Source organism: Brassica oleracea, chromosome C1 (genome assembly GCF_000695525.1).
Source record: "Brassica oleracea var. oleracea cultivar TO1000 chromosome C1, BOL, whole genome shotgun sequence".
Lineage (NCBI taxonomy): Eukaryota > Viridiplantae > Streptophyta > Magnoliopsida > Brassicales > Brassicaceae > Brassica > Brassica oleracea.
Window position 1 is genome coordinate 17920593 of NC_027748.1, and position 67524 is coordinate 17988116.

A 67524-nucleotide genomic window follows, 5' to 3' on the forward strand; every position below is an offset into this window, starting at 1 on the left:
TTTTTAACTTCAGATTTCAAAAATAGTAAGCTTTTTGTGATATTTGGCCATTGTTGTTCAAGCTTCATTGAGCAGCTAAAACGACGGCAACTGCGGCAGATTTCATGTATCACAACCACCACGAGCTACTTGTGTTGTGCCAAGGAAGATGAATTGCAGAATACGACGTGGAGGAGGAATCTGTGTGTGTTGATTTCACGGGGAGGAGAAGTACTGCGACAGTTTCGTGATCTAACTCAGCTCGAGATCAGCTGAGGTTCACCGGCGGTCAGAAACTCATCCACCATTCTTGCAAAGGTGGTCTGAAACTCAGTTAGAAAAATGGTGAAGAAGATGAAATAAATGAGTGGATCCTACTGATATGATTCAGTTATGTTTTAGTTAGAAATAAATTGAAAAGGTTAAAGAAAGTGTCCAAGTAGTAACATGTGACCTATAGTGTAACACAAACTCAAAATATGACTTAGGATGTAAATGACTATTTTTCTAATTACCCCACATTTTTCCCCTTCCACTCCTACCCTTTCTTTTTATATTAGTTTCCTTCAAACTGCAGACTCCACCTTCTCTTTCTTTCGTTATATTATTAAGAGTCATTTATGTGAATATACATAGAGAGATAAGTAATTAGGTAGATGGTATAAATTCAAAAGTATTTGCATCGATGTGCATGCAAAATGTGCAAAATGACTAAAGTCTCCTTAACGCTTTAAACCATTAAATAGCTGTAAGAAGAAATGTATCGATAGCATGATTTGGTAAATATAATCTTGTCAGATTAAACTATTTTCTTTTTTATTCTAAGCAGATTTTTTCTACCTATTTTACCAAACTTTTCTCCTTCCTCCGACTTGAGATCACATAATGAATATCCTCATTTTTCTCCTATCAATCGCTCTGATCTATTTCTCTGTCTACATCACCATGTTCTCCTATCAATCGCTCTGAGCTTTCATGCACCATATTTTCTTCTTTGAAGACCCAAAGAAAATTAAATTGGGTGTGCTTTTGTTTTGAATCGTCAACTCTCAACTGGAAGATGACCTAAACGAAAATGGGGATGATGAAAAAGATACAGAGAAAATAAATTAAAGAAAGTATGTATTAAAAAAAAAGAAGTTTGCGAATTAGATTAGATTGTTTTTCAGTTTCATATCTAGAAGTCTGACCTACATTATAGTGCATCTATAGGGGTATCTGCGGGATTATGAAAAATGTACAGTACACTTTCCATATCCTTAATTAAACTTTCTTTCTGCGTTATCTACTGCAATTTCTCTATTATTAAAACAGTTTCCAGACCCCACCATATTTTTAATTATAAAAAACAGTTCGCAGATTCCATTTTCATCTTTTTATTTTATTTTTTTCAAAGATTCTGGGACCCACCATTATTTTTTATTTTTCTTTTATTTTTTATCTGTACTCTTGTACGAGCAGATTTTTTTTCCATTTTTTTCAAATTTGTGTTTAAATTATTAATGATTAATATAGGTAAAAATTATAGAAACAAAAAAATTTATATTTAACTTAACATAATATTTTTACAAAAGTAAAATAACAAAATAAATTATTTTAATCAACAATTAATTTCAAAAATAAATTAATAAAATACATATATAAACTAAATTTTCTAACCTAAAATTTATCTCTTTTATATAAAGCGATCAAATTTAAAATAAGATATTTTCATTTTAATCAACAATTAATTTCAAAATTATTTATATAAATTATTTTAAAAACATTTCAATTTTTTTTTAAATAAAATCTGTATTTCAATAATATTTTAATCAAATAATATCAAATAATTTTATAAAATATTTTTCAAATAATATCAAATAATTTTATAAAATATTTCAATATTTATTAAAATTTTGGTTATATTAAAAATAATTTAATCTTTGTAAAAAATATCAAATTATATTCTTCATGAAATGAAGGATATATAATATTTTATATAAATTTGAAAATTTAATATTATATTTTATATAGATTTGAAGATTTAATATTGTTTTGTGGACTACTAGGACTACTAGAACTACTTTGGACTACCTTAAACTACTTTGAACTACTATATATTGCGCATATTTGTAAGAACTTTATATTTTTGGCTTATTATATATTTTTAGCAGATATAATTTATATATTTTGAAATTATATTTCTATATATGTGTTTAGATATCAAATTAGTCATGAAATTTTTAATATTTCTTAAGTTATTAGAACACTTGTTAATAACAGAGATGTTTCAAACTCAGATGACAGAGTTAGTAGTAAAGATCAATTACCTTCAACATTATCAAGTGAAGCTCTTATTTAGGAGAGTAAATCAATATGTGATGAAGAGAAAGGAGAAGCTCGAGATACTCTTTTTACTGACGTAGATCTACCTTAAACTACCTTGAACTACTATATGTTATGCATGTTTATAAGAAACTTAATTTTCGTCATATTATTTATTTATAGCAGATGTATCTCATATATTTTGTATTTATATGTTCATATATGTGTTTAATTAGCAAATTAGACATAAAATATGTTTGATTTGTAAAGTTGATTCAGAACTTCTCATTTTCATAGAAAAGTTCCTTATACTTTTATGACTAATGTCTTGATAGAAAAGGCCATAATGAGGTGAATAACACAAAATATATATTTTCTGAAATTGTTTTCTGTCATTGTGTTATATACAACCTAAAAATGTCTAAATACATTGGTATTACTTATAAATTTGAATTTTTGACGTGGTATTACTAATAAATGTAGAATTTCGCAAAAATATTACTATGAAGAAGGAAATATTACTACAATCTTGAGAACTACTAAGTACAAATATTTAAGCATTTGTTAGACATAAAATATGGTTAATTTGTCACGGTTTAAACATGTTTTTCCACCTAATATTTTTGTCATGATGTTTTAGGCATTTTTTTGTTTTTTTTTAATTTTAAAAATATTTTAGACAAGTTTTTTCTTTATAAAAAGACTTAAATTGCTGAAAATAAATCTTTAACAATCTTTAGTTTATATATTTTAAAATTATATGTCTGTATATGTGTTAAATATCAAATTAGTAATGAGATCTTAAATATTTTTCACTATCCCCCATTTTTCTTCCTTCCTTTCTTACTCTTTCATTCTTTATTATTTATTTTTTTCTTCAAAAGTTACAGGACCCATGCTACGCTTTTATTTTCTTTTTTTTTCTCAGGGTGGATCCCATCATATTTTCTCTAAAGACCAGGTTCTTTTCTTCCATTTCTTTTTCAATTTCTTTTAAAAAAATTCTTTTTAAAAATAATTATTAATGATTAATATTGCTAAAATTTATTGCAACAATTTTATAAATTTCGTTTTATCTTACTATAATATTTTTATAAATAACAAAAAAGTTATTTCAGTAAAATTTTAATCAATAGTTAATTTCAAAAATAAATTTCATAAAATATTTATATAAATATTTTACTAAACTAAAATATTTTTCTCTTTTATATAAAAGTTATCAAGTTTAAAATAAGAAATTTCATGTACGTTCGGGTTAATTGGGTCTAGAGCCTAATGAAAAGAATTGAATTTTCGAAGATTAATTGGTGATTAATTTTAGGGTTTTATTAAACTTATATATGAAATTTAGTTATGTAAATATACAAAATGTTATTATCAAGACAGCTCCGGGTTGATAGAATAGCCGTCCGTTTGAGCAAAGATTAAACAGAGAATAGAGGTAGGAAAGTCAATGAGATTCTGGAGAAAATTGAAATAAAGCTTTAAAATAGCCAAGATTTTAGGGTTCTGAATCCAAAGGTTATCACGAAAAAGAAGACTAAGATAATTGATGAAAAGGAAGATGAAGATGAAGATGAAGATGATGAGAGATTTTTGTAAATGAAAAAAAGTGAAAAAAGAGAGAGACCGTGATATGGATTCGGATAATCTAATTGAGTCTGGGTGGGGTTGAGTTAGCTAGGTTGGATCAGGTAAATGTTTAAGTTCATTAAGGGTGTTTTTGTAATTTTTGTAATTAAAAAGAAAAAGAAAAATATAATTTATCAGAAGTGGGGTATATTAGAATTTTTGTGAGAGGTAGTAGGGTAAATAAGAATATAGTCCCATAAAGATAGGCGTTATCTTCAGTTGTATCTTCATATAAAAAATCACCAAAATTAAATGAAATGAGTTCACAGATGGAGTTGTAGAGAATTTTTCGAAGATCTTGGATTGTAAGATTATCAGACCACTATTTTCATATGTTGATAGGCCGTAAGTAGTATCAAATGTGGTAACTGTTTGATTCATTTTGGAAGGGAGAGTAAATCTGATAAATAGAGAAACAAACCTTAGTTATAAATTCTTATTATATAAAATAGAGTTTGTTCTCTCCTTAGAGAGACACCTAGGATGCCACATAGGAAAGTCGGTTTACGCTCTGTCAACACGTGTCCCATTTTATCAGTGCGTTGCGTTTCATTTATTTCAATCGTTTCTAATATCTGGGCTTTCTGTTGAGTTTATTTTTTTTTTGTGTGTATGGACTGGGAAAGTGGTGGGTTGTGGTTGATGTAGTACAGGTCCGTAACATGAATAAGAAAACCCTAGACTTCTGGCTCTGGTGTTGTCTTCTCCTTCTTTGTTTCAGAAACTTTTCATATTCGTTTGAATCATATGTGGCATTGAAACGCATCCGTTTGTTTCTTCTTCATGATTAATCTCCATTACTTCAATCACCAAGATGTAGCCTTGAATGCATGTATGTTTTGATTACGAGTCGGTGAACCTGAACGTTGAAATAGGTCAGCTTTCTTTCTCTTACAATCATCTTATCAATCTGTTTAAACAGCAAAACACATTTTTCTGAGATATAGCTAACTCCCAACTCCCAAGTTTTCCTTTCCGAGTTGGAGTCCGGAAGATGTTCTTCGAAAGTTGAAGTTAGATTGCTGCGATTCTGGGAGTATAGATATGTTAGGCGTGGTGGTGAACTGATCATATCAGTCGATATGCTTTTGATTGATTGGAAGGTGAGTTTGTTGTTATGCTCTTGATAATAATGATGCAATTGCAGGTGAACTATCGTGAAAATTACGAATCTGTTCTTTAATAATTTCATTAGCCATCTATGATCTGTTTTGCTATTCTGATATATTTCCAATCATTTTTTCTGGGAACTCTCATGCCAGCCACCGTGAATGCTAGCCGTGTTCCAACCTTCCGACCTCATCTCACGGCAGAGCGATATATTCTATCACCGGATTTGATGTGGCTCTGTTGTAATCCAAACTTCAGGTTGTCCGACTCCTCCCTTTTGGTTCGGTTCGGTGATGCAACCTCCTTAAGTAATTCATTATTTCATATTTAGCCCTCCAATTTATTCATATTTATTGTAAATAATATGTTCATTGCATAATCACATTTTTAAAATTGCAGGGATGTTTTTGTGACCTTGAGTATGTTCGACTCAAACACAGTTTCGTTTCACAAAAGACTCGAAGCCATGCGTGGTGATCCAAGAAAATGGTTGGAGGTATTAGTTATTATTTCGATTGAAAATCTTCTCATGTGATATAAATAACAGCTCCAAATATTTTGTCAATACATTCATGAAATTTTATCATGCAGGTCGTCTCTATCTTAATGCCACTTCAGGAACACACATTTATTTCGATAAGGAGACTAATGTTGGAGAGAGCTACTTTTACAAGTGAGTAGTATGATGGTTTTATATGCATTAGAATATTTTTTATATAAGGTTTTTATATTTAGGTAGGTTGGTCTCCACTTATGAAGCACGGGAACGGCAATTCACTGCCGTCTCACGTACCAGCTGCGCTTCTGGGACGGGGACGTGGTGGGGACGGCTTGGGGACGTTTCCTAAATGTTTTAGAGACAGCGGGGACGGCAAATGTTTTTGGGGACGTGTAGCTAGGTTTTGGAAACGTTTCTGATGTAAATCCAGTATCTATTTTTACATTTATTATGTCATAGTTTTGGAAAGCAGTTGAAAAACAAGGAAACACGTCCTTCTATAAAAGATTAGGGTTACAAAGTTTTAATCTATCTTTTCTTAATCTTAAGCAAACTCTTATTCTCTTTCTATCTTCTTCATCAATTGTCATTTCTCCACGTCTAAGGAAAATTACAAACTCTATTTTGTGTTTGTCAATTCTTACGTATGTGTGTTGTTTAGTTTATATATACTTCTCACTTTCCATGCTTTTCAAGTTACGTACGAATTATGTTACATATGTCTTTTATTTTGAGTTTTATGTTTTGTAATACGTATTTTGTTTTGTCTATATACAAGCTTCCAACGTTTTTATTTTATATGAGAATATGATTTGGTTTATATTATGATTTGATATAATATATATATATATATATATATTTTATAGATGTACCCATGCCGTACCCGTATCCATAAATTTTAAGTTTAGCCGTTTCCCGTCTCCGTATCTGTCCCCGTATCCGTTCCGGTGCAACATAGTTCTCCACAGAACTGGGCTTCCCTCAGCCGCTCCACTGCTGAGGGGATATGCTAAGGTTGCGACTCTAACCATATCTGAGCGTAATGAGTTTATAATCACAGCTCTAACTCAGGTAATACATCTTCCCTTAATAATTTTAAAATTGCATGTGTGGCACCATCGATATGATTCTGGTCATCCTACATGTAGGATATTGATTTCATATGCACTGGGAAAGTGACAAGCAGCAAGATAGAGAAAATGATGATGTTCTGTTGCTTGCTCTGATTGTACCAAAAAAAAACTGCAGCGCGCCGTTGTCGACATGGAAGGGAAAACATGGAAGGAAAAACATTCACCTTTCAGGTCAGGGTCAGTACTTACAACTTCACGTCTAATCATCAGACTTTCACCGTCGCATCCTCAACGAACGTGAACGCGTACCACACCCTGACTTTGTTAATAATGCAAGTTTTGTTATGTTTCTTATAAGTCATACAAATAACTATAGTTTATTCGATATGATCAGGGAGGCGACAACAACAATGGACCTGCAGGTGATGACACAGTCGTTGCTAAGGTTGAAACTGGTGGAAGTAGTGAGCAGTCAGCATCAAATACGGGAACAGCCCCGACTGGTGATGAGCAGAAGACTCCTCCCGAGAATGCATCTTTGAAGATGGACGCAGTTTTTCCCTTTTTAAATAATGCTATCGCATCAGTTTTCGTGGACGAGTTTGTTATTTTCTTAAACATCTATGTTTGACACGGACGATCTTTTTAATAACTAATTAATTTTTATTACGATTTTACACCTATGTTTAAGTTTATCAGCAGAATAAAATAATCTGGCCATGTACGATGTTTAATTGGTAAGGCTTTATTTTTCTCTCATCGTTAGTATGGCCACTAAACTGATAATAATATTTTATTGCTTGCCTGTTGTCATATTTTTTGGTAAATTAATAAAGTCAGTCGAGACCATGAACTCAGAAGGTTTGCATGTATTCCGGAAAGAAAGGTGGATGTCACGATGAGAGAAAAATAAAGCATGATCAATATGGTTGATACAAGAGAAAAACCACAGAAAAAGCGCTGGTGGAAAGAAACATATCCCCTTTTAACATGAAAAAATTCTTTATATATTTTTTTTTGATCAACAAATTCTTTATATATAATGCTGTAAAATCACAAGAAATGATGTAATACCACGTCCAATTCTTCGTATATAACTAAAATATAGATTACTTAACAAAATAAAATCATCTTAAACCTTTTAACATGAAAAAAAAAACCATATTATAAAAAATAACAAGTATATTTATCTTTTTAAAAAAAATCATAACTAATTTTTAAATAACATGGTTTATTTAGTTTTCAAATACAATAACATGTACAAAATTAAGTAATATGTATACTTTTAAATAATAACAGTTTATATTGAATAATACTCTAAGTACTACTTTAATTATTTGTTAATTTTTATCCCGCCCGTAGGGCGGGCTGGCCCTAGTCAGTTATATAATAAACTGTAAAAAGATCTGAAACATAAGAACAATGAGTAATTAAAATTCTTCATTACTAATTGTTGTCGACATAAATGATAAACAAACGGGTGTTCTGACGTTGCTACTTTATGATTTATTAAGAAGGACTAGAGATTTTACCGCGCGTACTGTTTGTCTATAAACATTATATAATATTAAAGTTAAATATAACTTAAACCTTAGATTTTTTTTAAAAAAAATTAAGTATGTTTTCAAAATATTATATCATTTATTTGTTTCGAAATATTTTATTTGCTGAAAATATCATTAATTTATGTTAACATATTAAATGTTTCTATTAATCTTTTAGTAATCATGTTTAAATCTTAAAATTTATAATAGTCTACATTTAATAAAATAAAAATGTTTTCTATTATTTTATGTATATTATATATTTTTTATAGATCATCTGATTGATTTTAAATTATTTTTTGAAATATAGGTAAATAACCTTTATTTCATATAAATATATAATTTTATAAATATTTAATAATTTTAAATACTTAAATCTGTAAATTTTGATGACCAATAAAATGATTCAGTAATTCTTTAAGTTTTGAAGCCATAATTTATTTTCAATAACCTTTTCTGGTATTTATTTTTTTGTAAATAATTATTTGTTATAAAAATGTGAAATATGTAGTGGATTTCAGGATGAACCAATTCCATATTTAGTTACTACATAAAAGTACTTTGGATAGATTGCATTACACATATGCAGATATATTAGTCATCGGTAAATTTTAAAAAATTATAACCTTGGAATATTGTTTGTATATTACAATAGAAACTTATTTCCACTATTCTTAAGCTTACGAAGGTGTTGGAATAGGAAGATGTAATTTAGATTTTTTCTAAAAATTGTAAAAAATTCTCAATGCATTAATTGATGATGGTTTAACCTAAATTCTTATAAATAACGATGGAAAAATCTAATGGTATATTGATAGATTGAAGGTAACAATTAAGAAAATGTAAATGCGATTTACTGAGAATCAAAAGCAGCTCTAAACAATTTATTAAATTCATAAATGTTTATCTTATAATTTTGTGATTAAAACATATTTAAGATTATTTCTATTTTATATTGACATAAATGTTTTTCTTCATGTATTTAAAATTTATTATATTTTAATATTTAATTAAAATATTATGTGTTAATTTTCAAAAACTTAACCTAGATATTTAGTTAATTTCTTCTGTGTCCTTTTTAGTCATTTTAAACTGATTTTAAACCTTTTTGGTTTTGAGAAATTGATTTTAACTTTATTTTGACATAATTATTTTTGAAAGTTAGTGTATGTAATTTTGTCGTATATCACAAAATATAAGAATTTATGGTTAACTAATGTAAATTTAAATACTTTTAATTGTTTTTTGGAAATTTTCTTTTTTTTAATTTTTTTCTTTTGAAAATAGTGAAATTCTGACTTGTACTCTTTTTTTTTTCTCATAATATTTTCTCTTTAGTGAGAGTTTAGGAAGTTTAACTTGTTTTAGAGAAGATATATTTGAATTTTACATAAACCTAATATGTTTTTTTTTGTAATAATACCAATAGAAAAAGGGTAAAACTAATCAACGCTTCTATTTGCCGACAAAAAAAATCAACGCTTCTATTTTAATTTTTTGGTTAGTAATCCTATGTTCACATTGTTGTTAAGCCAAACATAACAACCAAGTCCATAAACAATTATTTCTGAATTTATTAATAGAAGAATTCATACTAGCTAATGGTTAAACATGTATATTTCTTCTATATTTTATAAGTAATATTATTGATCAATATGATTAATATTCAAATTTCTATATCCTAAGTACACTACACAGTTTAAAATTTTATTTAGTTAGATATGAGTTGAGGTAAGATATTTGATAATCCAGTTTGTACAAATGATAAGAAGCTAATGACTTTGAAGATGATGACAACCAGCAAGAAGAACATGTCTTAATAAGGAACTCAAGTTTGTATGATACGCGCAGATTCTAAACTTCAAGATTGATATTGCTGCAGTATGATCCAAGTATTTTGTCTTTTTTTTCATTCAATCCTCGACGACCAAAGGAAAGACACAAAAAGGTAATGTAAAAAGCTGTAAATCATCATAGTATTCCATATACTGTATTAAAGTGAAATTGTACAACACACATGCTTGTGAACGGAATACCTTAACTTCAGAAATCATTATTCACTACTTTAAGAAATGCAAAAACAAAAAGATCAAAAATAGTTTAGATAAAATTCTGCTAGATTCCCTCGTGTCCCTTTGTTATTGCTGCTCAGCCTGCTCCAGTCCTACTCCAAGGTGGATCTAGGCGACACACACTACTTGCCAAGCTTTTCAAACGTATGATACATCACTGGTCTACCCTCTTCTCCTAGAGACTCAAATGTCCTCTCTCTAAACCCATAATCTTCCAAGTATACACTAATTTCCGGCTTGTACACGCTCACAGCGACACTCTACAGAGAATTTGTTGGAATCAAAGCAAGAGAGAAGCCTTCTCACCAGCTGATTCAGCTGGATAGTGTTGAAGTCATAACCCACAGCTTCAAAGCGACAGTAGCTAACCGCATCTTCAGTGGTCAAAGATGAAGAAAAATGGAAATCTCGAGCTTGGCAAGATCGTTCCCGGCACAAAGATTGCTTCATAAATGAAAAGGAAGGAATGTACCTGGTTTTGGCATGTATCCTTGTAGAATAAACTTGATCGTGTTTAGTTACTCTTTTGCAACAACAACTACAAATTACAAAGAGATTTTAATTGTTGAATGCGCCACAAATCTGTTATATCTACATACCTCCCAACTTGAAGGTTCGTACCTGAAATAAGTGAGACGTATTTTCCAGCCTTTTGGTATAATATTGGCTGAATACAAAAATATGAAAAATGGAAAAACAAAAGGGTTTAAAGATGCTTTATTGTTTAAAGATAATCCAGCATGTCTCCTTCAATTGATTTCATGAAGTAGCCATCGCAGATCTGAGACTTAGGGATCATTTTCAAGAATCTGCTGAGAAAATTATGAAATTTTTGGAGATTTTATGAAATTTTTGGAGATTCAGAAAGAATCACCAATGTTTATTGAATTTAACTTTATGCCTGAAAAATTGAAATTTAATATTACATGTAACGAAAATAGAGAATACAAATCATTATACGACTACATGAGGAAACAAAATAATGATTCTAAGCTAAATCAATCTGACAAAAAAAATGATATTCTTCAAGAGGAGAAGATGAAAGCAATAAGATGATGTCGCCATATGCAACAAAATAGGACATCACCACATATTAAATCAAATCGAGCAAAGATTTACATTACCTAAACCGGAAACAGGAAGTTAGGCTGGAAGGAAAGTGTTCCCAAACTCAATCTGCTGTTGATCTCATCATCACCTTCTTTCTTCTTATCAGACTTATTCTTTCTGCTGACAGTAAGATGAATTTAATTTCTCGAGTGAAGCTTCTTGCTTGCTCCTCTCCATATAGCTTCCTCCTCTACTGAAATTATTCTCATACAACTGCGCATCCACAATCTTTCTTTTTTTACTCTTTTATTTCTTGCTCATCTTACTTTATAACTTTCTCACCTCCAATTCAGTGAAACGAAAAATTGTACAATTGGATAATCAGGCGTACAATTCCATGGTAAATCGGAAACAAAGAGATTGAGTGCTGGAGTATAAATAATAAAATAATACCTAACCGGGCCTCGTGGTAAAGGAACCTCGGCTGAGGTGCTCCGCCGTCACGACTTCGAGCTCCGGCCACAGCGGATTTAACATCTCTTCCGTTGGGGCGCTGGACCCCCTACGGGCATAGTTGGGAATGTGGCTGCACAGATACCAGAGTTACCAAAAAAAAAAAAAAAAAAAAAAAAAAAAAAAAAAAAAAATTATACCTGACTTTCAGAGGTAGAGAACAACAAATCGTCTTGTGGTTATGAATCTAGAGTCGAGGGTTCGTATTTTAGATAACTCGGCTCGGATAACAATAGTTAACGGACCCGTTTTATCATCAAGGGGTTTATATAAGAGGAGAAACAAAGGAAGGTGGAAGGAAATTCTAATGAAGATAGGAGTAAAGATCATAATTGAATGAGCAAGAGCGGGGTGAAATAACTACAGAGAGAATTGCAGAGTTTAGAAACAGAGATGGTGAATTGGAGGAGTGGGAGTTTAGGGCTACGAACATTCTGCTTAAAAAAAAGAGATGGGCTATTTAATAGAAGGCTACTTTGACGGCTAGGGTTTTCAAAAAAAGTTACTGATCAGGAAAAAAAAAAATGAATAATTGAAAGGCCATGATTACATGAAAAAGAACCTTTGCAGCCGCTTTACTACGGCATGTTCACTTCGCAATATTACCTACAGAGATCGGAATGCAATATTGAGAGGAAGAGCTTTATTGATTGAGGAGTTGGTGGGGAAGATGAACTTAAAAGCACATACTGAGAGAAATTGAATCGATAAGTAACTTAGTCACTTAAACTGAAGCCCAGACGTGAAGCAAATAAAGCCCACACGTTAGCCCACTATAAATAAAAGAAAAACGTGTCCAAACGAAATGAGCTGATTGGATGATTATTTTTAGTGACGTGGACAGGCTAGAATCTCATCATATTGATCTTTTAGTATTGTGATTTTTAAAGTTAAAATTCCTTAACTAAGATTGTTTTGGATAAAAACTTCCAAACTAAATATTTAATGGAAAAAACTCCAAACTAATTTTATTTTAAGAATTAAAGCCTATGTCTGCAGTGTCAGTCAAAAATAACACCACTATAGTTAAATCTTTAGTTTAGGGAGTTTTTACATTTATTAAACATAGTTGAGAGTTTTACCATTAAATATTGTTTTAAAATCAACACTATATATGTATAAATTGAAAATGTAAAAAACCAGAAATATAATAAAAATTATGTATTTACCATTGAAGATCTAAAAATCCAAAATATGAAAAAAATATAAAAATATTATAACTTATCTAAAATTAGTAACTTAAATTTTCAAAATTAGCATTTTAAAATTTTATTCAAATAGATGAGTATGATTTGTTTTAAAATCAACACTATATGTGTATAAATTTAAATTTAAAAAAACCGGAAATATAATAAAAATTATGTATTTAGCATTAAAGTCCTAAAAATCCATAAATAAAAAATATGTAAAAATATAAAAGTATAATAACATTATCCAAAGATTCGTAACTTAAATTGTCAAAATATTTTCGATCACGCAAAGGATTATCCGATTACTGAATATTGGGAAAATACCACGAATCTATTTCGCAACTTTTGAGATGAAGGCAAAACCTATATGGTTGGCACTGCTCCTTCAGTTAAGGTTAGCTTCAATTCCATCCTTTGGGATTAAAGTTCTTTTTGGATGTAATCCTCTGTTTTGATAATTTTTATTATATTTTTTTGGTTTTTTACATTTTCAATTTATAGATATATAATGTTGGTTTTAAAACAAATCAAACTCATATATTTACAGAAAATATTTAAAATTCTAATTTTAAAATTAATTTTATTATAGTTTGAATTTCTTTTTGGATTTCTTAAATCATTAATGGTAGAACCCCTCAACTAGGTTTAGTTAGTGTAAAAACCCCTAAACTAAAGATTTACCGGTAGTATTGGTAATTTTGACCAGCACTGTAGATAAATGGTTTAATCCATTAAATAAAATTAGTCTGAGAATTTTTGTACTAAATACTTAGTTTGAGAATTTTTCCCCATTGGATTATAAATTGTTTTTCCTATAAAAGTGATGACATCAGCGAAAGTAGAAGTTGGGTTTGCTATCTCCAAAAGAATGAAATTTATCTGAGAAGAATTTTAAGAAAAAAAAATCGAGAGCATTGGAAAGTACACATGCAGATCAGCACTGAGAAACAAATACTTAGGGTCACATATTGGGGATTGCTTAGGTGTACGCATAAGCTTGATCAGGTGTAGCGCTGAATAAAAAAATTGGATATTACGCGGGAATTATAAAATTTTGGATATTAGAGCAACTTCATTGGAGGTTTCCTGCTCCTAGGTTCTTAAAATGCATGTATGTGTATATATATATTATATATGTGTATGTAATTGTGGGGTTCTAACCTTTACGGGAAACTCAACCGAAAGTTTCTTGCTTTTACGCATGAATTAAGCGGGGTTTTTTGCTTGTTTTATCCAAAAATACTAAAATAATAGATATATGTTACACATGCGACATAAGCGTACTGATATTGAATGGGATGAAGGTCTGAGCTCTATATTATATCATCAAGTTTCCAGGTTCAAGGGTAGGAGAAACATTTTTTGTCTTTTTTTTAATGAATTTGAAAAGATGATTCTGCCCTCGTCTTCTACATTAACTTCTGCGCACTGACCTAGTTTCCGCTGTTCTTCATTTTTCCCCTTCAATTTTGCTATTTTACATGATTTATTCTGGTTTTACCCATACATATAGCATACCTATGATAATAACTGCGATTTCGAACTTAAAATTTTGAAATTTGCAAGCTTTTCTAATTTGTTCAACTCGTTGTTTACAAAATTAGACGGCGACTTACTACACGGTTCACCGCCTTGCCAAGCTGATCACCACCATTTCGCCACGATCACCTACCGTACACGATTATCCACCGCTTTCTTGGTTTAAGACGCCGCATTTTGAACATGTGGTGAAATTGGATAAGGGGTATTTCATAATGAAAAGAAACCACATAGCTAGAGACATTTGAAGAAAAAATGATAAGACAATAGAAATAAGAACAATGATGATTTAATGGGAGAAGCAATATATAGATTTGCCAAAACAATTCTAGTTTGAAAGATTGTGTCTCTTAGAAGTGAGGACTGAAAAAGAAATAAAAGAGATGTCGTTTGCATTAATATTGGTGACGTCATATGCTAAATGAAACTAAATTTTATCTATTAGACTGCATAATTCCAACAATCTCAACCGTGCAATCCCCTGTATATTAATCCTGGAGCATTACAACATGTTTTCGTAGCCACATTCATCACGAGAATGATTCTTAGAATTGTTAGAAAAATAAGTTGGTCCATATAAACATATAGTATGTTTTTTATTAAACTAACTATCAAATTAATTAATAGTGTACAAAAGAATATTTTGTCTTTCCTTAAATAAAAGCTACGGAATTACCTAATATGGTTAACATATATATGACAATTAATGATTACGAATAATACATATTTTCTAAGAAAAATTCTAACATCTCTCTTTTTTGTTTAATTTTATACTATTAAAAGAAATTAAACAATCACATTAATCATATAATAAAAACAATTAGATTTTTTCTTATATGTTACATTTTGAATTTTTAAAAACGGCTATAATTACTAAAAATGGTAAAAGTCGCACATTAAAAAATCTGTGATCAATGGTTTAACTTTTTTTTTGTTCAAACAAGATACAAATGATCATATATCATAGGAGTGGGCATTCAGATACACATTCGGGTTTGTATCGTATATTTCAGTATAAAGGTATAGAACTCGTTCGGGTATTTCTACACTTCGAGTCGGGTTCGAGTATTTTAAGTTCGGGTTCGGATATTTTGGGTCAGGTTCGGATATTTAAAATTTGAAGAAAAAATAAATAAATTATTCATTGTTTAAGTTTTTTGTATTTAAAATAAATTTTAACTTAACTGTTTTTTTATAATTTTTAAGAGATTAAACTATTAATAGGTTTGGAGATAAAACTTTAAAAATAGAAAGACACTAATTTAGTTGTTGTTTTGAAATTTTAGATGCAACTTTTATTAATGCAAACAAGAACTTGGTGTGTATTTTAAGTGAGTAGCAATTGATTTTGTTCATAATTATATTAATATTATCAAACTTTGAGCAATAAGAATCATTAATATAAATATTTTGAATAAAATGAGAGAAATAAACTAGAAATATAGAGTTAAGTATACTTATGTTTGGTTATCTTCGGATATCCATTCAGGTTCGAATATTACCCGTTCGGATTCAGATATTGCCCGAACTGGTGAAATAAGTAATTTGTTTCATTGTTCTAATTAGATGATATTTAGACCGAGCTGGTGAATATATACTAGAGAAATATTTATATTTCAAGTCTGCACTTATATTCTATAACAACTTGATATATTAGATTTGAACATTAATCTGTTAATATAGTTCGATGGTGATTTTTTTTCAAAATTTTGATTCTTAGATATGTATATGGAGTGAAACTAATTTTTACAGATGTCCATTTTTTTAGTTTTGACACTTATGTAATTCACTGAATTCATAAAATAAGTTAAAAAAAAAACTTAACTCATATCAATGAAACAAAGACGAGAACGAAAACACAATTCTATAAAGGTAGAAAATGAAATCACTTATGGAGAGTCAATAGTAAACAAATTGAGAGCAGAAAACCTAACCCCCTTTCGTCATTATACAATCGATGTTACCTATTTGGTTTTGGTGATTTGTGTCAACCGCAAAACTTAATTTCCTTTTGTGCATATGAAGTCTTCAAAATAATTAAAATGAAATGTAATTCGTTAACTCTTTAACAACGATATTATATTTAAGAGACCAACATTTGTATTCATCATTTTATAATCGATAAAGATTATAGTGTTGCAAAATGTTAAAATCATTTCATAAACAAACATTATTATAAAAACTCACTTCACGCATGCGCGCGGGTTATCATCTAGCTTTACTTTTATTTTCCTATAAAAATGATAACTTTGTTGAAACAGATTGTGGATTTGCTATTATATAGAGATTTGGCTGCCTAAAATTTTAAACCAGTACGTGTTATTACTAAGGTTTGATCGGTTTTGTCGATACCGGGTAAATGTTACGTTTGTCGAAAGCACCTTTTATTTTATTAAATGAGTTGTGTCCTCAGTTTTCATTAGGCATGGGCATAAAATCCGGAACCCGAAATTCGAATCGAACCCAAACCGAAAAACCCGATCCGTTATCCGACCTGAAATGTAAAAATACCCGAACGGATCTTGTAGGGTGGTACAAAAAATATCTGAACCCGAAGTGTTATTAACCGAACCCAAACAAGTAACCCGAAAAATCTGAAAGTAATAGTCAATATAAATATTTTGAAATATATATAAGTATTTCAATTATTAAATTCAATATTTGTGGTTATATATAATAATAAATATTAAAATTTTAATAAAAGCTTTAAGTACACAATTAGTTATAAATAAGTATTTTATAATTTGTTCATTGAAATAAAAAGTCTACTCTCTATAAGACAATACATATTGTTTACAAATTATGTTTGTTTTCATGCCTGATTTAATATTTTTTGTTATTTTATCAATTTTATGTGTGACAGATTAATTTTTATTTAATTTAGATGTTTTTCTTTATGTTTTGCTTCAAAAAAATTGTTTTTTACTTCGGTTATATCCGAACCGAACCGATATAATCCGAATCCGTACGATATATGATTACTTTATGGGTTTTAGGACGCAATACAATTTTGAACCGAACCCGAAGTGTTATTATCCGAACCCGACCCGTACTAATAAAATTTTGGTAGGGGACCTAGGAGCGTAAACCCGAAAACCCGAAAATCCGAAAAACCCGATCTGAATGTCACGGGTACCCGAACGCCCAGGCCTAGCTTTCATAATGTTTTTTTTTTCCTTGCGTTTTCGATTTGCCAAAACACCATGCAAGTTAAATTGTCTAAAAAGAATTTATGATATGATCTGAAAATACCCTTGCTCTAAAGTTTGAATTGGAAGTCGCGTCTTTGTTGCAAGCATTGTTGAGTAACTAAAACAAGGGAAATAGCCTAAACACATTGATATACATCTGTGCTGAGAGAATTGGAGGGAAGAGAGCGACGTCACCAAGCTACATGGCTGGTGGAGGAAATCTTTCGAAGAGATCATAGAACTTTCAACTGAGAAACTATCGAAGCTTTTGCTCCTTCTCCCAAAACCATGCTATAGCCAAGAAAACCTGACTATTATCTTGAATGCAATCATAGTTGGTTCACCGGAATAAAACCAATGAATAAACTTCAATGGATTTAACAATAGATATGCTTAATCAACCAATTCAAAAACTTTTCCCTAAACAGCTAAACCTTCAAAGAGGCAAATAGTTACGAACTCCCAAATCAGAAGAAACCAGCAATACAAAGAGAGAGAGAGAGAGAGACACATCATCCAAATGAACAAAGCGATTCAGGTTAACCGGAAAAGATATTAATCCCTCTAAATTGGCAAAGTCAAGGCACTTGACTAAGCCTTCACTCGTAGTCTTCAGTTTATCTGGGCCTAGATAACATTCATGGTTTCTAAAGTGAAAAAAAAAAAAAAAATGGTTTCTAAAGTGTGATTTTTGCCGTTTTATGTGTTAAGCCGTGTTAGGACTTCAAAGAAGCGGTTGTAGTGGATAAATTGTTTCCGGGCTTTTTCCTTAGCTCGCGGGGCTACCAAGATTGCCTCAGCATCGCGACTCTTGTGAACGGTTCATCGTTATCGATGTTTGGAGATTAGTATTTGTAGTGAAGTCATTTGTCTTTCTTTTGTCTTCGGCAGCGTTTTGCATTTATTTTGACTTTTTATTTTTCTGCTACTAAATTCTCTCTATGTAAACTGCAAAAAAAAAAAAAAAAAAGGCAAATGAAGAAGTTAACTTTTGTGTTACAAACTTTCTCTGTAGTTAGAATCTGCTATAATTTTTGGTTACAATTTGCAAGAAAAAGTTATGCCTTGTGGGAGTTGTGTTTTACATTCTCCTAAATTGTAACAGATCTTCAGACAGAATAAGTCGTTTGTTTCATCTGATATTTGACTTTTTGTTAGAAATTATATATTGTTTCTTCGACAACAATCAAGGCCTTGGATTCTCAAGCTTATCTCTCTTTTAGTGTTTCATTGTTTGCAAAAAAAAAAAAAAAAAAAAGGCAAATATTCGCTAAAAAGTCTTCAGATGTTTACCAAAAAAATACAAAAACCCAAAACCGAAATAGTCTGAAATAGTTCCTTTATTGATAAATGTGGAAGAAGAAAGAGAGATTATGCAAGCCAGGCTACATAAACTCAGAGGATCAGACCTTTTACTGAAAAATTACTTAATACGAAAACAAACTCATGTGTTCACAGCTTGCAGTACTTGTTGAACCAGACAGCAGTGTTGAGAAAGCTTTCATAATCCGTCTGCGGTCTGCATAATAAACAATCACAAGATGCAAATCATGCTTTCAAAACTCAAAACTTTCTCACAGAGATGCCTTCTTTAGCTATGATGAACAATTAGAAAAATGGCAGCTTTTTTTTTTTACCTGTCAAGAGGATGATTGTCATTAGGAAAGACAAGAACTTTAACCTCAACTCCTTTCTCCTTTAACGCCCTCATGTACTAATACAAATCAAAGAATATTTGAATTAAACAACAATGAGTTTGGATCTACAAACTTAAACACGTTGCAGAGTGATCTTACTTGAAGTCCATTTGAAATGGGAACACGAAGATCCATTGCTCCCAAGATAAACAAAGTTGGTGTTTTCACCTACAGAAAGTGAAAAATACAAAAGAAGAATCATTAAATGTCTTCAAACTCATAGGAAGTGGGTGTGGTTTTGACCTTTGAGATGTGTGAAATAGGAGACACTTGATGAAACCGAGACATATCTTCAGGTGAGGGGGCTTCTGTATAGTGTTTCTTGTCACCATAGGCATGAAAGAAACCCCAATCAGGTGTATCTGTAATCCCAACCAATGATGCAATGTTGCATACAGGATTCCTCGCAGCTGCTGCCACAAATTTATCAGGCGCCTATAGCAAAACTTTTGGTATAAGTATGATGACGATTTATATTCCAGTGCCATCACTTCAGAGGTGAGTGAGCTACATTACCTGGCCAATCAAGTGTGTGGCCAGAAACCCACCATGAGAGCCACCTAGCACGGTTATTCTAGACGGGTCTGCAAGTCCCATTTCGATGGCATGATCTACAGCAGAGAGCACATCGTTCACGTCCTGTACCAGAGAAGCTAACAGATTAAGAAGATTGCAAGTCAGGAGGAGAAGGAATGACACTAGAGACGCGTATATGATAAAACACCTGTGATCCAACGTTTCCAGATAGACTCTGCAAAGCTTCTTTCCCAAATCCCAACGAGCCCCTTTAGTTCAAATAGCTCAAGTTAAAAACTCCATAAAGGTTCTCGATGAAGTAGTGGAAAATGGAGCTGTATGTGAACCTGTAATTAACATTCAGGAGACTGTATCCAATTGAGGAGAGATAAGCCAAAGTTTTGGAGAAGCTGCATGTTGCAACTGAATGGGGGCCTCCATGGATAACAACAACTAATGGATCACATTTCCCATTCTCCTTAGGCTTTGAAGACGATACATATATAGCTTCAATAGGCCTTTTAGCTCCTGCAATTTGTTGATCATATGGATATAAAATCAGAAATTTTATCAACTTTAAATGATCATTTTTTTGTATAAGCAAGAGAAGTGTTGAAGTACCTTCGGTAAGACATTCAGAAACATTACTGACTGGAACTTTTATAATTTTAAATTGAAGAAATGAAAGCCCTAAGGTGACCTGCGGCAGTAGATAATGAATACAGAAAAGTTTAACATCATTTCCCATCAAGAGGATTTGGCAAATACTATGATTTTTACCTTGTCAGAGCATTTAAATATTGGTTTTTGGATATTTGACCACTGCCATGAAGGCTTCCCAGCTGGATCAAGAACTTTCTTTCCATACTTAATTTCAGGAACACTCACTGGACTGCTAGACACTACTCAAAAAAGAATATACAGTGGTTCTTCAAGCCTGGTGTGTGTTTAAGTTCAATGTGACATGGTCACAGTTAGTAACTGAGATAAGAGCTTGCTCAAAGATTTTACCGGCAACTATATCGTCACCATTTAGCGCAAGAATGCTCCATGAATAATCTGAATCATTAGGGCTGACTCTTGACAGTTCACCACTGTAATTCCCCAAGATTAAATATTTAATCATAAGTACAGCGCAGCAGAAGAAGATGAATAGTACTGTATTCATCAGTTACCTTTGTAAATTTAGGCTGAGTATTACTCTAAAACTGCGCCAGTAAGAAGACAAGATAATAGTATGTCCATCCGACAGCCACGGATCACTCAGAAGGTCGGTGCCATAGAGCCCAGGGAAAGAACCATCGTCAGGACAGTTCACAACTTGAACCTGCAATTAAAAGATATATATTAGTATGAGATTTTTAGTTTGATTACCATTTTGAAGACATGTACTTTTTTTTTTGTGTAGAGAGATGTGTAAGTTTCTAAGAAACAAATAGAAGAAAGTTTGAAGGAAGCGAGACACAAAGTCCTTATACTCTTACCACATCAACAATATCTATTGACCCAGTAAGTTTCCCATCACTTGGCCATTTAATCTTGTGAAGTGACTCGGCTACCCAATGGGCCCCGATATCAGCAGCTGTCTTTGCGGATAAAAACACAAGAAACTTTCCATCTTTGCTGTAAAGAGAAGAAAAAAAGGAACATTGCACATCAGCACTGCTAACATGTATTAAGATGGCTCGGTTATAAACAGAGTAAGAAGGAGGAGAACACATGCTTTTAGTAAACACATAATTTCAAAAGACGAGGAAAGAGTTTCATAAAGATGTAAAACCTGAACCGTGGGGAATAACCGCTGCTTATGCTCTTAGTCAAATTATGAAGAGGGAATGCTTCGTTAGCATCATCTCTGGAACACACAGGTAAAGACAAACTATAAATAATGCAAGTTGTCTTCTTGTGAGTTATAGAAGCAAAACACTCACTTTGGTTCTTTGAGTCTAACTGCGTATATGGCACATGGTCTGTTGGAGCAGTACTTAATACCAAGCTTTCTTTTATCTCCTAACCATCCCACAAAAACTAAATACTGAGCTGAATCTTTACTGTTTGGACTCCAAACAACCTGTCCAACACTTATCGATCTTGGAACTCCTTTGATATGCTCAACCTCTCCACTGTTAACAGAAAAACAGAGACAATGATCAAAAGATGTAAAGAACAATCGGTAAAAAGACAACATTTACCTTTCAACGTTGATAACAAAGAGGGCAGGCTGCTTTTTTCCGGCATATGCTTCTCCCCATTCCTCTTCCCAATCTCCTTGACCTTCCCAGCTACCAATATCCATTTTGTCCAAAGAATTATTTTTCTTGTAACAACCTAGATGGTCAAATGTAGGCTTGGTGCGAGATGGTTCCTCAGCGACATAAGCAACAAGAGTCTCATCTGAGTTCCAAGAGATCCCTTCAAACCTGCATCAATTCATACCCACACAAGCCCTGCTGAATTGTCCTACATCTCTCCAAGAACAAACATGTCTTTCAAAACAAAGTGTGGTAGTACCATCCGTCAACGTATACAGAGCCATGAACTTTCTGTGGAATATGAAACTCCTTCTCTAGCTGAGACGAACTCCATATCTCAAACTTTGTAGGAGATTCCTTCTCTGGAGGATTACGGATCACAAGGAGCTTCAGACCAGATGGAGACGGGACAAAAGCCGATGCGCCAGTCATCTCGGTGGGAAACGGCGCCCAGTGAAAGTTTACAGGTTGGTTGCTTTCTTTTGAGATATGACCAGATAACATAAACTTCCTCCTTTTGTTAGCCAAAAGGTTTGCTTGACTCATGGCAACCATTGCTTGGGGGCCTGCATTATAAAAACATTCTGCAGATCTTTAGATAAAAGACTTTTTATTACAACTCCAAAGCTCCCAAGTTGGAGATATAAAAGTAATTAATTACCAGAACAAGAGTTGAAAATCCAAGCTTTGTCAATGCTGGGAATACTCATGAAGTCTTTAAGTAACTTTGACTGTGTGGCATACTCTTCCTCAGTAGCTGAGTCAACTCCAGCAGAATCCATGGCTTACAAATCTTCGACTCCAAGCTTTGCAACTGCAACAAAGTCAAACTCATATATAATCTCTAATGACTGCAAAGAAAGACATTCCAGTAATAAAACACCATTTGCTTCAAATCCCTTTGGAGGGAAACCGGATCAAAGTATGAAACTGAAAACAATCAAATAGAATATACCCATCAAAGCAACACAATCAGTTATTCTCAGGTCTGAGCGAGCAATAGAAAAGGAAGAGAGCTTACGAAGATGGCAAAAGCGGAAGTTAAATCCCAAATTGACGGAGCAAGTAATTGGGTGAGACGTGAGCTTTAAAAAAACAACAACAAAAAGGGTGCCGTCCATTTGTCCATCTATCAACTTCTTCCAGATCCATTTAAATGATCTAATCAAATGATCCAATTAAATTATCCATACCGAACTGTCAGTTTCTTCATTCATTTGAATTTCTATTTGTGTTATTCATGACGAGGTTAGTAAACAAATAATCTAGCTCAATTCTTTAGAATAAACTTTTTTTTTTAGTTTTTGTGGCAAAATAGAGCTCAAAAACTAAAATGATAAAATTTAATTTTTTTTAATTTTTAAAAATTTGAAATCCCGTCTCCAAAACTCCACTCATCAACTCTAAACCCTAATCCATAAACCTTAAACCATGTCTATTAACTCTAAACCTTAAAGTCTAGATTAATTAACTATACGGGTATAAGTGTATATTTACTTCTTTTAATAAAAAATTTAAGTCTATTTTGATCATTTTTATTTTTAAGGTCTATATTTGTGACAAAAAAATTTTAGATCTATCCTAGAGAATTTCTCAATAACTTATATACTTTTATATTGATTTAATCAGATTTTATATTTATTTAATTATATTAATTTTTATTAATTATTTTAGAATACGGTTATGGTGGAAAATACAATTTTCTAGTTTTAGCGAAAATGATAATTTTGTGGTGTTAATGGAAAAATGAATTTTGCAATTTTAGCAAAAAAAAAAACATTTTTGCAGTTTTGCAAAAAAATATGTGTTTTGAGGTTTTGACGAGAAAGTACGTTTAAAATGTGTTTTTGGTAGAAAAACATGTATTACGGTTTTGGCAGAAAAATGCATTTTGTCGTTTTGGCGGAAAATGTGTTTTGTGGCTTTGGCGGAAAATACGTTTTTGTGGTTTTGGCGAGAAATGTGTTTTGTGGTTTTTGTGAGAAAATGTATTTTGTGGTTTTTGCGAGAAAATGTGTTTTGTGATTTTGAGGGAAAACCCCGTTTTGGTAGTTTTGGCAAAAAAATGCATTTTGACGTTTTGGCGGAAAAAATGCATTTTTTGTGGTTTTGGCGGGAAAATATGTTTTTGTGGTTTAGGCAAAAATTGTGTTTTTGGCAAAAAATGTGTTTTACGATTTTGGTGGAAAATGTGTTTTTACGGTTTTAGCGGGAAAATTTGTTATATTTTTTTTTTGTGACAAAAAAAATATATTTTACAGTTTTGGTGGGAAAATGAGATTTCGTGGTTTTAGCAAAAAACATATTTTGTGGTTTGACAAAAAAAAATTGTTTCGTGGTTTTAGCTAAAAACGTGTCTTAACTTAAATATAAATTATTATAGTAAAAGTGAAATCATCATTTGTTATTTGGGTAGGTTCATCTCCAACGAGATGCACTTATTAAACTCATTTTGACGAGTCTTCTGTATGAATCATAATTCTAGACTAAAATTTTAAAAATTATCTTGATGTAATTATTTGAATGTTATTTATTTTAACACTAAACGAACATCAAGCCTATTTCCATCTTGAAAACTACCATTTTTATCTACCATAAAAAAATCATACTAACTTTATTAGGTCCATTTTATTAATTACATTTATTTAATTATTTATATTAATCTATTCGATATATAAAGATATTAATAATAAACCAATTTTAACTGTAAATTTAAATTTTATTTTTAGTTATAACAAAATGTTGAGAAAAAATCTAACAAAATCTTTCTAAAAATTTAAAATATTTTATTTAAATTAATACCATTGATTAATTTCGCAATTAATGATATATTCTATTATACATTAATTTAAATAAAATTTTATTATAAAACAAAATAAAATAAAAGTGTATGCTATTTTTCAAATTTTATATATAATTATATTCTATATCTTCTTTATTAAAAGAAATACCGTAAAAATCATACTAGGTCTATTTCATCAATTACATCTATTTGACTATTTAAGTTAATCTATTTGATATATAACATTTCTAAAAAATCTTATAAATTATATAGATATTAATAAATAAATTTTAACTGTAAATAAAATTTTTATTTTTACTTATAACAAAATATGTTAAAAAATCTAACAAAATCTTAATAAAATTTTAAAATATTTTTAAATTAATGCAGCGATTGATTTCATAATTATTAATATAGTAATATTATAGTGTATTTACTTATAAAATCCCACAATATACTAAAATAAATAACATAGAAATATAAATTAAGCTAAGAAAATATCAGTTTTATAGTATAACTAAATAAAATTTTAAAATTTATTTCAGTCTGTAAAAATTAGAAAAAATGAAGGAGATTCTCAATTTTTTTATTTCATACTATGAATTTATTTTACCAAACTCGAAAATATATTAATATATAATAACAATTAATAATAAAGTAAAATATCTAAAACAAATTATTATACATTAATAATATCGAATAAGAAACATAACCAATAACATTATAGATTTACACAATATAATTCGTGATACTGCTTGTCTTTCTCATTTATTTTAAAATTAAAATATTCTCTCAGATCAAGCGATGGAATGATTTTAGGGATATAATTTCAATCAGCCAGATTTTATCGGTTGTTGTGGCGATAATAAAATATTACATGGCTCTCACATAGTTATATTGGCAAAACTTTTTCTGAGATCGACAAAAGTTTTACATATCTGAGCAAGTTGTTTCAAAGAACTTGTGTGATGAATATACTGTTATACTAAAATAAAGCAGAGTTTTTTGTAATTCGGCAGAAACATAAAATTGTGTAGTAAGCAAAAAATATATATCAAAAGTCATATTTTACTGATCAACATAGCAAGAAAGCAACATATTGATCCGGAAAGCCAAGTTCTACATGCATGCTCTATAGCCGAAATGTTCACTTTAAATAACTATGTTATTACAAACTATAAAAAATATTACTGACGATTTTACAGCCGACAATTTTACCTGCCTTATAAGGTTTCACGTGTGACTGCAACACCTGAGCTACCCTATTGGATCTATTTTTGACGATACTCCTTTCACTATACAGCTTCCCTATTAGAGCCATTTTTGAATAGGACAACTGTTGTTCTTGCGCATTGGAGCTGCATCATCAGAAAATCCAGGACATCCTTATTCCTTGAAGGATGAACTGGTACGCTACAACAAAAGAATTGTTATTTCACCGACTTCTCCATTGGTCCAACAACTTTTACATGAACACCAAAATACCACAATGAGAGGTCACTCAGGTATCTTACGTACATTCAAACACCTATCTCGTCAATTTTATTGGCCTTCGATACATAAATTTGTGGCAACTTATGTTGCTCAATGTGACACTTGTCAATGAGCAAAATCACAAACAGTGTCACTAGCTGGACTTCTGCAGCCACTCCCTATTCCGGAACATCTTTAGGAAGACATTTCGATGGACTTTATGGATGGTTTACCTAAGTCACATGAGAACACATCCATTATGGTTGTCGTCGATCTTTTAACCAAATCAGCACACTTGATCCCTTTGTCACACCCATATACAGCCTTGGTGGTAGCTGCTAAGTTTGTCGTCAACATTATCAAGCTTCATGGTATACCACGTTCTATACTCAACGACCGAGATCCGATTTTCATTAGTAACTTCTGGAAAGAACTTTGGAAGACACAAGGTACAACACTCCATATGTCTTCTGCATACCACCCTCAATCTGATGGCTAAATAGAGGTGGTCAACAGATGCATCGAGCAATTCTTGTGTTGTTTTATCCAACATAAACTGAAGCAGTGGAGTTCATGTGAGAACCGAAATTCACACAGTTGATTTCCGTTTAAATTAGGAAAGCCAAGCGATCCTAACTTTCCCAGAAGTCCCAGATTTCTGCTGAGCCAAACGTCAAGTGATCAGAATACAAAATACAGACTAAGTATAATATTATCAAAAGCGAAAAGAGAGGAAAAGATCTCTTCTTCCGAATTTGTGTGAGCACGAGTACAAGAGGTAAGAGCCTTGGCCACAAGAGCTGTCGGCGAGTTCGCTAGTTCTAGTAACCTAAGACTAGCAAAAACCTAATTGAATCGCGGCTCGATGAAAACAGAAAGTTGCCTATTGCTCTAAATTTGCTCTGGATGCTAAAAAGTTCTCTCTCGGTGCCGCTTGCCTTAGACTCCCTTATATATCCCTTCTAGGTCGGTTTGCCCCTTCTTTTTATGCCCTTGGGTTGAGTTTATCGTCGAACAAAAATATTCTATTTTTCTTTGATCTTCCTGGTTATCTTCAGAAACTTGACATTTATCCTCGAAACTTTACATTTATCCTCGAAACTTGACATTTATCTCTTTCTGCAAATAAAAGATAAACCGTCATAATAGGTTTGGGCTTATTTTCGTCTAAAATCGTAACTGGGCTTTTTGGCCATGTTTCTAGACCTCTTTGGGCCGTTTTACGACCTCAAGTGTTTATGATTTCTTTCCAGAAATCGCTTTCGGTACGACGCCGGTTTATAAAAGAATTCAAATCAGTCATATATCTGAAAAAATTGGTGTTTCAAGTTAACCTTTACCGTTCTAAACGATCGATTTGAATTTATACGAAAAAACAAGCTTTCGCGGTTTCTGTCATAAAATCTCAAGGATAACTCCAGTCGAGACGAAACAAGGGACATCAAGGTCATGGTTTGACGGAGAGAGCCATGATGATGGGGCGAGAATGCACAATATTAATACGACGGACTGGCCGGGATGGACCGCGCTCGCCACATGGAGAGTGGGCCGAGACGCACCGGGACGTGCTGTTGAGGAAGCCGGAACGCGTCAGGACGCATCAGGACATCTGGGACGGAACGGTCGGAACGCATTGGGACATACCTCAGCTTTCTTCTCGTTTCTTAGTCTGTCTCCCCAAGGCTGCTTGTCGAAGATATCGGACTCCTCTATTTTGAGAATTTTGTCGTTCAATTTATTTTTGAGGATTTATACGAAACTCCTTGTTACGAGAAATACTTTTTTGGGATCCTTCGGTTGTTGATTCTGTCGTGACCGATTTTGACCCCAACAATTCCTTCCTTCTTTGAGCTGAGTATTGGTATAACACAGCTTTCACTCTAGCACATGAACAACACTTTTCCAACCGCTATACGGCCATCCCCCTCCTTTTGTACCAAGGTATGAAGTGGTTCCACTCTTGTTGAAGAAATTGATGAAAAACTTCAGACACGTGACGAGATGTTGGAAGAGCTCAAGCGACATCTGAAATTTGTTGCGTTAAAATTCTGGAATGCATTAGAAAGTCGCGTTGGTTCGTAATTGTTTAGAAGTAACTAACGTAGCATGCATGATTAAGTGATTATGGAATTTTGTTAACATGTGCACTCGTGAGTTTGTCTTTTGCATCATCCGTTAGAGTTTACGGTTGTTATCGTTAAGGCACATGCATAAATTAATTATTTCAATCTAGAATAAATTCTCTTTTGTTCATGAACATATACGGTATCAACCGTTTTAAAGAGTGTTCATGAGATTTGTTTTAAATCACAATAATTATTTTTTCCTTAAAGTAAAGCATCGTAAGAGAAAAGAACGTATATAATGATTTGGTATCACAAGATCAAGTACGTTATTCTCGTAATGATTTACGATGGCATAAGCTTTTTTTACGCGTATGGAATCTTTGATAGCATATGCATAACCATCAGACCATGATTAATGGGGGTTTTTAGAGCACTATTAGCCAGGGATGCTTAAGTAAGGTGATTAATAATTTTTGGATTTAACAAAAAAGGAAAATACTTTAATAAAATAAGAAATGGTGCTTGAGGGGTGCTTAATTAAGCTGTTGAAGAAGTGGTGCTTAAGAGATGTTTATTAATTTATTAGTAAAAAATTGATTAAGCAACCCATTAAAAGTGCTAGGGTTAACGGTTCTCTTAGGAGTGTAGTTTTTAGCGTAATTTAAGAACCGGTTCTTAACTTTAACAAAGAAAAAGGTTAAGAACCAGTTCTTAAATTACGCTATGAACTTCACCCCTAAAAATATCTGTTAATCAAGGTCTTAGTGCATGGCAATTCATTTAGTGTGCATAGACGTGAATTATCTATCAAAGCAAATGCGTATTTGATTTAATCGATATGATATGTTGTCACTGTCATGTTTCGGTTAATGGTGTTTTCGTCAACGCCAGCGAACATAAGACAACGATACGGCATAATTAAATCGGTGCTTACTTAGGGTTTATTTATTAAATTAAAATATTAATTAAACAAAAATAAAAATGCTTCCGCGCATTTTAAAGATAAGTAATTGTGTTATAAAATATTAACACAATTTAAGTAGTTTTCCCCTTCGATTTTTTTTTTAATGTTTATATGTATATAATATGATAGTCACCAAAGTGGCCTTGTTATATTACATACAAGATATGAGCCCGTTGCGTTGCAACCGATTTTTGTTTGATGTTTTAATTTAATAAAAACCATAAAATAATAATCATTTTATTATTGTATTATGATTGTTTTTTGCATATGTTTGTTTGAGATTTATTTTATAATTAAAACATTTTCACACATAAATTCAAGTTAATATTTGTATTTTATAATCAAGGTCCATAGATGAGTTATTATAAAATTTATACTAAGGATTAGAGAAAATACTATACATAAACATTTAAACTGAACACAACCCGAAATAAGAAATGAAAAGTAAAACCGAAATGAAAGTTAAATACACCAATCGAATCAATGACAGCATTATACATGTTCTTATGTATTAATTTAATGTTTTATTAAATAAGTTTTTAAAATTTCATTTTGCTAGGATTTTTTAAAAAATGAAACATTATATTTTATAAATCTCCTTTTTATTTACAATTAAAAAAATAAGAAAAATATTAAATACACTTTTACAATTTTGTTTAAGATTTTAGAAAAGGTAAATTACTGTCATATAACCTATTACAATTATCTTCTATTTAGAATTTCATAAAAAAATATATTGCTATCAAATAATTATTTTAGTTATTTACAAATATTTTTAAAATTGCTATTTTTACAATTCATATCAATACAAATTTTACACTTTTTTGTTAATTAAAAAAAATTAGTATCATGTTCATCATCAAACACTCTCTTAAAAATAATATCAAATAAAGTTTTACAATTTTTTTTTGGTTAGGACTTAAAAATATTATACAAATTTCTTTTGTTTAGGATTTTTTTTTATAAAAAAGGAAAACAACTATCAATATTCTTATACAGTTTTGTAGGATTTTAAAAAAGGAAATTAATATTAAATAATCTTTTACTATTATATTTTGTCTAGGATCTTAAAAAACAAATTCTATCAAATAACTATTTCCAGTTAATATTAACTATTTTTAAAAGTTTCAATTTTCAAAATTCGTTTTTTTCAATACATTAATATTTTTACAAATTTTCTTGTAAATTGAATAATTGTTACTATCATGTTTATCATTAAATCTTTGAAGTAATTTATTATTAAATAAAATTTTACAATTCTCTCTGGTCACGATTTAAAAAAAAAAAGAAAAATTCTTAGTTAATTAAGATTAGAAAAGAATTTTCTTTTAGAAATTTATTTTATTTAAGATTTTAGGAAAAGAAGAAATTATTTTCACATAATGGAAGTTTTATTGACACATTCACAATCTAATTTTTTTTAATTGACACCTATTACAATCATATAAGGTGAAATATTTGAAGTTAATTTTGGTATATATTTTTTAACACAAAATTATTAAAAAGTAAAGTTAGTTAATTATAAGAAAGATAAGATTACATTCACTTTTTATTTTATTTAGACTTTTAAAAAGGAAATTAATTATTTTATTTCTTTTAGATTTTTTATACAACTATTTTATTTTTAATAGAAAAATTATGTTTAATTATTTATATTTTTTTTTTATACATACAAACACATATTTATCATATGCACACATACCTATGTACGACAATAACAGCAAAATTAAAAGTTATGCTAGCATCATAAGATGTAATAAGGATAATAATAAGTTGAGTTGTATCAAGAAATTAAAAATAAAACTCAGGTTATACTTTTCATGTAAATACTATTGTGTTTTGTAAAAATAATAGGTGTAAGCTTAAACCTAAATATAGATGTAAAATATTTGTCACACTCCTCAACAGAAAAAAAAAATCAAATTTTGTAAAATACTCTCTCGTCTCCCCCCAAACGCTCATCAGCCGTCAAGGGTTTGGTTCTCCGTCGACCGGCGCGTGGTGGCTCCGATAGCGCCACCGCCGGTCTAATTCTCTTCCTTGCTCCGTCTATTGTAAGTCTTGCTCTTAGTTTTGGGTTTCTTCATCTCGGCTCTCAACGTCTTTGTTGGGAGAAGGTTTGATATGGTTTTGGGGAGAGATTCGCATGTTCTGTGGATCCTCTCTTGCTCGAGCTGGGTTGGAGGTTCAGTAGGTTGAGGTCTGGCAAGCTTCTTTGCGGTGGTTGCGGGATTGATAGTAGGGTTCCGGTGCCGGGAAGTTTAAGGATTTTGTACCGTTTTTGAACTCCTCCTGTTTGTACTTTCTCTTAAGGTGTTGAGATTGGTGAAGCTTGGTCTTTAGGTTGTTTGTGTTGATGTCTCCTGTCTGGGGATTTTTGTTTTGGGATTGAGTATTGTAATCACTCTTCAGATCAGCTTGGCGTACTTATCTGGTTTTGAAACTCTTTTCTGGTGCGCGGTGGCAAGTTTAAACCGGCTCTGATGTGGGTGTATAATTCTTCCATCGAACCTGGTCAAGTGGCTTTCAAGCGTGTCTTTGGTGATTTATTTTGCTTATATCTCATTTTCTGTCTCGTGGTTGTGTAAGGAGTGTTAGAGGTTATGGCGTTCTGGAGTTTGGTTGGTGTGGCGACTTGGGTGGAAGGAGATCTTGCTTGGGTCTTTCGTTAGGAGTCTATCTGCTGTGGGCTCTAGGCTGTCCTTTCTTCTTTCAGGTGTCCGGATTCTGCTTCGTGTGGTCTCTGGTTAGTCTGGTCGTTCAACATTGGGGTCGTTTTTAGGTTTTCATTTGATGAAGCATCGGAACGGGGAAGTTTTGCAGCTCCTTAGTTTGCAACCTACGGGTTCTTCGGATTCTTGGTAATGGACTGTGGAGCTTATGCTCAATTGCGACGGTCTTGGAGTAGTCGATCGCCAAACGTGTATGTGTCTCATCGTTGGCTGCTCGAGTTGATGGCTTGTTCTTTGGGGGCTTCTGTTGTTTGAAGAAGTGGTAAGTGTGTTAGTTTGACTGTATGGTTCCCTAAGGGAACAGTGGTGGAGATTTCAGCCCAACTCTAATAATTTAGACGTGTTTCGTTTTTCCTCTCAATCCTGCTTCCGGTTCAGATCAGCTTCATCGTTATTGAAGTCCTTATTTAGTCTCCAGTATGCTTCTAGCCTCTTTTTCACTTCTTTGTTTTCTTAAGTTTGGGTTGTATCATCGTGTGTCTCCGGGTGTAACTTGTATTGCGCCGGCTTATGGCTCCGGAAAGGATTAGTCCTTTGCCGGCTTTGTGTAAGAACTATTGCAAACCTATTTTTAATCTAATAGATGACAAAAAAAAATTGCTTAGTTTATATATCGCTGGCGTTTAAAAGTTATTTTGGTACTTCGGTTGTGACTGTCACATATAACAAAATATTTTAAGAGGCAAAGATATTTACTCTAACTTCTGCTACTATTTAATTAATCAAGTGAAAATTATTTATTGTACCTCTTTTCTGGCAATTCAAAAAGAGCAAAGTTAGTTTACATTTTTTCTTCTATGTTTGTGTTGGAGAAAAATGTTGCGTTGGATTCAATTTTTAAGGAAGAATTAGATGTTGAACTTGAAATTATTGATTTTGTGATAATATATAGAGTGTGTATATATGTGGTTTTGATTCGTATGTAAGAATTAAAAACAGAAGGAACTATTTTTCGTAGTGTTTGTGATGCTAACGAAGTTGAGAAAACAGAAACTCACTGTATATATTTTAAATCTTTTATATATTAAAACACATATCACAATATTAGAAGGAGAATTATTATCAAATAATTTTTTCCAATTATCTTTTGATTAGGATTTAAAAAAAGAAAATTACTATTGAATAATATATATAATAATATTTTTAATAAAATTTGTTTTTGTTAATATCTTAGTATATATATTTTTAATTATGAGATAGATTAACACATGTCACAATCTTAAATATATAATTTCTATGTGTCGCGATTATGTTAATTAGCAACTTTGAAAAACCAAACTTTATATAATAAGATATATATTTTGATTAGGATTTAAAAAAAGAAAATTACTATTGAATAATATATATAATAATATTTTTAATAAAATTTGTTTTTGTTAATATCTTAGTATACATATTTTTAATTATGAGATAGATTAACAAATGTCACAATCTTAAATATATAATTGATATGTGTCGCGATCATGTTAATTAGCAACTTTGAAGAACCAAACTTTATATAATAAGATAGATATTAAAAACTATAGAATTTATAATTGATCTTGATCAAGGATGCTAAATGGCATAAAAGTTTGATCGATCAATTAATTTATTATTTATATTCTAGAAGATCACCCAAAGATAGATCATTGAATATGATTAATAATAAGAAAAGGATTAGTCATTTCTTACTATAGTCCATAACATGTATATCCAAAGATAACATACTTATTTGATTAGTGTTTGGTTTGATTAGTATTAAAGTATTTATTACTAGCATCACTGAAAGTACTTGTATTTAAATATTGCCAAAAGGTTATTTAAAATACAAGTGTTAAAGTTTCTATTAGTCTAAATATATATTAAAGTCTAAAAGCACTAACGGGTAAACATGTATGAATGCTTGCAGCTTCATCAAATATGTTTGCATCTGCTAACTCTGTGGTAAAGTTTAATGGCCTCAACTATGGTGAGTGGTTCGAGCAAATCCGGTTTACACTGGGTGTAATGGCTTTGGACTCCGCCATACTAACTGATGAGGAACCCTCAGCTATTACAGTAGATAACTCTGAATCTGTAAAGTCTCGCTATGAGAGATGGGAGCGACCTAACAGGCTGAGCTTGAACCTTATGAGGTTGACGATGGCGGAAATTATTAAGCCATCAATGCCTAAGACAGAGAAAGCAAGGGAATCCATAGAGAAAATTAAGGAGTGTTCACAATCAGAATTGGCTGACAAGTCGATTGTAGGAAGTCTTATGAATGAGCTAACTACAAAGAAGTTTGACTGGTCTCAGCCAATCCATGATTATTTGAAGCACATGTCTAATCTGGCAGCAAAGTTAACGACCTTGGGAATGGAGGTACATGAGCAATTCTTGGTCCAATTCATCATGAACTCTCTACCTCTTGAATTTAGCCAGTTCCAGGTGAATTACAACACCATTAAAGTAGGAAGGACAAAAAGAAACATCACGATCAAGTTGCTAACCTCGTAGGTCTTGGAAGTGCCAGTAGCAGCAAAAGAACATCAAGTAGGAAGGACAAAAGAAACGTTAAGAACTTCGTGAAAGGACCTCAAAGTCAAATCGAAAAGGAAAAGAAGTGTTTCTTTTGTAAGCAAGTAGGACACTTCAAGAAGGATTGTCCTAAAAGGAAGAGTTGGTTCGACAAGAAAGGTAAACATTACAGCTTTGTTTGCTATGAAATAAATCTTTTTGAAGTTCCTAATAATACTTGGTGGTTAGATTCTGGTGCTACTACTCATGTATCTCATATTAAACATGGATTCAGTTCGATCCAGCCTATAAGAGGACCTAAACAATACTTGTTCATGGGAAACATGATGAAGGCACAAATAGAAGGAATTAGGACGTATAGATTGATCTTGGACACTGGAAGTCATGTGGATCTTGAAGGGTGTCTCTATGTACCTGAGTGTGCTAGAAATCTTGTTTTTGTTAGTAGGTTGGATAATTTAGGTTTTAGTATTAAGGTTGCACATGGTATTTTCTCATTGTACTGAAATGATTACTTTTATGGTATTGGTATTTAATTTGATTCACTTTATAAGTTCAACCTTGATGCAAAGTTTTCTGAATCCCTATTTAATGTTGAAAGTCGAGGCATTAAGCGTATCGCAGTTAATGGAAGTTCTACTTTCTTGTGGCATCAACGACTAGGTCATATCTCCAAAGAAAAAATTAAGAAGTTAATAAAATTCTTCCTCAGTTGGATTTCAGTGACTTAGATGTATGCATAGACTGCATTAAAGGAAAGCAGACGAAACATACTTTAAAGAAACCAGCCACAAGAAGAACTCAGCTTCTTGAGTTAATACACACCGACATATCCCTTTTGATGCTCCTTCATGGAGTGGCGAAAAATATGTCATCACATTTATTGATGATTACTCACGGTATGGATATACCTATCTACTGCATGAAAATTCTAAGTCTGTGAATGTTCTAGAAATATTCGTTGACGAGGTGGAAATGCAATTAGATAAAAAAGTCAAAATAGTCAGATCGGACAAAGGTGGTGAATTTTATGGAAAATTCGATGAAAGTGGACAATGTCCTGGTCCATTTGCAAAGTTACTTGAAAGTAGATGCATATGTGCACAATACACAAAGCCTGGTACTCCTCAGCAGAATGGTGTAGCTGAGAGGCGGAACCGTACCTTAATTGAGATGGTTAGGAGCATGTTGAGTAATTGCTCATTACCCCTTTCTTTGTGGATATATGCGTTAAGAACTGCAATGTATGTGCTGAACCGGGTTCCTATTAAGGCAGTTCCTAAGACTCCTTATGAACTGTGGACGGGAAGGAAACCTAGCTAGTTTAAGACATCTACATGTATGGAGTTGTCCAGCAGAAGTAAGGCTATATAATCCACATAAAAAGAAACTTGATTCTAGGACTGTCAGTGGATTTTTCATTGGCTATCCTGAAAAATCAAAGGGGTACACATTTTATTGCTAACCATAGTACGAGAATAGTTTATTCGGGTAATGCTAGGTTCATTGAAAGCGGTGAAACTAGTGGGAGTGGCAAACCACGAAAAGTGGACATTAATGAAGTTCAGGTTGAAGTTTCTTCACATATAGGTCCACCTGAAGTAGTTGTTCCTATTTTTGCATCAGACTCTAATGAAACAATAGGACAACATAATGATGAGCCAGTTCCACTGGCTGAAGATACTGTTGATAAACATGTCATAACTCAAGAAGAGAATAGTGAACCACAAATATCTTTAAGGCGATCTGGAAGAGAAAGAAGATCTTCCATTTCAAACGATTATGTGGTTTACACTATTAAAAATGATGGGACTTGAGCATGGATGAAGATCCGATCTCATTCAAAATGGCCATGGAAAGTGAAAATTCTGGAGAGTGGTTTGATGCCTCAAAAGAAGAAATGAAATCTATGGATGATAATCATGTATGAGACTTAGTAGAGTTGCCCGATGGTTTCAAAACCATTGGTTGTAAATGGGTCTATAAGACTAAACGTGACCCGAAAAGTAAACCTGAAAGACGCAAGTCTCGCCTTATTGCTAAAGGTTTCACCCAGAAAGATGGCATTGACTATAAATATACCTTCTCTCCGGTTTCAAAGAAGGATTCTCTTAGAATTGTTTTGTCTTTTTTGGCTCATTATGATCTTGAGCTTCACCAGATGGATGTGAAAACTGCCTTTCTGAATGGAGATCTTGAGGAGGAAGTATATATGGACTAACCCGAAGGTTTCGTGGTCGCATGAAAAGAAAATTTGGTGTGTAAGCTGAGAAATTCAATATATGGACTAAAACAAGCTTCTCGACAATGGTATATAAATTTTAATGATACCATCACGTCATATGGTTTTGTAGAGATCATCGTTGATCAATCTACATTAAGATCAGTGGGAGTAAGTTTGTGATATTAGTCCTATATGTTGATGATATTTTGCTTGCTGCAAATGATATGGGTATGTTACATGATGTGAAGAAGTATCTCTCTAAGAACTTTGAAATGAAAGATATGGGTGAGGCATCTTATGTGATCGGGATAGAAATATTTCGAGATAGATCACAAGGACTGTTAAGTTTGTCTCAGAAAGGATATATCAATAAGATCTTAAAGAGATATAAAATGGAGAAATGCTTTGCAAGAATAGCTCCAATTCAGAAGGGGGGACAAGGTCAGTAAAATGCAATGTCCTAAAAATAAATTGGAGCTTAAAGAAATGGAAAGAATTCCCTATGCATCGGTGGTTTGGAGTTTGAACTATGTTCAGACATGTACTCGACCCGATATCAACTTTGCTGTTGGAATGTTCGGTTGATATCAAAGTAATCCCGGAATGGACCACTGGAAAGCTGCAAAGAAGGTTCTCAGGTACTTGTAAGGCACTAAAGAGCACATGCTTACATATAGGAGATCTAATCAGCTAGAAGTCATTGGATATTCAGACTATGTCGGATGCGTTGATAGCAGAAAATCGACGTTTGGCTACTTGTTCCTATTAGCTGGGGGAGAAATATCATGGAAGAGTGGAAAGTAGTCTCTCATTGCTACTTCCACTATGGAGGCTGAATTTGTAGCATGCTTTAAGGCCTCAATTCATGCACTATGTCTGCAGAACTTTATCTCAGGGCTTTGGATTGTCGACACTATAGCCATGCAGCTGAGAATTTACTGCGATAATTCTGCAGCTGTCTTCTTTTCAAAGAACGACAAGTACTCGAAGGGTACTAAGCACATGGAGTTAAAGTACTTGTCTGTTAAAGAAGAAGTTCAGAAACGAAGAATGCCATTTGAGCACATAAGGACGGACATGATGGTAGCGGATCCGCTAATTAAAGGTTTACCACCTAAGGTGTTCAATGGCCATGTAGAACGTATGGGTATTATAGATAAGCTTTGCTATTTTAGTTATGGGATGCTCATTATGTATTTGACACTGAGAATTCACATAAAGTTATGTTTTTGATTTATTTATTAATTATGTTATCATTAAAGTATGTGTATATACTTATGGTTCGTAGATAACATATGGTTGGTTTGAGAAATGAAAATTCTTCTCATATAAGGATTGATATAAAATTTGAATTGATTTGTGATACATGGAAGGGGCTATGTCATTTAATGGCATACAACCGCCATGATTCGATCAATTTAAATTTTAGTAAAGATCAAGTGAACTTGATATAAAAGTTCACATTAAAGTTAATGAACCCTTAAGTCAACAGAGATGTTAAGTGGGAGAATGTAAGGAATATTTTATACTCGTTGTGACCTATGTGTCTATTGGTTTAATATAAAGTTCAAGTTCATGTTAATGTTTTTAGATTCTAATATAAAAGGTGATACCTTGATGGATCGGTTTCATGAGTTAGAATGCGGATGTGTTGATAACCCTCGTACTTTTACCTTATATCTATAAATGTCCTTAATCTCATGATCATATATACGTATATGTAAAAGGTAATAATAATGGAATATATTACCAAAGTTTTGATATATATGATGATACATTATTTAGCGCTTTGCGATTAAAATAATGAAGTGTTATGTCCAAGAGTTGTGTTGGTTAAGACACATCTCTTTGATTATTATAAAAGTGACTAGTACATCATTTTACTTGTACGTATGAAAGAGTCTCTCTAAAACACAAAACAACAATACTGATTATCAAAAGGAGAGATTAAGGAAGGTTTGAGATTTCTTGTCCATCAAAGAAATCACCAAAGAGAAGGTTTAAATGGAGAAGATCAATTGGTGGAATTGCATCCAAGCATGGATCAAGGTTAGTGTTTCTACTTTCTTTATAAATGTGTTAGGATTGAACTAAATCAAATCTAGATTAGGTCTTGGTGTAGATTTCATAATTGAAATCATAAAATTAATTAACAACACTGACTCCAATCTCTTTTCTATTTAAATCAATCAAAAACATAAAAATAGGTACTCTAAACTACCGTGTTACAAACAAAAAAAAAGTCTAAACTACCAAACAAATCTTGTGTTTTGTTCTCTGGTTGGATCCCTTAACAATCTACAGACGGGAACCACAATAAGACATGAGGACACGAGCCCAAATTCATCCTGGTTTGTGGAGCTAGCATACGCCGCAAAACCACAGTTACGCCACCATTGCGACGATATCCGACACTAAGAAGCACCAGAAACCCGATGAACACACCACATAAAATGGGGCTCATGCAGAGCAGAAATAAAAAGAAGATGAGTTCTTTCACAGCATCGCGGGAGCGCCAATGCCGAAAAGACAACGAAAAAAGATATTGCTTCTTGTACAAGAGAGAAGAAAGAGTTTTTGAAATTATAAGAGAGATGTACATAAAAGGATATCCTTCCAAATATTATGTCACATCGATCAGTGGGATATTATTTCAAAGTTTAACTTCGGGTTGCACTTATACTGAGTAGCAAACTTTCAACGGTATGAAATTATTATTAACCGATTAGTCTGATAATTTGTCTCACGCAACCACATGTGTTACTCCTGATCGTAAGAGCAGCATTAACGCAAACTCTTAGTGAGTTTTAAGAGCTATGGAGCTCGCAAAAAAACTAAAACCCAGCCCTTTTTCCTCTTCTGCAAGAGGCGAGTCCGGTGGAGTATTTATACTGTTCGCGGGTTCCACTGGCACATGGCGGCCCGCGATTGGTCCATTTTAAATTTTTTTTTTTTTTTTAAATCGGACAAAACAAAAAAAAATAATAATAATAAGAACGCAGGCTCCCCCTTTTGCGTTAATGCTGCTCTAAGGGCCAGCTATTCAATGGTGGGTGACTTAGGCTCAAAGCGACTTAGACGTCTATTAAACCAAAGATTACATGAAGAACCATCTAAAACGCAAACACATGTTATGAGCAAGAAGAAGATGAAGACTGGTCTTGTAATCATAAACTGTATAATCCTGGCTATTGGAAACTGCGGAGGCCCTCTAATCACGCGTCTCTACTTCAGAAACGGTGGCAAACGGATCTGGTTCTCAAGCTTCCTCCAAACCGCAGGCTGTCCCATCATCCTCTTCCCTCTTCTCTTCTCCTTCCTCCGCCGTAAAGAAGCAACAACGACTCCATTTTTTCTCATAAAACCTCCTCTGTTCTTGGCTTCTATTGTGATTGGTCTGCTCACTGGCGTTGACAATTACCTCTACGCTTACGGGTTAGCTTACCTCCCAGTTTCCACTTCTTCTTTGGTCATCTCCTCCCAACTGGCCTTCACTGCTTTCTTCGCCTTTTTCATGGTGAAGCAAAAGTTCACGCCATTTATTATAAACGCCGTCGTTTTGCTTACTCTGGGTGCCGGAATCCTTGCCCTTCACACCGACGGTGACAAGCTTGCCAAAGAGACACACAAGGAGTATATCGTTGGGTTCCTCATGACCCTTGCTGCGGCTATTCTCTACGCGTTTGTATTGCCGCTTGTGGAGCTCACTTACAAGAAAGCTCGTCAACGAATCAGCTACACGCTTGTGCTCGAGATGCAGTTGGTCTTGTGCTTTGTCGCCACTTGCTTCTGCCTCGTTGGGATGCTAGCTGATGGCGATTTCAAGGAGTTAGCAAGAGATTTTAAGCTTGGAGGGTCTACTACGTATTACTATGTGGTGGTTGTGTTCACGGCCATCATCTGGCAAGGCTTTTTCTTGGGATCTATTGGGATGATCTTCTGTGCATCGTCTCTGGTCTCTGGAATTCTGATCTGTGCTCTGCTTCCGTTGACAGAGGTCTTGGCCGTCTTTTTCTTCCGGGAGAAGTTTCAGGCGGAGAAAAGTATCTCTTTGTTTCTCTCCCTTTGGGGATTCGTCTCTTATTTCTACGGACAGATTAAAGCCGAGAACAAGACTGAGACTCCGGATCAGGAGGCACAACTCTCTCAGCTTCCGGTCATTGATTCTGTAGCTTAAAAGCACCTAACTTGTTACACTTAAGTTTTTCTTTACTTTTATTAATGATGTTTTCTCATTCTGTAACATCTATGGTTTTCATGATTTGCCCTTGGTTTTCAATAACCACACGAGAGTGTGATCCATAGCAAACTCCAACCGTGACGTCCTTTAGCTCATTGCCTCATTCTTTCCTTTGCTGTAACTCATGGTCACATGTAAACCAAAAGGCTTCATGGCAGTGTGACTAAATCCGGATGTAACCCAATAAATGTGAGAAATGAAATGAAACACTTTTTTCCGTCATCTATAATAGTGTTCTGAGAAAAAATCAATGTTCAAAAAATAGCTAAACGATAATTAGGTGTTTATAAATACACCTCTGTCAAGACCTCTGTTTTGGCCAGTTCTTAAGAAAGGGAAAATAGAGGAAACAGATAATTAGGTCTAAGAACATTTTCAACACCTATTTTTAAGAAAAAAAAAAAGAAAAAATGAGTGAACCATTTTTGGAAATCCACTGTTTTGACCAGTTTTTAAGGAAGGGAAAATTCCTGAAAAATACTCAGACTAATTTTGCTTTGCTAAATAAATACACGAACTTTTTAGGCTTCCCGAAAAATACACAGACCAAATTTCGTTACCCATAAAATACATCAACTTTTCAATTTCGGAGGTTTCACACCACGATTTTGACGGCGTTAACATCGTTTAACAGAGTATTAAGACGACGTTAATAACTTAACTGAACACGTGCTTAAGCGGTTAAAAACTCGGTTCCTTCATAAAAATCCCCAAATCGATTGAGAATAAACCTTAATTTCGTCCTTCTCTTATTTTTCTCACAAATCTCCAAATCGATGGCTAAGAGTGAATGGTCGAGTTCAGGTGCAAGGTCATCCTATAAGAAGATGTTCGGCGGTCCCTTATGCTACTGCAAGAAACGAACAAGTACAGCAAAGGCATGGATAGATGACAATCCGGGTCGAAGGTTTTGGTTGTGTGATTCTCATGGGTTCGTGGATTGGGTTGATAAGGAGGAGCAAAATGAATGGCAGAAACAGAGTTTACTGGAGGCCAGAGGCGTGATGGATCGTCAGAGAGAAGAAACAAAAAATCTTAAACAGTTGCTTAGGACAACTTGTCAAGAAGCCCCAGCTGAAGATTCAACGGCATTACTGTTGGAGGAAGGGAGCAAACTCGCAGAGGAGAAGGAGAAACTTGAAATTGCACTTATAACATCAGTTGAAAAAAAGAAATTGCTAAGGCAATTCATTGGTCTTTCGTGGGGAGGCTTCATCACTACCGTAATCATCATGGCAGTTATCATGGTGAAGAAGTAGTTATAGTTTGTGTCTTTTGTTGTCATCTCTCATTAGGATTTCCCTTTCTGTTTCGGTTTGTATTTTCGATGGATGTGTGTTGTGTGTTTTGGTTTGTATTAACGATGGATGTGTGTCGAAGTGTTTCAGTTTGTCATGTTTCACTGATGAAGTTTATGTTAGTTGTTGTTATATTTTGTGTCTTCTTCCTGTCTTCTTTCTTAAATATAGCATAACATAGATAATCTTAAAGAGAACTGACAGAAGGTGAAGAAGTTTAAGAAAACATCCAACCAAAAGAAGATCATCCTACAGAGTTTTAAAAGTGACAAAAGTACAATACAAGAAGATAACAAAGAGATAGAGCCTAAGAGTCTTGAGGTTGTTGTTGAGAGCCTTGGGAATTCTGATCACTCACAGCAGTAGGGCCCCATACATCAAATACATGACCAGATTAAGGACTAATATAGCAACCAGACTCTCTTGGAACAGGAGGCTCACGCTCACGGCCGCGACCGCGACCACGCCCTCTCCCTCGTCCCCGGGGACGGCCACGCCCTCTAGCAGCTGGAGAATTTGAAGGTTGTGGAGCAGTTGAAGGTTGTGGATCAACACAAGGCTGTGTGCTGACCGGATTTGGTGTTGACTGGCTTTGAGCATTCCTCCTCTTCGGTGCATTTTGAATGCTCCAAGGATCATCCTTATTAAGAAAATCATATATGAATTAACATACACATCTCCCACACATCAACAAACAAAGAACAACATACACATCGCCCACACATCAACAAACAAAGAACATATGCAAATCAAATTGTAACTAACCGGAGTCTTTTTTGGTCGTCCTCTTTTGCGTTTAGGAAGTTCAGGAGCAGCTTGTAGAGTATAAGTTCCACAGTTATGACATGTTTGCTTACAGTTGCTGCAAGTCATCCTTCTTCCTTCTCTTGTGACCTTTGTGGGATTGGTCTTTGACTCATGTGCCTCCTTGATCCTATCATAATTTTTTGGACGTCCTGGCATTCTCCTTTTTTCAGGGATTTGTATAGCTTCTTTACCCGTCTTCTCCCACAACCTCTCACCGTTGACAGGTTTTATATTGTTTTCATAGGTGTCTTTCCACCTTGAAGTCAGATAGTAACTATCAACATAGCTACAAACAAGAGTGAGTGAGAGAGTTAGAACATATATAACTCAAAAAAAATCCCATAATACAAACGAGAGAGTTAAACTACTCACTCTGCAGGTTCCTTGTTATGCTCATTGATGACATAAATAGCGTGATGGCAAGGTATTCCCGTGATGTCCCATCGATTACAAGCACAATGCTGTTGTGGAAGACATACCAAGTAGCTACAGTCAAACTCAGTGACTTCATATAAGCTTTCACTGCTCTAAATGACCGTGCACTGTTTACTTTCTTTCCGGTTTTGCTCAAAAATCTCCATGATGTTTGGTGGAAATGGAGTGGAACAACCACTTGTTTTGTCACGCCTCCTAGAGTTACGCTTCATTGCAAGCCTCCTAATCTCCTCGAGCATGTTAATCAATGGCAACTTACGAGCTTCCCTAATTGTTCTGTTGTAGCTTTCTGAGAGGTTGTTACACACATCCTCGCATCATGCATGTGGACTGAAAAACGCTCTACACCATGTCTTCGGTTCTGTTTTCAGCAAGTCCTCGTGTGCTTTTCCATCGAACACTTCCAAAGCGTGTAAGTTGAACTGATAATCACCTTTAGTGAAGCTGTATGCAATTGCCCAGAAATAATCTTCGTACTCTGACTGTCCATAAACCTTCTTCCAATTTGCAAAAATGTGTCCAGCACAATGTCAATGCTCTGCGTCAGGAAGGAGGTCTGCAACCGCATTAATCAATCCTTTATGCTTGTCGGATATGATAGTGAATCCATTTCCTAAACCCAAATCCAAATCAGACTTCAACTTATCAACAAACCAAGCCCATGAAGCATTATCTTCCACTCTAACTATTACCCAAGCTATAGGATAAATCCTATTATCCGCATCTCGTCCAACAGCTGCAAGAATCTCACCCTTTAACTCCCATTTCATAAACGCCCCATCAAGTCCAATAATAGGCCGGCAACAACGCTTCCATGTGTTCCTCAGATTCTCAAAACAGATGTAGAATCTATCGAAGACAAACCTACCATATTCACGAGGAATAGTCACAATCTCAGTCGTCGTATTATCATTTGAGCGCTGAAGCTCCCTCTCATAATCCCACAGTTTGGCGAATTGTTCCCTCTGCGTTTCTATAACCAAGTCTAGAGCCATTCTTCTTGCTTTCGTGCATATCCACTTAGAAACAGAGAGATTGTACCTCATCATTATCTCATCCTTGATGTCAGTCCATTTAATACCAGGCCTTCTTCTTGCTTCATCTTTATATAACCTTGCAATTGTACCCTGCTTCAACATCCTTGCTTTGCTACTCTTGAGATGGTTATGTGTACCCACATAAGATTTCACCATCCACTTACCCTTTGGCTTCTCAACTGAGCAATAAATCTTCCACTCGCATCTTTCTTTTGTACAAATGGCTCCCAGCTTCGTTTTCTCCCATCTGCAAAGCTTCACATCATAATTTGTCTTCAGAACATAGCACAACAGCTGATCTTTGAACTCTTCTCCACTATTGAAAGTCTGCATTAACCACAGGTAAGGAGGCTTCTCGTTGCTGTATGTAGTTCTCGAAATCACTTTTTCCCGTCGATTGAAGTCTTCCCATTCATCATCAGTGTCAACAGCAGGAGCCGGATGTTCATCATCTTTTAATTGCCTCTCGGATTCTTCTTCATCATCATCAGCTCCACTTCTAATTTCTTCACTAGCACCACCTCTAACTTCATCACTACTGCCGCCTCTAACTTCCTCATCACGGATATTCCCAAAGAGTGACTGAAATGGAATATCTTCTCCTGCTTCTTTGATGATTTCTTCCTCACCCTCATCACGAGCATTTGACGATTCTCCATTGTTCTGAACTGCATCGTCTTTGTCTTCTTCGTTTGTGTCTTCTTCCTCACCTATGTCTTCTTCACCGGCATTTTCTTCAACTATGTCTTCTTCACCTCTATTTTCTTCACCATCCTTTGGTACTTGATCATCAACCTTTTCACCAACACTCTGCTCAATGTAGATATCAACGCCACCTACTTTCATAGCTTCACAACACATCTGGTTAATAGAAGCATCTGAAGTGACTTCGGTTATCACTTTCACCAAATCGATAGATTCTTGTGAAAGCTTGTACCAGACATGTTTCACCACATCGTTTGACCCATTGTCTTCACAAAATCCTTCAAACATAGACCATGTCATGTAATCTGGATCGATAGCAATGTCTTTATTCACTAATCCTCCCCGATAGAAATAGTTGTTATCTTTGCACTCCATAACACCTCCATAGTGTAGCCTAACCTTCATCAACCCTAGATCACTACAATCAAACCGAAGATTAGGATTTAGAAACTCAGAACACAAATCGACATGAAGAAGAACACAAACTCATATTATGAAATCGAAGAGAATTACCTCATCTTTTTTGTCTCTTATACAACATAGATATCGAAGACTTCACAGCGACATGAAGAAGAAGAAGAAGAACAAGGTTTAGAGAAGAACATAATCTGGAGCAAATTTGATTTGGGGCTAAATCGAATTGGAATTAGGGTTTGTTCTTCTTTCGATTTGGGATTTTTGGAGTTACACGTGCTTTCACGGATTCCCCACGTGTTCAGTTAACTCACTAACGGCTTCTTAATTTTCTGTTAGTCAGAGTTAACGCCGTCAAAATCGTGGTGTGAAACCTCCGAAATTCAAAAGTTGATGTATTTTATGGGTAACGAAATTTAGTCTGTGTATTTTTCGGGAAGCCTAAAAAGTTCGTGTATTTATTTAGCAAAGCAAAATTAGTCTGGGTATTTTTCAGGAATTTTTCCTTTAAAAAATGAAATTTTTTTTAGTAATCATTGGTAAATACAGTGCCGGCATTGACTTTGTGGCTAACCAAACGCGGTAAGCATAGAAGCATGTTATATCAAATAACGTGGATCCCAGACCAATTAAACCCATGTTTTTTTCGTATTATTATTAACTTGAAATATTCTAAGCCTATGGAACAGTCCTTCAAATACAGATGCAATTCCAAGATATATTTTTTCTCCGAATATTCAAATGGACCGTAAGCAACATGTCCATATTTGTGTAATCACATGTAGAACTAGTAATTTCGCACTGAAGGAAAATCGATCTCTGTTCTTGACCTAAATGACAACTCCTCATTCAGTGAAAATCCATGTTTGTTGATGATTTTTATTTATATATCATCTTTAAACAAGCATAAATTTACTCGTTTCATATTTGAAAAAGCAAGTGAACAAATAAGAAAACCTTCATATAAATTAGAGAACGATGAGTTTATTCACCTGATATGAAAGAACCCAATAAAATTGAAATAAACTTAAAACCAAAATGATGAGTTTATTCACCTGATATGAAAGAACCCAATAAAATTGAAATAAACTTAAAACCAAAATGTATTAAAAGACTTCAACTTTGGTGTAATTTGGACAAATCGTATGTACTGCTCACCAGGTCCTATTAGAGAGATGTGACCAATTGTATCATCTTCTTGTATAGTCGCCAAAACATATAAAAAATTTATAGTCTGGTCTCTTCACAAACTTCACGGACAAAACCGTAAACTGCAAACAGCTCCAACAACTATCTTGTTAAGATAATTTTTTTGAAAACACGGCTTCACGTTCTCCGGCTCTAAAGTAATTTGGTATTGTTCAGGACGGGAAGAATGCGTATCTGAGTGTCCCTGGCTCAATATAAGTTTGATTCGACCACACTTTGTGTACAATCCCTTGCAAGATATCTCCTTTTGCAGGCAAAAATATGCAGTAGATGAAGGAGACTGGAACTGTGAGGACCTGTTCTTGATGATTGGTGTCATCTTTTCTTGATGTTGTTACGGTGATTCTCAAACAAACTCCTTTCAACGCTATTGAGCGGAAGGTTTATATCTTGTAGGGTTTTCAAAACTTCAGCGGTAAAAACCTCGATATTTTTATCTTTTTCTTATACTATGTCGGCGGGGTACATGGACATACGTTATATTGTTGTCAATTCATCCTCAAAATCTTGCAACAAACAAATAGTTGGGATAAGTTCTACCTAGTTATACCAGTAGTACAAAGCAAACAAACTAATTTTAGCTACTTCTACCTGAAACCAACACATCATCAAACTATGTACATTTACTTAATTACGATCACTCACTAACATTTTTTCCTATCAAAATGAAGTTGTAATCTCTAGTTCTACCAATGTGTTTGCCAAACTATGACGAGAGTGAGGTAGAACTACTAACTGTTGTGTCTCCACTGTTTCTTGCGGTTCGACTGCTACTTCCATCTTCCTTATCTCCTTCTTCTACATTCACCTGGACTTTGTTAAAAATTCGAGTGCCTGACCCAAAGCTCTCCTGAGATCCTCTCTCTCCTTCACATGAGTTCACCTCTTACTCTTCTTCTGCTTCTTGTACGTATTCTTCTACTTAGTTCACGTTTCTTCTTCTTCAATTGAGTTTTCTTTTTCACTTGAGTTCACATCTTCTGATTCTTCATTGGAGTTCGGTTTTGTTTTTTCTTACAATATTTCAAGGTTTATTCTTCTTCTTCACAAGAGTTCGTCTTCTCTACTTCTCGAACTTTTTCTTTAAAAAATTTTATCTTCATCACATGCTTCGCTTTTTTCTTTCTCGTCTATTTTGTCTTAGTCATTTTATCTTCGCTGCTATAGTTAAGGACAAACCGATTATCCACTATATACACGAATCGAGAGAGAGACGACATTACCTCAGATCGACTTGACAGGATACAACTCTCCCTCATTGAAATAAGTGAACAAACTTACCTCGTTTGTTCTTTCCTCATTTCTCAGCTTTTCCTAATTCTCCATGTTTCGTGAGTTTCCTTTTTCCTTGGTTTAATTTATAAACTAGGTGGTAATCCCGCACAAGGAAAAAAAAAATTGCATTTATATTTTACTTCATTATTTCAGCTTTATATGTTGGTTACATTCTTATATTAGGTTTGTATTATTTGAGTTGTGAATTTGTTATATTCGTGAGATTTCTATCATAACGAAAGACATAATAAAAACTCATTGCAATCTTTTTTTTGTCATCCAAAAAGCAATCTTTCTTTATACCTTTCTTTTTGCATATATTTTTATTTCTATTGCCCATTAAGAAAAACTTTACAACTAAAAGTTTACATGTTAATGGAATAGATACATAGGAGGTTAAAACACTCATTGCTACGAACTTGGTTAAGGATTTAGAGTTATATAACACGAACAATTGCTCAAAATATCAACAATATTCGAAAAGATTCAATTAGACTAATGTAACAATGAACAATAATGAAGATCAGTTATACTTTCATACATGAATCATAGTGATCATAGTCATACATCACGAACAATAGTCACAAATATAATGAATGTATACTCTTTTTCAAATAACTTAAAAATATATCTAAAATGTTTTAGTGTTATTCTCAAGTGTCTTTAACAAAGTGTGTGTAAAATCTACGCAACAAAGCTTGAAATGCTTATGATATGATTCAGTTAGAACAGAGTAGACAATGGACCTTGTTGTGTAGTTCATTAACATAAATTTTGATGGTACATTGCGCATTATACCACATACCATCAAGGTTAATAATTTTTAGTGATTTTGTTTAGTACTATAGATAAATGAATGGACATAAAAAAATTATATTGACTAAGAAATCTATAATTGCATATAACCCTAAAATCACGCCAAAAAATTCATAATTGGTCGCATATTTATTCAAAATTTTGACCATAGCGATTTAACATCTTATGTTACTATCACATATGTCACGATTGATCAATCAGTACAAATATTATCCTCTAAAATTGGAAAGAATACAATAGACTTCCCATAATTGAAATACCACAAACACGAAAGTCAATCATTCCGAAAATATTTGATTGACTCAAATTTCATGACCAACTTTCATTAATCTTTTGAATTGGAGCATTCAATATTTGACACCGAGATTTACTCCATTGAGGAAATATAGCTTAATTAATATCCAATGACAGCGTTTTTTCGATTCATTAAAAATATATCATAGACTATATGTTTTATTTCCGAGTAATATCTTCATATTGTATCTAAGTGTTTATAATCAGAATAAAAATACGATTATATTGTTGATGCGATCGAGTTATACACAACTATTATGCTAACATATTACTAATAATAACTAACTAATATACAACAACACAGAGACAAATCACACAACATAGTATATCATCTTGTTTCTGGTTTATTCAGCATAGTATATTATATAACATAAATTAGAAAAATTATATAATATGATGGCCAATGACATAATATTTTATCGAGTTGATAAGGATGTTAAAAAGTATCGATATAACTTAACAGAGCATATAAATTATATTATTCATAGAGTTCACATTTTATACAATAGTGTCGTGACATGGATGTATGAAAAGTTTCAATATTCTAAATTTAGTGAACACGTTCATTCATGAAATGAGACTATATGTTTTTGGCAAGATGCTTAGAATAAATGCTTAGAATCAAGATGCATAAAATGAAACATATATTATATGTTCGTGGCAATGAGATGACATGTAATTAGTCTAGGTCAAAAAGAGTTATTTAAAAAAGGTTGTGAGGTAGAATGTGGTGTTGACACCTACGAAATTGCAAAGTTGTGAATGACACATGTGATAAAGGTTTATTTATAAAAGTGCTCCTCGAATAATAGGAAGGGGATATCATTGTACGTACTCTGGTTTCAATGTAATTTATTTTTATTTCGAAAATTAAATAAATGAAAACAATATTACAATTAGAAAGGGGATATTTCATCTTTTCATTTTAGACATAGGGGCTTCCAAGATGACTAATTCTTTCAAATAGTTTTTTTAAAAAATTCATCAAAATAGCCTTAAAAAAATGAACAAAATAGTCTTTTTTTTAGTTTTACAAAAAAAAAAACTTTTTTGTTTTAAAATTTTTAATATTTTTCTTTACTTTTTAAAATTTAAAATTTAAAATTTCACCCTCAAAACTTCGTCTCTAAATTATATAACCTATGATATAAGTATATATTTATCTTTTGATAAGGCTTCGTTTAGTCATTTTTAAGTTATTTTTCTGAAAATAAACTAAAAAGATTATTGGAATTTTTTTTTTTTAATTTAAATGGGCCATGTTTGTTAAAAGTGTTGTGCTTGGCCTGGTTACGAAAGACGACGTATCCAAACAGCGCTCTAAATATCTATAACCATCTTTCCCCGCCATGGATAACATTGAGTTCGAGCTTCGTCTCGTAGCCGAACGAATCCACGCTGAAAGCGTTGAAGCTTTTCTGATATATTCTGTATCTCTGTGAGTACCCAATTGGAGAGTAACTTATGTCAGAAATGGCGATGAATTCAATTCGCCATCTTTATCCAGCAGCCGCCACGACGACGACTACTGCGGTCGATTCGTTGGGAAGCTCTTTCTGTAAGCTCCACGGAAGCACATCCCTCCGATTCTTAAGGTACAGTTCATCAATTTCACTCTGGTCCCATAACGGTGATGTCAGGAGATTCGGTTTCTGTTCTACAAGGAAGGTTAAGCTATGTAGCGGTAGGGATGAGAATTGGAACATAACCCAGAAGCAGAATCAGTTTAATCCTGTGCTGAATCATCGGAAAGGAGAGAGATTTTCTGATTTAGGGGTAACGAGTGGTGAGAATGGTGATGGTGGTGGTGGTGGTGGTGGTGGTGGAAGTAGTACAATGGAGAGGATTGTGGAGAAATTGAAAAAGTTTGGATTTGTTGACGATGATCAGTTTCAAGATGAAGATATTGAACACGAGAGGAGGTTTGTGGAGGAGGAAGAAGGGAATGTGCGGAATAGAAGAGGCGGATTCTCGGAGGAGTCACCGTTTGGTGTTTATGGAGGTGATGGAGAAGTTAAGTTTCCTTGGGAAAAAGTAAATTCTAAGGAGAAGAAGGAGGAGGAGCTAGTAAATGGAGTGTGGACAGCTAAGAAGGAGAGTAGATACTCTCTTGCGGAGATGACTCTTCCGCAAGCAGAGCTGAATCGGTTGAGGAACGTGATGTTTAGAACGAAGAGCAAGATGAGGGTTAAGGGTGCAGGTGTTACTCAGGCTGTGGTAGATGCAATTCAGGAGAAGTGGAAGAGCTCAGAGATTGTGAGGCTCAAGATCGAAGGTACAAATGCGCTCAACATGAGACGGATGCATGAACTTTTGGAGGTATTTAGTCTGCATTCTACTCTTTAGATGTGTTTGCAAAGTCTTAATGTCTTTTTTTCTTCACTGTGGCAGAGAAAAACTGGTGGTTTGGTGATTTGGAGGTCAGGGACTTCCATCGCCTTGTACAAATACAAAAACGACACTTACAGGGATGCACCAGCACAAATGAACAAGCAAATATACCGAAGAGCAGAGACGTCGCCCTCTTCCTTACCTACGAGTAGAGTGGATCATAGTGTTGAACATGTGCATCATCCTCAGATAGAGAAGGAGACAACAAATGTGGGAAATGAAGACAGGACATCTCATCAAGAAGTTGAATACGAAGATGAAATAAATGAATTGTTAGAAGGTCTTGGTCCTCGCTACACGGACTGGCAGGGAGGTTATCCATTACCTGTTGATGCCGATATGCTTCCAGGGATCGTACCTGGTTACGAACCTCCTTTCAGGGTTCTTCCTTATGGAGTGAGATCAACTCTGGGACAAAAGGAGGCAACCTCTTTAAGGAGGCTTGGCAAAGTTCTTCCTCCGCACTTTGCTTTAGGTATTGAATTTTCCTTTTTAACTTTTTTTTTGTAGAGCCCTGATAAGGTCTCTGAGAAGTGAAATTTTCTTTGGATCTATAGGTCGAAGTAGACAGCTGCAAGGGTTGGCAACAGCAATGGTTAAGTTATGGGAGAAGAGTTTGATTGCTAAGGTTGCCCTTAAACGTGGTGTACAATTGACTACCAGTGAGAGAATGGCTGAGGACATCAAGGTAATAAGGTTTCACAGCAGAGTAACATGCATTTATAGAAAATGCTGAATGTTTGATATCGTGATCTTGGTGGCTGCAGAGATTGACGGGAGGTATGCTGCTCTCTAGGAACAAAGACTTTTTGATTTTCTACAGAGGGAAGAGTTTTTTGTCACCAGAAGTAGCAGAAGCATTGGTGGAGAAGGAGAGACTTGCAAGGACTTTCCAAGACGAAGAGGAACAGGCACGTCTAAGAGCATCATCGGGTCTGGTTGTCCCACGTGTTAAAGCTAACCAAAACCACCTTGTTTCTACCGGTACTCTTGGAGAAACTCTTGATGCAGCTAGTAAGTGGGGAAGGAATCTGGACGACGATGATCACGTGGAAGAAGTGAAACAAGAGGCTGAGAAACTGAGGTCTGCAAATCTTGTCAGGAAGTTGGAAAGAAAACTTGCTTTTGTGAGTTCCTGCTGCCTTGAGCCTTTACTTCCTACCTGTCAAGTTATAATTCGCATTTTGTCTTAAAAGATTGCTTCTTGAACTAGTTTGTTAACCTCTTATAGGCTGAGAAAAGGTTGATGAAAGCTGAACGGGCATTAGCTAAGGTAGAGGAATCTCTGAAGCCATCAGAACACAGAACAGACACTGAGGGCATAACTGAGGAAGAGAGATTTATGTTCCAGAAGCTCGGATTAAGGATGAAAGCTTTCTTACTTCTTGGTAAAATTTATTGTATCAATCTGTAGGCTGATGACTTATGTCTTCTCTGGGATGTGGCCTCGTCTGAGAAACTTGAATTTGATTGCTTCAGGTCGAAGAGGGGTGTTTGATGGTACTGTGGAGAACATGCACTTGCACTGGAAATACAGGGAGCTAGTCAAAATTCTTGTGAAGGCTAAAACTTTTGAGGGTGCGCAGAAAGTGGCATTGGCCCTTGAAGCCGAGAGTGGAGGAATCCTGGTTTCTGTTGACAAGGTTTCCAAAGGCTATGCCATCATCGTGTATAGAGGAAAAGACTACAAGCGTCCTTCCGAGTTAAGGCCTAAGAACCTCTTGACAAAGAGGAAAGCTTTGGCGCGTTCTGTTGAGCTCCAACGACGCCAGGTTCCGTGATTCAAACATTTGCCATTATAGTTTAATCTAATCAAACGATAATGGGTAACACTTAGTTTTGTTTCTTATAATCCAACAGGCTATTATAAAACATATTGAGGTGGTACAGGCGAGAACAGAGCAGTTGAGAGCTGAAATCGTATGGATCTACATTTGCTGATTCAACGAAAACGGTTTTTTTTTGTTCTGCAATGAACTAACATGAGACCCTGGCAGGAACAAGTGGAACTTGTAAAAGACAAGGGAGATCAAGTGTTATACAACAAGCTTGACACGGCGTATTCTTCAAGCGGCGAGGAGACAGAGGAGACAGATGTATGATGGGTTTACCCTATACTTGTCTTGAATTTCACCACTGTGACTTTTGGTGTTTGAGGTCTCACATTCTGTGGTGCTCTTCTTGTAGGGAGAAGGAGATGACATCTATTCAGAGACATATGAAGAGGAGGAAGAGGATGGTGAAGAAGGTGGGGTTCAGGCCAAGGGTTCACTATCTGATGTTGAATTTGATTCAGATGATGAAGACTGGGATTCAGATGAACTAGAAACCGAGTTTGATGATGACTCCGCAACACCAGAAGCAACCGTTGTAGATCCGGGGAACAAGGAACGTCATCTGCAACCATAGAAGGTAATGACCACGAGTTAGTAGTATGCACCGTGTTGTGAGTTGATGCAGGAGAGAAGTTTTGACATTATCTATCTTCTGTGTACTCTCTGTTGATCAATGCAATGAGAGAGATATGCTAAAAGTGTATCACATGCAAAGATTGTAAGCTTTTAGGAGCTTTGTAGATTTACATTATTTAGAAGATACATGCATATCTAACTCTCCAATGTAGCAAGATAGGTCTCAAACAATTTAGACTCCGCAGCTTAATGCTACTACTATACATGGTTCACCATCAAAACCACATTCTCTTCTCATCGGAAAGAAAAATACATTTGCCTTGGTTATATGTAAACGTTTCTCTTTTTCTGTCAAGGGAAGATAATAAGAATATGACCGAGGTTTTTCACCTACGAGCAAGTCTCTGCCCAGCGCCGGCCAGTAAAGCCTTACCAATGACCCCAGTGTGCAGGCCACAAGCCAAGGCGACACCTCCTACAACTACCCATTTCCAGTCCATTCTCAAATTGTCCCGCTGTCTCCTTGCATATCCCATTGCTCTGCTTCTGTCTTCATCTCCTGTGGATGATTCTGTAGAATCCATGTTCAGTACTGTGGTGATCCTTGCCATTTGAGCAATTCGGGATAGACTAGAGTCTGATTTTCTGGCGGTTTGGTAGGCTCGTAAACCTGAGTTTAGCTTCTTGACTGCTCCCCACATGCCATGGCGCACGCCTAACTTTGCTACGTCTTTTGGGATTCCCATGTCTTCGTAATGGACTAGAGATACTTCACAAGCCGATAGCTGTCCATCTCCTTTTCTGGATTCAACTGCATTTTTGTTTTGTAATTTGCTTTAACATTCAAATTACATGCCAGCTTAAAAATAATAAAAAAGGCTTACCTGCTCGGATAACCCAACTTGAGAAATAAAGCTCAACGCGCCTCGGCTTATCACGCTTGGGTAGAGCTGGATAAGGAACTCCCTACAATATCAACAAAAGTGTGATTTGTCTTTCTTTGAACAATGTTTGACAACACTGAAAATCTAATAAGAGAGAAATGGGTTAATGAGGCATGAAATTATACCTTTGTCACACAATAATACGTATTTCCAGACTCCCATATTCTCCGACCAATGATATACTCTCGGTCACTACAGAAAAAGGGAAACTGCATGCAAACTTATTAAAATTAATAAAAGACAAGAAACAAATGGGGGCTTGGATTATAAAAGAAAGAGTAAAGAATCATTAAGCTGCAGAGACCTTTTTTCGCCAGTGAACAATCATAGTTCCTGTGCGAGTGTCGTCGTCCAAAGTTTTGAAGTTGGCAAGCATGAAATCCCATTTAGGTCGAAACTCATCATCCCAGAAGAAATCCCTAACAATATCTGGACTTGCATCCTCAAATATGGTTCGACTCCGATAAACAACAGGACCTGTCTGACAAAGAACAACACAACCTTTCAGGCTAAATGAAGCATAGCATCAAATCGGAGACAAAAAGGATAAGATAGTATCATTAAACTTGATCTTTCCCAAAGAAAAACAAGAAAACTATCTCTCTAAAAAAGATTTTCATATTTGCCTACTAGTCAATGACTTGGATTGTTCCTTGCGTTACATGGGTACAAAGCAAGCAAGAGAGGGTTACCTCAGGCTCATGACGCCAAGCTTGGTAACTCATATTTGGAGTAGTCTTGTCCATCATGGATTGCCATTCCCTGGTCGCATTTCCCACTTCAAGCAGCTGTAACAGATGCTCTAAATCATTCTCTGTTACAATCTCCTGCTCTCTCGCCGTCGTGTTATCATCGCTACTAGGTCTGCAAATCATTTCTCTCAGATTCTAACCAAAATCGTTCTTTACCTTAGACGTGTTACGTTTTTGAACTCTTAACTCTATCAATTCAGTAAACCCACAACTTCTTTAATCAAACTGGAAACAAAAACAGAACAGAGAAACAACACATGTTGTGTAATAACCTGACCTGGAAACTTCATCACTTTGAAGACTCTCTGTCTGCTGCGATGAAGCTGAACCACTCGTCGATTTGTTGGCTCTCGTGTCAAGCTTTGACCATAGGGTACGGCACACGGAGAAAGCCGAGAGGGCTGTGAAAGCGAGCCAAAGCCGCCGCGCGCCGAACCCAGGCGGCGCAGTCCATAGAAACCGAAGCTTGGAACGGAACCCTAGATAGATCAACCCGGTCCATCTCGGACGCCAAGACCATCCGATCAATAGACCGATCATTACGGCGAGCCAAATCGGTACTGCGCAGAGTATGATGTCGACAAATGTCTCTGTAAAAGAGGGGTTCTTCAGGAAATACATTATATCGGATAACATCTCATCCATGGCGTTTCTTGATCGGAGAATCTTTATTCCGATCTGACGAATTTTCCTGAGACAAATGTTAGTTTCCCCAAGGAAAACCAATACTATTCGAATTTCATGAGAATCGAAGACGAAGAAGAAGAGCAATTTCCTTTTGCGTCATTTATTATTGATTTATTAAGTTTGGTGATGATGATTTATTTGATTAATGAAGGAAATTTTGATTGTTTGCTGTGTCGAAAAGACGCGTTGGCGGGTGACAGAACGATAAGAAACAGCACTGTGAGAGATGACAAATACACTTCCCACGCGTCAGCAATTCTTGTTCGTTACCCGAGAAAGAAAGAATATCCTCAAATCTCAATTATTGACATTGTGAAACACGTTTTGCCAACACGCAGGACCGGTGCCTAGTCAGTGGAAGCTCGTGTTCAATTAAAAATAAAAAAAAGTTAGTAGAAAGCTCATCAGGTTGAGAGAATATTTTTTTTGACTCTATGTTGCACGGAAAAAATATTTGACAAAAAAAACAAAAATAGCACTAAATCAAGTTTACTTTCCCAAACTAGCACTCAAGATCAAAAGTCACAAAAATAACACTTAATGTTTTATTAAAAGTCACAAACTTAGGGTTTAGAGTTAAAGGGTAGGGTTTATGATTTAGGGTTTAGGGTTTAGGGTTTAGAGTTTAGGGTTTAGGGTTTAGATTTTAGGGTTTAGGGTTTAGGGTTTAGAGTTTAGGGTTTAGGGTTTAGATTTTAGGGTTTAGGGTTTAGGGTTTAGAGTTTAGGGTTTAGGGTTTAGATTTTAGGGTTTAGGGTTTAGGGTTTAGAGTTTAGGGTTTAGGGTTTAGATTTTAGGGTTTAGGGTTTAGGGGTTAGAGTTTAGGGTTTAAGGTTTAGGGTTTAGGGTTTAGGGTTTAGGGTTTAGAGTTGAGAAATGAGGTTTTGGGGATAAGATTTCAAATTTTGAAAAATAAGAAATTAAAATTTTCAAAGGATAAACTTAGAAAGGTGCTATTTTGGTCATTTTAGTTTTTGAATGCTATTTTTGTGATATAAACTTAGAAATGTGCTATTTTGGAGATTTGCCCAAAATATTTGGACCCCGTAATTATTATTTTTTAAAAAATTTACATAAATTAAATAATCTTCCTGTTTTTTTAATGCGAGATAATTATGTTATTAGAGAAATATTACAGACGATTCTACAGCATACAATTTTATCTACTTTACGAGGATTCACGTCTGACTGCATTTACTGAGCCGCCCTATGGGATCCACGCTAGACGGTACTCCTTGTGCCATGTTGCAGATCTTTTGTAAGTCTTATCTTCATTAATTCGCATAATTCTGCCTTCTCTGGGGATCGAAAGCATTAATAAACTCTTAGTCAAACCTAAATTTTTAATCAACATTTTTATATTTAATATTTATCAAAAAGATAAAAAAAAAATATGTCAAAGAGTAAAAAAGAGAAAGAAATTGGAGTGGACCATGAACAAAGTACATGGATTCACTCTCATAGCGAATTGTTAAATTCAACTCACATTTTATAACCAACCAAAATGTTACGTAAAATTAGTTAAAAAATGTATTAATTTAAAAAAAATGACTGAGAAAAAATAACATCGACATTAACGCCGTTTTGCAAAATCCGAAACTCTAAAAATCTAAAATCTAAACCTTAAACTTCAAAGCCCAAATCTTAAATTCTAAACCAAAAACTCTAAACCCAAAATCCAAAATTCTAGCCATAAACCCTAAATCCTAAATCCAAAACTCTATACCATCAATCTTAAATCCTAAACTGTAAACTTTAAATCTTAAACTCTAAACCATAAACATGAACCCTAATCAAGTGATGGGTTTAGTATTTAGGAAAGTGTTTAGGGTTTAGGGTTTATGATTTAGGTTAGAGTTTAAGATATAAGGTTTGTGGTTAGAGTTCAGGATTTTGGATTTAGAGTTTATGATTTAGAGTTTTGGGTTTAGGGTTTGGGTTTAAAGTTTAGCTTTTAGGTTTAGGGTTTAGATTTTACATTTTACATTTTAGAGTTTCGGGTGTTGTTTTTTTTCATTCATTTATTTTTTGATTTTATTAATTTTTTAACTAATTCTACGTGGCACTTTTATTGATTATAAAACCTGAGGTGAATTTAATCATTTTACCATACGAGGTGAACCTAAGTTATATTCTTAAAACATATGCGAACAATGAATCTCACATTTTGAAAGTGGGTAATCCTCATAATAAAAATTTGAGTATGGCCAACAAAAATTATCAAATATATATTTAAAATCCTTTTATATATTGCCTTTTAATCTTAAATCTTCATAACAATTAATTATAAGAACTAAAATTTTGTAAATAGATAATAAATACATATTAAAGTACAAACACATAAATTTATAATTCATATATATACTTTAGTTTAATCAAATAAAAAATTCTTTAATTTTATTTAAAAGGTGCATTAGTTAGAAAAAAATTGTTATGAAATTGTTAAATTAAGGGGAAATTGCACGTTATAGCGTCCAAACAAATTATAATTCACTATCTGACACTTTGACCTATTTTGTTACAATACAATGTATATTTTCTATAATAATGTGATTATGCCCTTTTCAACTATACCGACGAAACCTGCAACCAAAATTAATTTAAAATAAATAATTAATTGCTGTAAAATATAAACTGTGGTTCCTCGTTATCCACATATCTCTCTCAAATGAGCTTTTAATAGGTTGAAAAGGCAACACAACCGTCTGAATTCCCGTCGGCGAGAAAAGAAGACCGCTTTCCACGTCTCGTGCACTGAGAGAAGGGGAAGCTTCCAGGATTCTGAAACTGAGACGCGCGGATAAAACAGCATCATAGCAGCGGCGAGGTGAAGTCACGATTTCCAGTTAGACTTCACAGATCTATATTCCAGAAGAGAATTTCAAGCCAGTAAGATTTTGGTGCTCTCTTATACTCTCCAAATTAGTAATAACTTTTTGTTGCATGTGTGAATCGCTATTGGAAAACTCAGAAACCCAAAAAATTGTTTATTTGCGTTTGGATGTTGTGTTCATTCTATTCTATTTTTGAATCTTGTATCTTGTACATAGAATAGATTTGAGAACACATGTAATCGAATATACTTATGTATTCTTGTAAATGGAATAGTGTATTATCGTATGTATAACATTGAAATTTGGCGTATGGTTCGTTCTTCTCTATGTTGCATGGAAACTCGGTTGAAGGTCCGTTTCACGTTTTGGAAACGTTTCGGAATCGGAATCTCTCGGAAACTCGCGGAAACACATTGGAAACTCGTTTCTTTAAAATCTCAATTTGGAAACTTAGTGGAAACTTGCGTTTCTATTTTGGAAACTTGCGTTTCTATTTTGGAAACTTGTGTTTATGTTCTGGAAACGCTAAAACTTTCCAATTGGTATGACTTAATGTCATGATTTTTATTTTAGTTAAACTATTTAATATTTAAATATTGGGTTTTTGTTATTTTGAAAATTTTATATGATTTTGATGTTTAATGATGACTTATTTTATTTTTGTATGATTAAACAGAATTGCTATTTGTTTATTTGTATTCTAAGATATACTAAACATAATAAAAATAAATGCAAATATTAATCAGTTACATATATATATATATTTTTTTAGTTATAGACGTTTCTAAAACGTTTCCACAACAAAAAAAAATCAAAAATCACGTTTCCACGTTTCGAAACGTTTCGTTTCTGCGTATTCGTTTCCGTTTCCATGCAACCTAGGTTCTTCTATTAGAATTACACGCGTTGGGAAAGATCTTGACTTGTGTAAATTTCGCATAAATTTCTATTATTCTATTTATAATGATTATATTTTACATTGTAAATTATTACTATGAATGATCTATATTGTATAGTTTAATATTACATTATGTTCGGAACTACGCTAGGCGCTAGTCGGACGGTAACCTCGGACCTAGCGAGTTACCGAAAAATCGGGGAGTACTCGGAGATTACGCGGGGACTAGTTTTAAATACAGTTTAATATATTTAAAATATATTTAGCTAATTTTAAACATGATGATACAAGTTCTTAGACATAATTATATAATTTTAAGCAGTCTCTTTTTGATTCGTAAATGATGGGTTTGGTAAGAAATTTTTTTTCCTAAATGTAGTATGTATGTGTTTGTTTTGGGTTTGATAGCTAATTATAATTATTTAGTAATGAATAATTACACAAAATCTGTCAATAATGAGTAAAAAATAATCATCCGTGTTTTAACTTATACAGACGGAAAAAAAACTTAGGCGGTCAACGCGGAAATTAGGTGGTCTTACGCGGATCAACGCCTAGCTACACCGATTTGGAAATAATTGCCGTGGTTAACCTCCGAACAGCGTCTAGACGGCTGCGTTTTCGAACAGGGATATTACACAATATAGTTTAATGCTACATAATATTATGTACTATTTTCAAATTTTTCAGATTTTGATATTTGGGTTTGGGTTTATTGATTAGAGTATATGGTTTAGTATTAGGAAGGTGGGTGTTGAGGTTGGAGTTATTATTAATTTCTTTCATGCAATCATAAACATTTTATAATTTCACTAATATATACTATACTATTTATTTGGTTCCATTCTATTTGAGTTAAAGGTTTATATTTTGGTTTAGTGTCTAGGGATTAGAGTTTAAGATTAAGTATTTAGGGATTTGGGTGGGTTTGGGATATGATTATTTATTATGGATTGAAATATGGTTTGTGTGTTATACTATTTTGGTGATATGGAATAGAACATTTGGTTTGATTGTGAAAAGTAAATGGAATACACCATTTATTGAAATAATGTTCTATTTGTATCCGCATATTTTCTGAGCACTGTAAAAACGTTATGATTATTGGGTATTTCCTCAGTCTTATATTATTTTAATGATATGAATATTTTTTATTAAAAAGTTTTCTATTTTTATCCACTCATTTTATTTCACCCCGTGAATTATTTAATGTGTTACGTAGCTGGCTTTGCATAATTTGATAGTGGATAGTGCTGCTTAACTTTTGTCCATATCTTCCATCTTTGACGTAATCTACTATCTTTCTCTTTTACCAGTTACAATGAAAAAGATATAACCAACTCAAATGATGAAGTTTGTTAATAATGTCAAAATCAATAACATAGTCTTAATTTCTATTCAGAGTTTGGTTATTCCGCGAATTAACCCTAAATTAAGTATACATAAAAAACTGCAGAGCATTTCACGCGCAAGCTTCATCGTGTTCTCCACCGCGCAAAGACATAACCGTCTTTAACATAATAATTTCTCGTCATCCACCTAGTTACCATATCCATCTTGTATATTGAACATAATAATTCATAATTAAATTATTATTTTATAGTTTAAAATTATATTTTATGATTGATAAACTGATTAATTCATTTTTATAAATTAATAATTTATAGTTTAAAATTAGTTTATTTATATATATGTAAATGATTGGTTTTAGGTATATATTGAGTGGTTATATTTTAATTTATGGATTATAATTTAGTTACCTATTTATATTTTAAGGTTTAGTGTTTGTGTATCAAAAAGATCATACAGTTAGTAATTTTACAGAACCTAGCTTCTTACGATAAGATATGGTATAAATATGTATGATCAATTGAAGTAAATTAAAAATTCAGTGGAAATGTTTATTTAATTATTGTAAGAAAGCTTGTACGACGTTTAACATGGAAACAGAAGATATGAATAAGAAAAAGAATGTGGTGCACAGCGAATCCCTTTATATATAAAAAAAGGAATCAAATGAGATGGCAAAGACGAGGCCTTGAACACAAGTGCCTTCCGTTGGCCTTGATCATGGCCACCACTCCTGCAGTCACTCCTGCCCACAAAGCCGACGCCAGATAATGCTGCGTGTTTCTTCCCGCTGTTGTTTATATCATCCAATATCAACTCCAACCCCGTAAGTCATATAAAATTAAAAGCCTTTCTTTACCTTGATGAATAGTGAAAGATGTCACTGTGACACCACCTATCAACAATGCTGATGCTACTGGCAGAAACTGTTTATTCTCACCCAACAAACAAAACAAAACATAAACGAAATCAGATCAGTATCATCTTTCCATTTTTAACAGACTGTTTGAGTGCATTTCAGGAGGAACATACAGACGGTTGTGATCCTCCAATAGGCTGGAGTTGTGAAGGGCTGTTTGTGCCCACTGTGTAGCGACCACTTATGAGATCCAAAGCATCCTGCAACCAATTGAAAAATCTCTATTTCTCATCTTTTACATAAAAACATCGAATCTAATCTTGTAAAAAAGACACTACTTGCCTGCCTCACACCATCCTGGAAATTATTCAGATAATATCTCGACATAGCACTGATGCCATCTTTGATTGCTCCAGATACAGTTTGTTTCCCGTACCTGCCATGTAACTATTAACATCCTCTTTCTAAATTAATATGATAAAAGAATCTTAAGGCGGACAATTTCTCACCTGACGAGGTCGCCCTTAAGAGCATATGTCCCGGCGTATTGCAAGCTAATCTCGTCCCCTTGCTGAGCCCAAACTATCAGAAAAGCCAAAAAGGATTTTAGCTTTTTGATGAAAAGGCAGAAAATATTATACAGCTAAGAAAAGTTGCAAGTGAGTGACATTCACTAACTTGTTCTGAACTTTGTGTAATCATCTTCAAACATGGATACACACTCTGCGGAATCAAGCACTCCGATCCTTTGAAGTTGTAGATTCAGAGACTTTTGGGCCATGTAGTTCTTTTCACATGAAAAAGTTTTTGAATGCAATAAGAAGCAGTTCAGTGATAATGTTATTTTTAGCAAACAGAGATGATGTTAGATATGCAATGCAAGTAGTGATTTTCTCCCCCAAATAAATTAGTAGCAAAAGCTCTCAAAAGCGGAGGCTTGACCAATACTTGTACCAATCAAGATGGCTGGTGGAAATGGAAAAAAAAAGAGAGTAAGAAATCAAATTGAACAAACCTGGGTAACATTTGTGCGGTCAAGACAGTCGATGCAGTTAGATCTGATAACTCCTTTCTGCTCTTCTAGGATGTTCCCTTCTGCGTCTACAAGGAAGTATCTGCTCAGCTTGGATTAGTGGCAGCTGAAACAAAAAAATCTCTGCACATAGCTAGCATCTACCTAACTTTAACCAAACAAACAAACAAATCTGATCCGACTGCTATGCAAATATTATCTCAGTGTCTAGAACTGAACTAAAAGAATAATAAGTTTTTTGCTTACCCTTGCTTTTCAAATTCATCCCCAATCTGTTCATAAAGTACCCCCAAGTTGTCGAAGTTTGTAGTTCCACAGATGTGATGGAAGTCAAAGGCGACATATCTGTGTCAAAACAACCTCATTAGCTAATAATACCTCTAATTCAACTTGATGTAAGAACATATTAAATAAAGAGAAAGGTCAAAGACATCCAAACAAACGAATAAATTATTACGAAGTGTCAGGAAACGGAAGAAGAATTTTACCTCACGTTTGGAAGCCTGGCCATTTCGGTGGCGTATGCTTTGCTTAATTCACCTTCAGCTCCAAGCTATTTGTAGACAAGGAAAGTAAGCAAAGTGACTATTGCATAGCAGCAACCACAAATAACTGAAGCTAAGATGTCATAGATGTACTTATGTTATCTGGAATGAGGAGCAAGGAAATGTACCTGATCTGTTAGGTTAACTACCATAATTTCTCCATATCTTTGGCTAAGATCATGGAAGTGGCGCTGCACGACCTTCGGCTGGATGCAGAAAATAACTTAATCAAGGTTGAGGGCTGGACAGTGAATTAAAAATATGTAACATACATGATCATAAGAAATTACCGTGTCCTCATGCTTATTTATCTTAAGCTGTGGCTTATAGCTCAAATCAACGATTTGCTCCCATAGAAGTGGAATTGAACCTCTAACCTAGCAAGTTAAAGCAAGACGGTTACAGCCCACAAGAAACGAAAGGAAACCTTTAAATTGAGAAATCTTATATAAATTTCTCAATATATAAACTAAGAAATCTTATATAAGTGAAAAATAATAATGAAACAATGAATTTCACGCCTATCCAACACCGTTAAACAGTAACCATTCTGTTGAAATGAGCATTTTTTATATAGCAACAATGAATGTAATTTCACAGATATTGCACCTAGTACAGTAACAAGAAAAGATCATTTTAACAGTACACAACACATGAATGAGCTCTTAACAAGGGTATACCTGCAATAATGAGAACTTGAAACCATTAATCTCCACTATTTGTTCAGATTCCACAAAATTAGCAGTGTCTCCCTCAAGATTGGCTCCTCTTCTCCACATACGTGTACCTGGAATGCCAATTCCACCATGAGTTATCAAACAAGCATTTAATTGAATTTTCCAAAAGTCACAAAACTAAAACACACCTAGACGACGTGTACATCGCCTGGAAATTAACGATATCACCGAAGTAGAATTCTTGAGCTGTAGCTCAGCAACTTGGTAGCTTAACCGTTGGTTAATTTTTAAACAAAAACGTTGAAAGACAACAGTCGAAGAAAAAGCGAAACAGAAGATAAAGAAAGGATATTTCCTTGAAGCAGAGGGGTAATAAAACCATCCAGCTACCACAAAAAGAGAAGATTAGATCTGTGAAGTTTGACATGGAATGAGAATATTCAACTTAGAATGCGACAACTTACTTTGCATTCAATCAGTTCCTCCAAAAGATGCCAGTTCCAAACATATCGAGGGTCAGCCTGAGACGCAAGTTAACCTTCAGCCTAACTTTTACTAGACCAATTAAACTCAGACAAGAATATAGTAATAGAAAAAAAAAAATACAAGATGCACAATGATCAGATGAACAACCAACCTGCTTCCACATGGGCTTACTCGTCCAACCAACAGCTAGCTTGCACCTTCTTTGCAAGCTGTAACATTGGATGAATGTATCAAATATATATATATATATTCTTAAGTCTAGGATTCTAATTATACCACACATATAGAGAATGACACACTATTTACCCAAGATAACCAGACAGTGAAAACTTACTTGACAGTTAGATCTGTCTCATATGAAAAATACAATCCTGGGGTAGTCTCAAGTGCCTGTAACAGAGTCCTGAAATACGTTTCGTCCTTTTTCTGCACAAGCCACCAATTCCAAGTAGTGGTGAGAAAAGCATTCCAGACAACTTAAAAAAAAACTCCAAAAATAGAAACTTTACAGAAGAAAAAAAAACTTACTTCTTGAGCTGTAGCAAACCTCAAATTCCCATTGCAAGGAAGGAACTTCATAGCCGTAACTCGAAAAATGGGAAAACCGAGGAAAGTCCCAGCTTCCTCCCGAGATGTTATAACGAGCAAGTACGTTCCTAAACTCCCATTGAGCAGCAGCCAAAGACAGTGAAGGTTCCAATTTAGAAGAAACCAAAAAATAAAATATATAGAGAAAGGTTGAGATTAATCTCACCTGCTAAGAGCCTAATAGTTCCTCCAACGCCAAAGACAGTAGAGACTCTCGTAGCGTCTCCAGAACTAGTGTTGTCTGCACACACAAATAGTAACATCAAACAAACAGCTCGCGAAATGAATTACAGAATCCTCTCCGAAATAGTTTTCTCCTTGAAATCAAAACATAGAGAGGGTGATACCGTCGAGAGGTTTGATGTTGCCGTCGCGGCGATCGACGGAGAAGCCTTCATGAGGCGAATCTACGGGTTTGACGACGTACTTATCGGGAAACTCGAGAAGCTCGAGTTGATCGTAGAGCTTGAATCTACTTGAAGATGGAGCGATCTCCATTTGCGCGATTACGAGGATTATTCGAAAATAAGATTGAATGAATTGAAGGATTTGATTTGATTGATTGATGTCTGGAGTTTGATGGTTGGTTACGGGATCAGAGAAAAGAATGTCAAAGATGGTTCTATTATTTTTCTTCAACGTTGACTGCTGACACGTGTCTAGTGTCGAAACTAATTGGCTTTTCTTACCGAAAACCTGTTTTGTTGATCACGCAAGCAAAAATGGCAAAATCAACTCTTACACTTTGGGCTTCTTCAGGTATTCAACGATAATTGAGAATTTTAATTGTACAAATCAGAAACAATTAAAATAATTGGATGAATCAAATAAGAGTACTCTATGAATTGAGATGATTCATTTCAGATTATAAATTCACATATAATTTGGATGCAAGCAAGCAAACAAACATAATTAAAGTTTATAAATTATTCAGAAAAAATAAAATTTACATATTTCCTTTAAAAACAATATTACCTTTTCCTCGTTAAAATGTAAAACATATTTTCACTAAAAATGTAAAATTTTAAAAAAATTTCTTCACAATTGTAAAATATATTTATTTCAAAAATTATAAAATCCTATTTTTATTTTTTGCTAAAACCATATCATGTTTTCTTATACACCTCGAAATCAAATCCTAAGCATCGTACATTTTTAAACAATCTATTATGAACCAGATTGTGGATGGCTCATAACCAAGAGATTATGATTTGTAATCTTTCCATTTATCTATGACGGTGTAATCTCCTATATAAGGAACATCTATGTTATGAATAAAGATAGACTTTTCATTACTTTTATAACACGTTATCAGCACAAAACTCTAAATCCCTAAGCTAATACCCAAATCGAAAAACCCTAAAACCCTAGCCGGCGATCCGTCGAACCCTAAAACCCAATCCCGTCTCTTGTTCCCGCATCTGTTCCAGCTCGCGTCGCCGATCAGCTTCAGCCCAAGGCGTTACTGATCCTAGCTCAGACGTTCGCGACCCGAGAGCAGCTCCAGCACGCGACCTCTTCCTCGTTCGCGACAGCATCAGACAGCTCGCGTCCGACGATCAAGCAACAAAGGACGTCTACGACCCGATAGAAGCGACTCGATCCATTCTAGCTCGCGTCCCGTTCGTGTCCAGCTCG

General features: G+C 34.1%; 6 protein-coding genes and 2 long non-coding RNA genes across 12 annotated transcripts; 3 read left to right on the forward strand and 5 right to left on the reverse strand.

The window, feature by feature from the left end:
* The first annotated feature begins 6494 nt into the window (after positions 1-6494).
* Positions 6495-7084, forward strand: LOC106302032. 2 transcript variants are annotated; one of them, XR_001262319.1, is made up of 3 exons: positions 6495-6595; positions 6673-6834; positions 6992-7084. It is a non-coding gene; the product is annotated as an uncharacterized LOC106302032 (long non-coding RNA). The 2 variants fall into 2 exon arrangements; XR_001262326.1 differs by having other exon boundaries at positions 6673-6828; positions 6992-7082.
* A 3024-nt stretch (positions 7085-10108) lies between these two features.
* On the reverse strand, positions 10109-12448 carry LOC106326574. Of its 2 annotated transcripts, none has more exons than XR_001267274.1 (3): positions 11917-12448; positions 11338-11605; positions 10109-10751 (listed from the first exon to the last, which is right to left on the reverse strand). It is a non-coding gene; the product is annotated as an uncharacterized LOC106326574 (long non-coding RNA). The 2 variants fall into 2 exon arrangements; XR_001267275.1 differs by having other exon boundaries at positions 11338-11716.
* A 6503-nt stretch (positions 12449-18951) lies between these two features.
* LOC106331151 (acylamino-acid-releasing enzyme) lies at positions 18952-23302 on the reverse strand. 2 transcript variants are annotated; one of them, XM_013769501.1, is made up of 18 exons: positions 23183-23302; positions 22823-22975; positions 22421-22727; positions 22102-22329; positions 21841-22032; positions 21690-21764; positions 21394-21532; positions 21085-21236; positions 20921-21003; positions 20690-20811; positions 20531-20609; positions 20257-20437; positions 20118-20178; positions 19910-20032; positions 19637-19828; positions 19493-19561; positions 19334-19410; positions 18952-19215 (listed from the first exon to the last, which is right to left on the reverse strand). In XM_013769501.1, exons 2-18 carry the CDS (start codon positions 22941-22943, stop codon positions 19149-19151), a joined length of 2268 nt encoding a protein of 755 aa, XP_013624955.1. In that variant the 5' UTR covers positions 22944-22975; positions 23183-23302; the 3' UTR covers positions 18952-19148. The 2 variants fall into 2 exon arrangements, with proteins under 2 accessions (XP_013624955.1, XP_013624998.1); XM_013769544.1 differs by lacking the exon at positions 23183-23302 and adding an exon at positions 23117-23179.
* Positions 23303-39947: 16645 nt separating this feature from the next.
* LOC106300442 (purine permease 2-like) lies at positions 39948-41154 on the forward strand. The gene has a single exon (XM_013736586.1). The coding sequence runs from the start codon at positions 39948-39950 to the stop codon at positions 41076-41078; it is 1131 nt and encodes a 376-aa protein (XP_013592040.1). The 3' UTR covers positions 41079-41154.
* Positions 41155-43998: 2844 nt separating this feature from the next.
* Positions 43999-45941, reverse strand: LOC106333745. The gene is made up of 3 exons (XM_013772162.1): positions 45937-45941; positions 44245-45841; positions 43999-44175 (listed from the first exon to the last, which is right to left on the reverse strand). Exons 1-3 carry the CDS (start codon positions 45939-45941, stop codon positions 43999-44001), a joined length of 1779 nt encoding a protein of 592 aa, XP_013627616.1.
* A 4826-nt stretch (positions 45942-50767) lies between these two features.
* On the forward strand, positions 50768-54517 carry LOC106309633 (chloroplastic group IIA intron splicing facilitator CRS1, chloroplastic). Its single transcript, XM_013746708.1, has 9 exons — positions 50768-51750; positions 51823-52297; positions 52380-52510; positions 52590-52949; positions 53054-53210; positions 53302-53594; positions 53683-53742; positions 53820-53918; positions 54010-54517. The coding sequence occupies exons 1-9, from the start codon at positions 50896-50898 to the stop codon at positions 54229-54231; spliced, it is 2652 nt and encodes an 883-aa protein (XP_013602162.1). The 5' UTR covers positions 50768-50895; the 3' UTR covers positions 54232-54517.
* Positions 54453-56816, reverse strand: LOC106309642. 2 transcript variants are annotated; one of them, XM_013746720.1, is made up of 7 exons: positions 56695-56816; positions 56207-56619; positions 55870-56041; positions 55482-55658; positions 55303-55386; positions 55118-55199; positions 54620-55044 (listed from the first exon to the last, which is right to left on the reverse strand). In XM_013746720.1, exons 2-7 carry the CDS (start codon positions 56572-56574, stop codon positions 54620-54622), a joined length of 1308 nt encoding a protein of 435 aa, XP_013602174.1. In that variant the 5' UTR covers positions 56575-56619; positions 56695-56816. The 2 variants fall into 2 exon arrangements, with proteins under 2 accessions (XP_013602181.1, XP_013602174.1); XM_013746727.1 differs by lacking the exon at positions 56695-56816 and having other exon boundaries at positions 54453-55044; positions 56207-56688.
* Positions 56817-62228: 5412 nt separating this feature from the next.
* Positions 62229-66491, reverse strand: LOC106322457 (phosphoinositide phosphatase SAC8). Its single transcript, XM_013760480.1, has 20 exons — positions 66234-66491; positions 66053-66127; positions 65827-65954; positions 65633-65724; positions 65450-65507; positions 65277-65333; positions 65165-65198; positions 65001-65081; positions 64816-64922; positions 64426-64512; positions 64264-64341; positions 64079-64143; positions 63837-63935; positions 63573-63672; positions 63236-63344; positions 63067-63139; positions 62900-62993; positions 62731-62817; positions 62558-62624; positions 62229-62488 (listed from the first exon to the last, which is right to left on the reverse strand). The coding sequence occupies exons 1-20, from the start codon at positions 66382-66384 to the stop codon at positions 62361-62363; spliced, it is 1770 nt and encodes a 589-aa protein (XP_013615934.1). The 5' UTR covers positions 66385-66491; the 3' UTR covers positions 62229-62360.
* Positions 66492-67524: the final 1033 nt, after the last annotated feature.

Excerpts from the sequence above, each read along its gene's own strand:
- LOC106309633 (XM_013746708.1), top strand. The coding sequence starts at position 50,896 with ATGTCAGAAATGGCGATGAATTCAATTCGCCATCTTTATCCAGCAGCC. Across the intron at positions 51,751-51,822 it reads GGATGCATGAACTTTTGGAG|AGAAAAACTGGTGGTTTGGT; the intron begins GTATTTAGTCTG and ends TCACTGTGGCAG. Across the intron at positions 53,595-53,682 it reads TTGAGCTCCAACGACGCCAG|GCTATTATAAAACATATTGA; the intron begins GTTCCGTGATTC and ends ATAATCCAACAG.
- LOC106300442 (XM_013736586.1), top strand. The coding sequence starts at position 39,948 with ATGGTGGGTGACTTAGGCTCAAAGCGACTTAGACGTCTATTAAACCAA.
- LOC106309642 (XM_013746727.1), bottom strand. The coding sequence starts at position 56,574 with ATGGATGAGATGTTATCCGATATAATGTATTTCCTGAAGAACCCCTCT. Across the intron at positions 55,659-55,869 it reads CTTGGCGTCATGAGCCTGAG|ACAGGTCCTGTTGTTTATCG; the intron begins GTAACCCTCTCT and ends GTTCTTTGTCAG. Across the intron at positions 55,045-55,117 it reads AAGTTGGGTTATCCGAGCAG|TTGAATCCAGAAAAGGAGAT; the intron begins GTAAGCCTTTTT and ends ACAAAAATGCAG.
- LOC106322457 (XM_013760480.1), bottom strand. The coding sequence starts at position 66,384 with ATGGAGATCGCTCCATCTTCAAGTAGATTCAAGCTCTACGATCAACTC. Across the intron at positions 66,128-66,233 it reads CAACATCAAACCTCTCGACG|ACAACACTAGTTCTGGAGAC; the intron begins GTATCACCCTCT and ends TTGTGTGTGCAG. Across the intron at positions 65,508-65,632 it reads GAGACAGATCTAACTGTCAA|CTTGCAAAGAAGGTGCAAGC; the intron begins GTAAGTTTTCAC and ends CCAATGTTACAG.
- LOC106331151 (XM_013769501.1), bottom strand. The coding sequence starts at position 22,943 with ATGGATTCTGCTGGAGTTGACTCAGCTACTGAGGAAGAGTATGCCACA. Across the intron at positions 19,562-19,636 it reads CTATTTCACACATCTCAAAG|GTGAAAACACCAACTTTGTT; the intron begins GTCAAAACCACA and ends CACTTTCTGTAG. Across the intron at positions 19,216-19,333 it reads GACAATCATCCTCTTGACAG|ACCGCAGACGGATTATGAAA; the intron begins GTAAAAAAAAAA and ends TTTATTATGCAG.
- LOC106333745 (XM_013772162.1), bottom strand. Across the intron at positions 44,176-44,244 it reads ATAAAGGATTGATTAATGCG|GTTTATGGACAGTCAGAGTA; the intron begins GTTGCAGACCTC and ends AATTGGAAGAAG.